Below are 72,089 nucleotides of genomic sequence, written 5' to 3'. Positions count from 1 at the left end.
AGTTTTCTTCTATGTTCTGTCGTGAGAGTGAGCATATATAACTTAACAGTTCTAAGTTCTTGTGATTCATACAATAGTCATACTTATTCATGCGTCATACATTTCAAGAAATTAACTTAATTAAAACTTGAAAGCACTTACCATAACCTCCGTTGAGCGTGACGAGATGTAGTGCCAAGCTTTTGTCAACTAGTTCAAAAGTGTATTAACTTACTTAATCTAGACTCAACTTAGAAGGAATGAGTAGTACTCAGAGCAAAAGAAATGCTCTGATACCATTCTGTCACGACCGCACTTGCTAAGGATAGCAATTTCGGAGAAACCGCGACTAAGGGAGGGGATTTAGGAGCGGAAGTTAGAAAGGGGCATATTCGGTTTCTTGATGACTCGACTTGTATAAGGAAAACAATTGAAATTAACTAGAATTTAACGAAGGTCAAAAGGAACCGTACATAATATTATCCAAAAGAGGTACTCAACGAGTTTGAGTACATTATTAAATAATACATATTGTTTTGACAAGATAACATAATGTCTTTAGTAAAATCAGTGTTCGCAGCGGAATAACAATAACTTGAGTATATGTATGAAGACATATACTCCACTCTGAGGTTCTCGTCCTAAATTGACAAAAGCTCCGCTTGCACACTACATCCTCGATCACAGCTCAACCTGCACATTTAAAAATACATGCAGGGCTAAGTACAAAAGTACTTAGTGGACACTTGCCGAAATTTACATATATGCATAATATTTTATTGTCAAGCCTTTCAACAGTAGTAATATACGAGGGTTTTCCTTTAAAGACTCGTATTTACCAAACATAATATCATTTCTTTCATCAATAACCCGCGCAGGTATTTTATATCATTAATCACCATATCAGTAACTCGTGCCGAGAGGGAGGCCTCCCTCTACAGACACTATGATCGGCCAACCCGCTAGATGACTCACGATCACAAGGGTGTACACTAATTCCGAAGGGATTTGCGGTCCCATCCAGAATCCGAATTCGATTAACATCAGATAGGCAATTAATAATAAAACATAAAGCATTTAGGCATTGACAATATCATTTAAATTCATAAGCATAAAGTCTTAGCAATTCTAATATATATGGTTTTAATTTATACGTAGAAAGCCCACCTGAATAGCAGACTCACGGTTTAGCTCTAACTCTGGTGCTTGACCTTTAATCCGAGAAAATAAAATAAGATTCTAATTCTCGAAAAATCTCAATAAATGAGGATGCGTGAAATGATTATGCATGACTCATATTCCTTTAATTAAATTATGAGATGCTAATCCTATTTAAGGAATTAAAGCTCGTCTTATGAGGTCGGATTATTAATCTTTAATAATCTACTCATCTTAAAATAATCTAATTCACTTACTAATTAATAATTAGTAAGTCTTAAAATCTTCTCTAATTAAACTTAATAGAATAATTATGAAGGCCCAATTAAAATAAAATAATCAAGGCCCAAAAGGAATTTAATTCGAGCCCAAATGAACAAATTCGAAGCCCAGTGCATTAATAATATTAGGCCCAACATCAATTAAATTCTAGAGCCCAACAAATGAGGCCCAAGATAATAAAATCATGAAGCCCAATAAGTGAGCCCATCATCACCCTTAAAATAATTAGTAAATTTTAATATTAATCACTAATTAAAATAATTAGGATTAATAAAGAAGCCTAAAATAATAATTCTTATTGGGTTAAATAAATAAATTTCATTGGACTTAATCAATTAAATCGTAGGAGCCCAAGTAATATAAATTCGAGACCCATTATTAATAAATAATAGGAGTCCAAATAATAATTAATGTGGACTGGAAAGAACTGTTGCAGAGCTCCGCCGACTGCTGCTGTTCGTGGAGCACCAAGGCGAGCTTCTCGCCTGAAACCGCCGTCGTCTGGAGTTGCCGCCACCGTCGCCAGCTGGAGCCTCGGCAGCCGCTGCCTCTCCTGGAATTGCTGCCGTTGCTGCTGCTCTGGAGTTGGCGAGAGACGGCAGAACAGCTGCTGCCGACAGAGGCCAGCTCGCCGGGGCTGCCTTCCTCCGAAGTTGGCGCCGCTGCTGTAGGGAGGCCGGCGAACACCTGCTGCTTCACCCGCGAGTCGCCGCCCACTCGTCGTTGCCACCGCTGTAGTAGGGAGGTCGACGAACAGCCGGGGTCTCGATCGCTTGTCGCCACGGCCTCTGCCTTCTCCTTCCTCAACTCGAGTCCGAGGCTTCCTTCGGCGGAGCCGAAGGTCGCCGCTGCTGTTTAATTCCGACGAGCAGCGGGCTCTGCTGCCTATGTATATCGTCGATTGATCTCGCTTGCTCGCCGCCGCTGACTCGAAGCCGAGTCTAGCAGAGCAGTCAGTTGTTTCCTTGGACTCGACTGAACAGGGCGGTCAGCCATTACTCTTCTAACAAGATAAGTTATCTACTTTCATTCTTCTTCTACTTCAGTTTCTAGTTGTTAAGCGTGGGGGTTCTCATGATTCGCTGTTCTAAGGTGTAGAGTATAACAATGTATGAGTCCTCGACTTGTTGAGAAAAGTTATCGATCAAGTATGCATATGTGGTTCGCTATATCTTTCTGTAATATTTCTCATCCTATGTTTCGAATTTCTTTTATATGAAGTGAGGGAAGTGAAATGCATATATGAAGATAATGAACTGAAAATACCTTGAATGGTTTTGTTGGTTGGTTATTGTTTGAATGAACTGATACTTGAAAATGCTTTGGCAGAAAATGATGAAGAGCAGTGCAGTCTTTCCTCTTTTTGCTAGGAACGTTTGTGGAATGGGAATGAGGAGATTATGCTTGGTGATTTCTCGATGGAAGGAGTAGATTTGTTGCTGTGATGAAGAAGGTGAATGAGGATGAATTTATACTGCACTTAAGGAGAGCTGATTAGTGTGAAAGGATGATGAATAGTACGGCTAAATTGTTGAGCGTGGTTGAAGAATTAATGAGATTAGATTTGCTGCTGACAATTTAGATTTGTCTGTTGAATATTTGAGATTTTGCTTGCTGCAATTTTTTGACTACGTAGGAGTGAAATAAAAACTAAGCACGGGTGAGAATAGAGTGGCTGAGGGAGCATGGCGTGCTAGATTTAATACACGGAATAATATCTAAATTAATATCGTAGATTTAATTCTTCACAAGCCGGAATAAATTCACGACTCAAGAAATAAAAAAAATAGAAAATTAATTCTATTGTGATTAATAATTAACATGACTTAACTAAGTCAGTTATGAATCTGAACTGAATAATTATTGGCTTACTCAATAATTCTCATCGTAGTTTTACTCCCGCGAAGCTAACTGGCTTAGAAATAAAATAATAACCATGCTTCAATTAGAAAATAATTCAGTGTCATAAGCTGAATTTAAATCATAAATAATTACTGAGCTTGATTTACTGAAAGATGAAATAATAATTATCGTATTACTGGATTTAAATATAATAAAAGAGCGGGTTGTTACAACTCCACTCCACTCCCACCGGTGAGTCACGACTCCGATTTCAATCCACTCCCATCGGCGAGTGATGGCTTTGATTTCACTCCACTTCCACCAGCGAGTGATGACCCTAATTTCACTTCACTCTCGCTCTGATTTTCAAGTCAGGGCTCTGATTTCACTCCACTCTAGCCGGTGACGGCAACAGCCCTGGCGTCCTTTGCTTGTTCTTCCTCCAAGTCGCATTCTTCCTCAACCCGACTTTTTTCTCTTGTCGACGGTGATCAACAATTGCTCAATATAGCTAACATGTAAGGATTCTTAATTGCTCGTCCATTGTTCACCCATTGCTGACGAAGAAGAAAAATGAAGAAGGAAAATGTTACAGAACGCGAGGAGGAAAGATGAAGAAGGAGAATAATAATTCTAGTAGCAGATGCAAATTCTAGACGACGAATGAGAAGTAGAAGGAAGAAGGATGAAATATTTAGGGTTTTGATTTTCTATTCTATAGATTTAATCACAAATTAGTACAAAACAACGTAGTTTTGTACAAGAATGATACGTTGCGTTTAAGTCACCGGACGACAACAAATATGGCATGTGCCGGCAATCCACATCAGCGCTACGTCGATTCCGATTTAGGGAAAAATGAAAACGGTGGAAAAATTGAACAAATGTCAAAGTTTGTTATAAAAAATGAAATTTTTAAAGATCGTGGACAAAGCGAATTTCGGACAAAGTTCGTGATGTTACATGCATTTAACTCAAAATAAAATAAACAATAGAAATCTCCCTTATCTAGTTCCCTCTTTGATCTCAGAGAGCGCTCTTGCTCTAGCCCTAGCAACATGTCAATCTGCAAGACAAATTGCTTCTTTCAAACTTGAAAAACATTATTTGATAAGAAATTATAATACTATATACTGCACTTCAATGACAAGAAGATTACAAATAAACTAAAAAGTAAAGACATAAAATAAATGAACTAAAAACATAAAATTATAATTATAACATAAACATAATTGTTGTCTTATTTCTTGAGTTGAATAGTGAACTAAAAGCATCAATATCATACATAAAAATTAAAGTAGGAACGACTGGCGTCAGCTATCGGTAGAGGTGGCGGTGGAGATGGTGGTGGCCGCATGAGGAAGCGGAGCGCGGGGAAAGTGGTGAAGGTTGAAGCGGTGACGCTAGCTATCTGTTCTTGAGGGCTGCTGATGCAGTGTCCCAAGGGCATCACAATTGTGGCACGAGTGTGTTAGCCAAATACACATGATTCGACAGTCTTTAACTTTCTCATTCTATAACATAGTAAATCTACAACAATTTTACAAGAATCTGCCTGCAAAAAAGTGTGTGTGTGTGTGTGTGTTGTTGTTGTGTTGAAAGAGAGTGAAGAAACAATGGTAGCTGTATTTGATTAAGATTTGAGATGAATTACAAAATGAGTTTATTCCCTATTGATAAGTGGAGCCCTTTTAGCTCGATTGCTAATTGCCTAATTAATCTAACCATTGTTGCCAACGTGGTTTGAAGTAACACACAATACGCTTTTACTAATAAATGACACTTTCACAACTATTCTCCTAACTCTTGTATTTTAATAATTACCATTTCCTTAACAAACGGTTTGATCTCAGGCCACCAGGTGTGGGAATCATGTTGTTATTTCTTGACAATCTTTCCATGTAGCCTCCTCAACCGGTAGGTGCGCCCATTGTATTAGTAATTGCGCTAGTGGATTGTTAAATGTTTTATAATTTGTTGATCTAGAATTACAATAGGTTGTAACATTGAGGTCCCTTTTCCATTAAATTCTTGAAGAGTAGGTATAACATGATCAGTAGATGAAGTACACTCTTCTTTAGCTAACTAACATGGATTGTTAGATGTTTCATAATGGATGCTGGTAAGTTCAAATGATAGGTCGTCGCTCCTACTCATGCAAGTATCTGGAAAAGCCCTGCATAATGTGAGTTGAGCTTTCAGTCTTTGTGAGCGTGTAATGACAACTATCAATATTGTTTCTACTTTAAATATACTCAATCATTGACTGCAAACTTCCGTGAACTTCTCTTCTTATCAGCAAAGTATTTCATGTTATCTTAAGCTTTTTGTAAAAGTTTCTTGAGCTGGACCTGTATCCTCCTTATTCTTCTAAATTGATGTTTCCAGTCCAATCACTTGTGGTTGAATGTATGCAGATAAAGATAATAGTGTTCGCGATTCGCCACCAGTGTTGGTTCCTAGCGAGCGCGTACTGATGTATACGTGTATGGAGGGATACACCAGTTACAAACTTTTCATTTGCTTGATAGAGTATTGTGTTCTGAACAGGTTCAACTGACAATAAGTCAGCTGATTTGATGTAGATTAGTTTAACCAATGTTAAATAGATTGATATCTAGATAAGTCTGTTCTAACTATGAGTACAGTTAGCAGTTAGCAATCATGCTAACTGCTCAAAAGCTGATTAGTTGGACAAGTAATTGACTTGTGCGGAATGCTGAGATATAAGTAAGCAATGCTAGTGGTTCTGACCTAACTTGTACATCTATTTTCTTTTGTGATAGGTGAATTTACTAACTTCTGAATTCATTGTTATGAAGCTTCAAGTTGACCTATCAGACGGGCTTCTCAAGTCAGTTGATACTTCACTTTGTATTATGGAAGTGACCTGTTGCAACCTACACGGATTGCAATCGTTGGACACCTATCATATTTCAGTCAGTTTTATGCATTGTTTACTCTCCGACTCATAAATTTCAGTCCGTCTTACAACCTACAGTTACTCTTCGAACGACATGCCTCTACTCTAACACCAGTCTCGAGCTGAAGGTGTGATTAAGTACAAGATGAGGGTTTTCCAACTAGCGAGCACACTGTTACAATATGAGCAGTGGGTATGAAGTGTGGTCGTTTCTAGGCTTAGGATATACAATTTGATGCCTATAACTAAGGGAAAATATGTACTCTTGATTCCAAAAAGACTGAGCTTGTAATTCCATATCAGAGTTTGTTTACACTGTAGACTCCCTTATTTGAAAATACGTTGTGAACTTGTGGATGAAAGCTTGAAGGCTTGATCACTTGTAGAATCAATTTGGTAGTGTTTGCAGTAGTCACTGAATTGAGTGCCTTGGGTTATTTATAGATGAGAGTTTAAATATTTTCGTTAGAGAAAACATCCTCAAATCCTTGGTCGTTTGCTTTAAAAAATCTTCCCATTTGAAACAACGGAAGACTGTGTCAGGACTCTGCGCATCTGTACGTTGACGATGTAGATGCTTAATGCACGCTTACATGAAGTGGTGTGGGCGTGCATGAATGTTGTAATTGTCTTAATACACGCTTACACGATGAAATACTTAGTGTGTAAGGCGTGCATGCCAACATTAACACCTAATGCACGCCCACACGAAAGCACGACCACGAGTTCAAACATGCAAGCGTGCATTGTGCGTTATTCGTGCAAAGATGACCACAAATTGAAACAATAAAATTTCATTGATTCAATACGCCACATATAGAACAAAAAAAATATATTGCAATAAATCGAGAACATAAATAGAGTATTTGAGGGTTTAATCTGACATCAAAATAAGGGATTGAACAAATGAAAACTACTCCCTCCGTCCCACTATAAGTGAGACCTTTTTTTTGGGCACGAGAATTAAGAAAGGTGTATTTTTTATAAGCTTAGAAAATTTGTTAGTTTGAATAAAAAAAATAATTATTATTTCAATAATTAAAAAGAAAAAACAAAAGAAGCAATAATAGAGGCAATTTTGTGTCTTCATAGTTAAAATATGTTATGATTTTGTAGGTATTATTTGTTTTTGATATCCCAAAATGGTATTTTTCATTTTGCCTCTACTCTACTAAAGTTGAGATTAAAAGTGCAGGACATTCCATTAATTAATCTGAGATGAAGAAAGGGAGAGACAGCAATGAAGTAAATGCTTATTTTCTTATCCGAGAACATGTACATGAAAGCTGAGAAGAGTCACATGAAGAAGATCTAGATGACGGTACCACTGGGAATCAAAGCATCTTTGATTACAGTCACGATACCGCTCTTGATAAAGTATCCGTCCGTCTCTCTTGCTGCTTCTTGAACATCATCACCATTAACAATCTGTCATTAATTATCAGAGTCAGTCAGCCAGCCTAAGTGAATGTTATGTAGGAGTATTTTAGTTGGCACCTTCACATTTTCTCCAATCCGGGCATTTTTGTCAATGATGGCTCTCTTGATGTGACTGTTTTTACCAATGCCCATAGCCACTGCACCCTTCGCTGCCAGAAACCTTCTGTCCGCGTCAGTCTAAAATGCACACACAAACTATAACGTCAGGATATTCATCTCTCTATAATATCCTAATTACAACACAAAAGTTAGTTTACAAAATCATAACCATTATTTGTTTATTTTTACTTCCATTTACTGCAATCCTAAACATAAAAAATAAATATTTAAAATTACGTATCTTTATTTTTATACTTATTATTACCCACATGTAAAATTCTTTAGAAAATCCTAACAATAACAATTCATTCAAAAATATTGTAAATAAGAAATAAATTAACTGAGTAGATTTGTTGTAAAATTCATCAGTTAATAACATTATGTTGTAAAGATTAAATAACAATTCATGTAAAATTCTTTAGAAAATCCTAACAATAACAATTCATTCAAAAATATTGTAAATAAGAAATAATTTTACTTAAAATATAATATATAATATACAGTGATCAAAACTTACTAATTAGAACCTTTCCTATACATGTGAGTGCATGTTCTCTTTGCTAGTAAATAACAAAAGAGTCAAGATAGCTAACCAAAGGTGTTAGGTTCGAGTTTACCGTGGAGCTATCTTTAAATTTCTGTGTTTAATTATTAATTTATCAAAAAAAAAGAAAAAAAAAGCCCAAAGACAATGCAACTGGTCATATACTATGCATTCAAGAATAGAAAGAGTTCAGAACTCTATATTTTAATTTCTGCTGGGAGAATTTACCTCATAATAATCTGCACCCATCAATAAGGAGTCCTCTATGATTGCACCCTCAGCTATGCACGATCTAAGTCCAACCACAGAATGATGAATTTTGCAGTTCTGCACGGAATGAATCATGATAAACTGAGATCATCTGGCACACTGATAAATGTTGTTCTCTATCCTTTTTCATATAGAAGGCTAGCATACTAGTATAAGCTTTACTTATTTTGGGAGTAATGCAAAGCAAGGTTAGAGGTAGGGATATATTATATAAACATTCTTTATTATAATAGTCATGATATTATAAAGTAGAGCTATGTCTTTTCGATAGCCCAAAGCAGCAATTGCATGCCAAATTCCACTTTATTGACTGTACATATATAGGCCTGTTTACAACTCTGATCACTCACCTTGATCACACAGCCTTCACCAATGACACTATCTGTGACATCAGCATCCAGCATCTTAGAAGGAGGTAGATATCGAGGTTGGGTATAGATTGGAGCAGATCGATCATAGAAGCTGCAAGAGATAATTGAAAAATATCACAGTATTGCAAAAATGCATCTTATTGGACTTCTGGTAGAACAACAATAAGGAGAAAGGGTTCGCAATAAGAACAAACACCTACCTAAAATCTGGCACTGGCTTTTTTGTGATCCCTAGATTGGCATTATAGAAAGCTTCAATGGTACCAATGTCCTCCCAGTAGCCATCAAACAAGTAAGCTTGCACCTTTATAGAAAATTTGACAGTTAGATCCTATGACACTAAATTGCTAACAGTCCAAACTGATAGTTTTATGTAAAGTTCACCAATAAATCCTCAATCACATTAAAGTAGAAGATGCTATACAAAATTTGACGGTTAGATCCTATGACACTAAATTGCTAACAGCCATAGTGATAGTGTTATGTAAAAGTTCATGAATAAATCCTAAATCACATTAAAGTAGAAGATACTGCCTGAAAACATCATAAACAGCTTTATATATATATATATATATATATATATATATATATATAGGGTGTGGTTCTAGAGAGAACTACATTATTTGTGAGAACGTGAGAACCATCAAATCTAATGCATTCACTGTTAAAATTAATGCACTCAAAAAAATAAAAAAAAATTGCTCCATTCAAGATTCGAACCCAGAATCTGCATTCATCCAACAAGATGATACATCCACCGTAGATCTTGATAATCGAATGGCTGAAAATGGTTCTCCGTTCTTTTTTTATTTATGGTTCTTTCTTGAACCTCTCCCTATATATATATATATATATATATATATTATCTTTAGTATGTACAACCACTGCACTAAGGTATAAAAGAACTAGAATTAAGTTCAGAATCGTACTCTTAATCCCATAGCAGTGGCTCCAGGAATAACCTCACTTCCAAAATCATTGGCTGCGGGGAACTCATCTCTGAGTAGATTTATCATCACATCTTTGCTAACAACATATATTCCCATGCTCGCAATGTAAGGCATCTCCTTTGCTCTCTTATCATCAAGACCCAATATGGTAGTATCAACCTTGAAAATGGAACCACAAGGAAAAGGAAACTTAAATATTGCTCTTATTAACTATACCTAATGCTTGAGCGTACTCGCCCGAAAATTCACCTTCATAGCTTTTAGCTGTTCTCCCTTTGGTTTCTCGGCAAATTCGATGATGCGCCCTTCTTCATCAATCTTCATCAATCCAAATGCTGTGGCACGCTTTTCATCCATAGGCAATGCAGCAACAGTAATGTCAGCATCTGTCTCTCTGTGAGCCTGAATAAACCTCTCATAATCCATTCTGTATAGATGATCTCCAGCAAGAATCAGGAACTCAAGAACATTGTGCTCTTCAAACAACCATAAATATTGCCTCACAGCATCTGCAGTACCCTAAAGAAGAACACCATTAAGGTAACACCAGTTGCAAGCAAAAAAGCAATTGGATCTAAAGGATATTTAGCATTGATTATAATCTGGCACATAATATACATCTGATTCAAACAAAAGCAGCTTATGAACTTTTACCCATTAGATGCAAAAAGTAAACATTTTTCCATGCTATAAGCTCATCTTAAGTGAACATTGAGAATACAGGTACCATAATATGTACCTGGAACCAATTGGGATTTTCTGGACTTTGCTGAGCTGCAAGAACCTCAACGAAACCTTCATTTTTGTAACCGCCCATGTTGCTTGCATATGCCCTCGAAAGATGACGATTGAGGGAAGCAGAATTGAATTGAGTGAGGACATAGATCTTGGATATATTACTGTTCAAGCAATTGCTAACAGGAATATCAATTAACCGATAATTTGCTCCAAGAGGAACAGCTGGCTTCGCCCTCTTCTTTGTCAAAGGATAAAGCCTAGTTCCAGCTCCACCTCCTAGGATGATTCCCAAGACACTCTGCAGATGGACCAGAATACTTCATAAATGACACCACTTAATTTACACTAGAACTACACATTCTAGTTTCTAAGCCACAAGATAAAACATTAATTGTCCATTCGAATCAATTGAATTGCATAGCACAGACATACTTAATCCATTTGCAATATTTTTAGCAGACAAAGAACTGTTGAACTCTGTGTTAACAAGAAAAAATGTATAGAAATAACAAGCAGACTATCGGTCTTCCCTGGAAGCTATTTCAATATTTACCAGTGAAGAAATTAGAGAACCTTATTAATCCAAGCCACAGAATTTCTGTTCAGTCTGTAGTCTAGTTGCAATCATAGAGATATGTCTGGATTCAAACCATTAGACAAAAATGAACCAGCAGTATAAGTAACATTAAAAATGCTTGATTCAATTATACATGAATAGTATCACAGGGAATCACATTATTACTTTTTGAGCCAAAACTTGTTTGCACGTGTGTAATGGTCCGACTAACTGTAACATTACCTCAAGTTTAAGAATAGCTTATCAGATTATTCTAAAAAAAAAAAGAATAGCTTATCAGATGGTAACAGATAATTTAAAAGAATAAGCAAGACTCGTTGCTTGCTCTAAGCAACTAAGCAGCGTAAGATAAAACACGTGGAAGAAATCTCCCTTTGTGCTTAAAAGATTATATACATTCTAAATGTTTGTTGTGTACCGAGAGAGCAAATCGCGGATCTGCACAAAGCACTAATATAACTTCGAATTAAAGCAAAGGTTTTATAGGTACATAAACCAATTTACTCAGATCTCAAAACAGGTACCTTCACTAACTTTTAGGAAGACATACAAACTTGCAAAACATGTAAGGATTTCTCAGAAAACCAAGCTATATGCGAATGAAAAAAAATAATCCTTTGAATTTATGCACGCGAAAGACGAGTTCACACTAAAAATGCAGATACGCACGAAATCAGCAATCAATAAGCCTTACGAATTCGTTTTCAAATTAACAGAATTAAGGAGAGCGTTAATGGAAAAAAAAATTACTCTGCTTGCGTCAGGATCAAGGCACGTCTGCGAATTCTGAGAGTCAGACACCGCCTTCGGGGAAACAATCACCGGACTTCGTCGCTCCATTTTGCCTCCGGTACGACTCCGCCGCAGACGGAGCTGCGGAGACGACGTGATTTTCTCCCCCGCCACGTTAGAGGCCGCAAACGACAGTCTCTTAAAATTGAGATTCTCCGAATTGCTGCAGTTAGCGATTTCAATTTTGCTTGGAGTCGACTGGTACACGCCGGCGGCTGCCATTGCCAAGCGAAGCTCCCACCAAACTGTGTGAGTGTTTGTGAGAGAAAGAGAGAGAGGATCGGAGTTTAATGAGCAGAGCCTGAAATGAGATGATCACAGTGGTTTTATAGTAACATCGCGAGATACTAAGATGAAAGGGAATGTTCACTGATCTAGACTAAGTGAGCTAAAAATTACTAATATGCCCTCAGATGTTGTCGTTATCAAGTCTTCAAGAATCATGTGAACTTCTTATTTAAATATTTTATATAATGAAAAAAACAAATCATCACATATACGTTCGAAAAGAATTAGGCTGCTGATAAGGAGGGCTCGAGTGTAGAGGGAACTTTGGAGTTGGATCCTGGAACGAATTGTGGAGCTGTGGTAGAGCAGCAATCGGTAGTTGGGGCAGAAGTTTCAGCGAGCCAGCGGGTTAATTCTCCAATTAAGGAAGTTGATTTTGATAAGCAATCCAATCCTACTCCGGATGACATGGCAAATCGTATAATTAGGTTAGAGGAACAGGTTAATCAGGGGATGCAGTTGCTCTCGGAGCAGAAGCGCGGACGTGGTCGTCCAAAGGGCTCGGTAAAGGGACGAGAGCCTGTACATGCAATTCCGGAAGGTTGTATTAAAAGTCGTCTCAGAAATGCGGAAGAAAGAGGTCACAAGCCGAGTGAGTTTGTAGTTGACGTCACCAATAGCCCTAGTATGATTGCAATGAATAATGTCGTCCATAGGCGTTGGTCGGATGATATGGATAACTATCCCGAGTTTCATTTTTGAGTTGTTCTCCTTCGCTTTCAAAGTTTTGTGCCCTTAGTCTGCGTCTTTGTGCTTTCAAGGGATCTTTTTTCTTTTTCACTTTTTTAATAAACCTAAATTTAAATTAATATACGTTCGAAAAGAAAATCTATAATTTTTTTAAAAAAAAATCTATAAATAATTTTAAGTGCTTCCGAGATTTTTAAATTACAACCCAAATTCACCAAAGAAAGAGGGATTTATTTTCAGGATGAAGAATTATTTAGTGGGAAACAAACGAGATAAGCTATTCCTTGTATTTTTATTTTTATTTTTTTAATTTTTAATTTTTGGCACATGTTTTTAAACAAGTTTATAATTAATTCAGTATAAAACTCGTTTACTACAACTTAATTGGTCTTAGGTTCATATAATCTTAAATTTAGATAAAACACTCTTCATCTCCTGTATAGACTTAGATAGACTTGTTTCACTTTTTCAAAAGTCCTAACTCCCAAATATATAAGTTTGGTTTTTATAAAAACATAATACGCAGGATACTAATAATACAAAATAGTGAAAATTACTAATTGTCCATAAACATAACATCAATAAATAATAGCTAAAATTAAGTGTTATAGATGGAACTACCACCCATCTTTTATATACAAAAAAACATTGCTCTCGCTATCTTCTTCACTTTCACACTCCCTCTTTCTCTAATACCCTAATTTGTCGTCACGCCTCAACCGCTCTAAAGCAGTGGCGGAGCCAGGAATTAATTTGGGAGGGGGCTGAGCTTACACGGGGGTTCGGGGGCGGTAGCCCACGAGAATTTTTTTTTGGATATTCAGTATATTTAAGGCATTATTTTATTAAAAGACGAGCATAATAGTAATAATAAAGAACAATATTTTCATAGATTATATAATTTAAATATATAACAAACTAGTTTCAATACATTACAAATTGTTTTGGGACATTTTGTATTTTTAAAGCATTTTTTATTAAAAGACGAGCATAATAGTAATTATAAAGAACACCATTTTCATATACTATATAGTTTCAATATATTACAAATTAATTTCAATACATTACAAACTTTTTTTTGCCATTTCGTACATTTTAGGCATTTTTTATTAATAGACAAGCATAATAGCAATAATAACGAACAATATTTTCATAAATTATATATTTTCAATAAATTACAAGCTAGAATCAATAATAATAAAAGACAAGCATAGTAATAATAGCAAACAATTTTTTTTTGGGCATTCCATCCATTTTAGGCATTTTCTATTAAAAGACAAGCATAATAGTGATAATAATGTATAATATTTTTATAGATTATATAGTTTTAAATAACACAATTATCCTTAAATTAATTATAAATGGAAGAATATAATAACAAGCTAATCAACTTTTGTAAAACAAATTTCTTTTATAATATAAACATATATCTATATATATTTAAAAAAAAAAAAACTCAAAATTTGGGAGGGGGCTTCAGCACCCCCTAGCCCCCCTGGCTACGCCCCTGCTCTAAAGTATCTCTCTGTAAATATCTTTATCTCTCAAGATGCTATTTTTCTGACAAATCCATTTATCTCTGATTTTCTTTGTCGTCGTCGTCGACCCCATCTCCGTCCAAAATCTGACGAAATATGAGCTCCAATAGTTCAAGGAAATTCCAGATTTACAAAAATCATGAGATGCAAATCAAGATCTAAGAAGATTTGGAACAAAATGGTATGGACTCGTATCATCTGTTTCAAGATCTTTCGTATCAAATGGAGTAATGGATATGGTCAACATATATGCATATTAGCCTCATCCATGCCGTCCATACCAAGATCTATTAGGACAAGACTGATACAAATGGTGTTAATGGTTTCATTCGTGTCAGTCGCCCTGGGATCTGCCTTGAATATATGCGAGAAACGAGTGGAATGAAAAACAATTTCGTTCCAACCGTGACGAGTGTCCAGTCGGGGACGAGATCGATTCTTCCGTGCTAAGTGCGCAGGATCAGGGTGAGAAAGAAATCAATCTTCAGTCTTCCCCAATTCATCACCACCACCCCTGCACGACGCCTTCCTCCAGTGCCAAATGCAAGAAATTGAAGGAAAATGAAGATTTAGTTTATGAATTTAGTTCGATTTTGTGTTAGTTGTAAGATTTCGTGTTGATTAGCTAATATGATTTGTAATTGCCTTGTTTGGAAAATGAAGAAAAATGAATAAAATATTGATTTGATTTTTGTTCATAAAGTATAATTGAATTTTTTAGAACAAACTGCTAGTATATTATTTTTTTATTGCACAATTTTTGTCGGGCAAATGGTATACGCAATGACATATTCAGACAATTCATCCCAAAATCTTTCGCGCCATCGAAAATGGGACGACTGGTTCGAATATGTTATTTCGAACCATTCATCCTAAGGTCTTTCGGGCTAGTGTTGGCATGAGTAGGCAGTTTTTCGCTTCGTACCATTTGTTCCAACACTTGGCGCGACGGATCGTGACAAGAATGTCACGAAATAGAATATTGGTACCATTCATATCAAACACTTAGTGAGAAAGATATTGGAATGAATGGTGCGAAATAGCGTATTCGTACCATTCGTCCCATTCTCGGTGGTGGCAAGTGTATGGCACGAATGATCCAAAATAACATATATGTACCATTTATCCTCGTCTCAAGTGATAGTTCTATTGTGACAAATATTGAGACGAATGATAGAAAGTGGGAAATGACATACTTGTAGAATGAATGGTGCGAATAAGTACTTCCGAACAATTCATCTCAATATTTTGCAAGACAACAATTGGGACAAATGGTTCGAATATGACATTCCGTACCATTCGCTTGCATCGTTTGTCTCATGTGCTTGCGACAAAAATGTTAGATAACATGCAATAACATTAATTTGAAAATAACATAAATTCGAAAACAACATTTTATTCGTCTTCTTCATTTCACAACAAATCCAAGTACAAATCTTACAAAATAATAACGACATAAAATCAAATATTGCGAATCTAACTTATATGCTAGCTAGAACAAATTCTACAATGATTTGATATGGATACCACTGGATCTTCACTAGTGAATCCTAACTATATGCTAGCACTCACGGGGTACCATTGGAGATCTCCCGCCAATGCAACAGGGGCTATCACGGATGGCAGGGACGGAGCCAGGGGGCTAGGGGGGGCTAGAGCCCCCTCCCATTTAAAAAAAAATATATATATAGATATATTTTTATACCTATTATAAAATAATTTTGTTTTATAAAAGAGAATTTGGTTATTATATTCTATAATATATATACTTAATTTAAGGATAATTCTGTTATTTAAAACTATATAATCTATGAAATATTGTTTGTTATTATTACTATTATACTTGTCTTTTAATAAAAAATGTCTAATATGTATTATAATTTGTAATATATAGAAAATATATAATCTATGAACATGTTTGTTATTATTATTATGCTTGCCTTTTAATAAAAAATGTCTTAAATATACGGAATATCCAAAAAACGTTTTGTGATATATTAAAACTATATAATCTATGAAAATATTATTCGTTATTATTAGTATTATGCTCGTATTTTAATAAAAAAATACATTAAATATACAGAATGCCCAAAAAAATTTTCTCGGGGGCGGTCCCGTACAATTTCAGCCCCCCAAACTTAATTCCTGGCTCCGTCCCTGACGGATGGTTCCTCTTCGTTTCAAATCTTCTTAGATCTGTATATGCAATCATAATTCTCGTAAATCTCGAACGGAAATATATTTGGAGAAGATGACGTCGATGGCAGTGTACTTGTGACATCAAAGATGGACATAAAAAAAGATAGCAGATCGACGACGCGGCTAAGAAAGTAGGGTTTCAGATAGAGAAGAATAGCAAAAGTGATGAAAAGAAAGGGTCATCGTGTTTTTTTGTATGATAACACGAGATATTCAGCTGTCCCAGTTAAAATTGACTATAATTTATTGAAACTATATTTATGAACCTCTATTGATTTTTACTATTTTAAATTAATATTTAGCAACATTACATTTTTTTTTATAAAAAGTAATGTAATTTTAATTCTTCTAGAAATATATCCTCTTTAATATTTTGATTGACTTTAACATTAAATGAATGTTAAAATATAAATATTGATATATCAAAAAATTATTTGTATAATTTTATTTTCTAATATTTTTTTTAATTCTTTTATAAAACTCAAATAGCTTAATATAAATATTGGTATATCAAAAAATTATTTGTATAATTTTATTTTCTAATAACATTTTTTTTAATTTCTGTATAAAACTCAAATAGCTTATATAATTAAAACGGAAGGAGTAAAATTTTCATCATCATTAAAGATGGAAAAGAAATGGAACGGGTATGAAAATTTGAGTGATTAAGAGGGTGTTTGGCTAAGTTAAAGAGCTTATAAGCTCTTGGAGCTTATAAGATGTTTCAAAAGCTTATAAGATGTAATTTTTAAGAGCTTATAAGTTGTCAAATTGTTTGGATAATTGAGCTTATAAGCTAGAGAGAGAATTTTTTGCTAAAGAGAGAAAATATTTTTTTAGAGAGAGAAAATCGAAGAAAAATGAATTTCAATGATATATGATGAAAATAATAAATTGTAGTTGAAAAATATTTGTAAAAGGATTGTTGCATATGAGATTATAAAAAAATAAGTTGTGGCAGAGAAATTTATTTTTTTGGGAGCTTATAAGCTCTTAGAGCTTATTTTTGGAGCTTATAAGCTGTTTAGGAGCTTATTTTGCCAAACACTTTGAAACAACTTATAAGCTCCTAAACCGTTTATAAGCTGTTTTGAGGAGCTTATAAGCTCAGCCAAACATCCTCTAAAACCCGAGCTTAAAAAAAAAAAGAAAAAAAAAACAACCGAGCTTTAGTACTCCATATAGTATTAGGGGACACCACATGTGAGTTGAAGGGCAAATTGGGAAAGTGAACGTGAGTTTGTATTCCATATTTGGCTGAAAAGGATGTGATGGGGTTTTATTGGCGTTTGTGAGTGCGTGTCAATTAACCAATTTCCCATATAAATAAATCAAAGAAAATTACGTTCTCACACTCACAGGTAACACGTGAAAATATTTGTGACGAGCGTGATTTTGCACCGTTGGTTATATCTTCTGTTTCTTATTTAATTTTTTCTTTGTATATTTTTTTGTTGATAAATTTATTATAAAAAAAATAGATAACAAAAAAATTGAGATAAATATTAAAATAATTATTTTACTTAAGCAAAGGTTAATTATAACCATATAAATAATAATGTATTTATTATAAATACCATTACCACAATATCCTTTTACTATTATTTTATCGTAAAATTTATCAATATTTAAAAATCTTAACAATTGTATTTTAAATTAAAAAAAAAACCCCACCCAACCTTGATTTCCCGTCGTCTCCCCCACCCAATCCTTGGCGTCCCTTTGCAATCCAGCAAGGCCGCCATCGTTGTGTTACCGCGTGCATCGCCACCTCTAACCCCACATGCACCTTTGCCGTCATCGTCGACACCAACCTCCAAAGACCTCCGCAAAGTCGAACTTAGCAAACTCAAAGCGGCAGAATATGAGTAATTTACCTATACTTTGCAGAGAAGAAGGCAATTGGTGGAGATGGGGTGGGAAATTTGGGGAGGAAAGAAGAAGGAAGTTGGTGGAGGTGGAATGCGGAAATGGCCGACGATTCAGGATGGGTATAGACACGAAGGAAAATTTAGGGGGGTTGGAGGTGGTTTTTGGGACTTTGGAGGATGGGAAGATATTTTTCTTTTTTTGGTAAATGTCACTTTCTTTTTTTTTTTTTTTTTTTTTTTTTGATCGGGCAAAGTCATGTTAGATGTTAGTAGTTAGTTCCCCATCCACTCCAAGAACCACCTTATCTCTCCCATTCACCAAATCCACCTTATATCTCCAATCTCCAATTCGCTCCCAAGAGGGATCGAACCCGGGTCACTTCACTTAAGTGAGGACCTGGTGGCCAGTGGGCTAAGCCCCCTGGTTGTAAATGTCACTTTCTGTTTCATCGTTTTATTGAATTTTAAAACATGTTCCAATCTAATAGTAATATCGGGATATTTTTTAGAATTCGCTAAAACGATGAGACACTTTTACCATTTTTTTTCTTCTAATTTCAGTAATATTTTATTTGATTCTATTTTTATTATAATATCATTAAGGATAAAATAGTATATTTACTCAAAATTTGATTATAATTAATATATTTTTATTTTCATGGTTAATATTAATTTTTTGTTATCTAAAATTTTTATTTTGAGGTATTAACATGAAAAAATTCTCTCTTTATTGTGCCAAAAAAAATCACCTATATATTGTACATCGTTGGATCGGTTTCGGTTCCTTGAATATATGCCTCTATTTATTGGCAAAATACTAAGAATTCCAGTAAAGATAAGACTCTATTTAGAGTTAGAAATAAGACTATGATGGTTCATATTTATCCTCGTGTCTTCATGTTGATCTTCTTCTTTATTGGATATATTTGATAGAGTCTTCAAGATAGCTCCAAACTCGGAAAATCAAGACTGCATATTTTTGTCCTCATCACTCTTTAAATTCACTCTCTTTTGTCCTCCATATTAACTTTAAATATCTTTTTATTATTTTTTCGAAGTTAAGCATATTTTTTATTTAGATTTTTAAATGGTGAAGTTTAATAATTATTTTATTTAAATTTTGAATTGTGAGATTTAATATAGATTCAATTCAATATGAGAATATATTAGATCAATTTGGAAATTATAATTTATTGGAAATTATTTTTGATGATTAAATTAAATTGAAGAATCTATTTATTTTAGATGCATCAAAGTATCATTTTATCTACGTTTATATAGAAAATAAGGGAAAGAAATAAAAAATTTACAAGAAGAATTTTTGTTATCCTTTATTTTTCTTTCTTTAAAAAAAAATAAAAAATTATCCCTTATTTTTCATGATAAATTTATCCAAAAAAAAAAACACGTCTTAACATTAATTATTGCCGAGAAATATGGCTAGCCGGTTTTCTTTGATGGGCTTGGTGTGCTACATGTGTGGGATCTCTTAGTTACACTCTGATGGCGTGACTTGGCATCTTCAGCTTTGTTGGGTTGTTTGGTTTAATTGTGCAAGGACAATTTGGATTACTTTGAGGCGATGGTTCGGTCGGAACTCCGTTAGTATTTCAGTCGTCCTTGTATCGATTATGGGCGACACGGTTTGGACAATGATTAGTTCGAAGTTCATGCTTGTGTCTTCTTGATTTAGTTGTTTGCGTTTTGTCGTTTCGGACTTCTCTTTAGACGAGCAGTCTTTTTATTTTTTAAGGATTTTTTCATTAGGTTTTCCTTTAAAATGTTTTAATGCGTATTCTGCTTCTCTGTGCTTTTAAGAATTCTCTCGACGTCCTCTTTTTTCTTTTTCTTAATAAAGCCGCTATTTAATGAAAACATATTGCCGAGAAATATTGAGCTCCACTGTGATGATCTACTTGTATATGTTGATAGTGATTGTGGGTTGCACGCATTGCATGTTGATGTTGCCATTTTAACTTTCTAATTTCGAATATTTCACCACTATTATAAATTGGTTTATTACATATTACTTATTATTCTAATATGGTTTATTTTGTTTGTGGTTTTTTACAATGCTGTTCACGTTTTTCAAAAACTGTTATTTGTCATATAAATTTTTGAAACAATAGGGCCAAATGGCCTATTCAACATACAACATCAAATTTTGTCCACCATTTGAAAAAACATAAATTTTGGCCATTTTTTGTATGTCATGACTATTCTACCCTTCTCTCTCTCTCATCTCTCTTTCTCATCTCCCCCCCTCTCTCTCCAGCGACGCCGAGCTTGGAGAATTCGTCGGAGCTCTCGCGGCTTGGGCAGACTTCGTCGGAGTAGAGGATGAGGCGGCGGCGGTGGAGGAGATCCGGTCCTCTGAAATCGGCGGCGTGGAGGAGGTCGGTCAGGTGGCGGAGGATGAGGCGGCGGCGGCGGCAAATCTGATCTGATGAGGCGGCGGCGGTGGATCTGATCTAATCGTTGTGTCGCCTCCTCCATCGGCAGATCTGATCTTCGCCTCCTTCGATTTCACCCATCGACAGATCTGATCTGATCTGATCTGTGTTGCACGTATGACACTTATGGCACTAATAGTGCCATAAGTGCACAATTTCCCCTAGGGTTTAGATATTCCATTTAGGGTTTAGATTATTCATTTGTGGTTTAGATGTTCCATTTAGGGTTTAGATGTTCCATTTAGGGTTTAAATGATGTTGTTGTTTCTGTATTTGTGCTGCACGTGTGGCACTTATGGCACTATTAGTGCCATAAGTGCCCAAATGACCATTTTACTTAGTTTTATTTTGAATTTCCGTTAGCACTTATGGCACTAATAGTGCCATAAGTGCCAAAATGACTATTTTACTTGATTTTATTTTGGATTTCCAATGGCACTTATGGCACTAATAGTGCCATAAGTGCCATCGGAAATCCAAAATAAAACCAAAGTAAACTCTTGGCACTTATGACACTAATAGTGCCATAAGTGCCTAACCCGACCCGGCACGCGACCCGCATGCCTGATCCTACCCGGTCCGGCTCATTAAGGGCAAAAACGTCCAAATCAATAAAAATGGCCAAAAATTGTGTTTTTCAATGTGTGGCCATAAATTGTGTTTTATGTTTCATTTTGACTACTTCAAAATTTTACTCTAAATTTTTTGGCATGTGTTAGCATTCGACCACCAATAATCTTCAAATTTTGATCAAGGAACATAAAACACTCAAGAAAATAGAAAATGATACACATTGATTTACATGATTTGATTATAAAATTTACGTATATTTATCGAAAATTACAATAGTATAGTTTTTTTTTCTAAAGGATTATTACTGTTTAAATACACCAACTTTACTTTTATTTTGAATTTTAACATGAACTTTCATATTTTTCGATTTTTAACACCAATGACTATTTCAGTGAAATTAATCTGACGTAGCATATGTGGTGTTATTTAGTCTTTTTTTTGTGAGACGCTAACACTTTCACAATTAGATAGAGAGGAGCCATATGGCGGAGGTATCATCGGAGATGTTGTTGTGGGAGAGATCGAGGGTTTTCAGGGAGGGGATTGCGGCGGCGGGTGGTGGGGAGTGGGGGAGTAGGTCGATGGAGTTTGCGGCGAGGGCGGGGAGGTCGGAGATTGGGCCGGAGAGGGAGTTTTGGGACAAATCTAGTGAGGTGAGAGCGGCAGGGAAGTCTAGCGGCGGTGGAGATTGAGCTGGAGATGTTGGAGTTTTGAGGGTTTGGAGGGAGAGGAGGAAGGTGGCGACGGTGGAGAAGTCGGTGTCGAGGTGGAAGTTGGAGAGCTCAATGGAGGAGACGCGGGAGGAGTTGCAGGAGACATCATGGAAGTTGCAGGGGTATATGGTGGGTTGCCATGATGGGAGCTGGTAGGGGTCGGAGAGGGAGTTTTTGAAGGAGATGAGATGCTGGGAGTCGCGCACGAGGTTGTTTTTCTCTGCGGTTGAGGATAGGAAGGCTAGGAGAGAGGAGGAGGAGGAGAGCTTGTCGTCGGCTGCGGTGGTGGAAGAGATTGTTGTCAGCTTTAACCTTCAATGAGAGAAATTTTTAATTATGGTGGATTTTGGGTTTAGCAGTTGAGCTGTACTTTTGCTTCTCCCATTTCTTGAAGAGGGAGATAACTGAAAGTGGATTGGTAAATTTTGAGAGAGAGAAAAAAAAGAAGAGAGGTGAAACTGAAAATCGTCTCACAAAAAAAAAAAGATTAAATAACATCACATATCCACGTCAGTTAATTTATGCTACGTCAGATTCAATTTCACTGAAATAGTCATCAGTGTTAAAAATCGAATAGTTAAAATTCAAAATGGAAGCAAAGTTGGTGTATTTAAACAATAATAACCATTTTCTAAATAGTAAAAAACTCACAGCTCACAAGCTGAGAACACTGACGATAATATTTTTTCTTTCTCTATTCTAATTGTAAACTTTTTCTCGCTTACATAATTTAAAAATTAGCGTCTCACACGCGCGCGCACACACACACACACAGATATATATATATATATATATATATATATATATATATATATATATATATTTATTAGATTATCACTGTAATGATTTTGTCACAAGACAAAATCTAACAATGAATTTTATAAGGAATTGTTTCTCGTGTAAGAGTATAATTCTCTTATTGAGAAACATGATTTTCTAGTTTAGTTCTTTTTTTTTTGTTCTTGATTAGAACTTGAAGTTAGAACAAGATAATGTTCTATTGCTTTTCTCTTTTCTATAGGATCCTTTATTTGATCTATTAGATCTAGAATGAAATTTTCTTCATTAAAATAATATTGATTTCTAATCCCATAAATTTAATAATACATACACCACAATCGCAATCTTCATTGCAATTTTGAGATGTTAGCTCATCTTCTTCAGAATCATTATATGAAGATTCAGAAGAATTTTCTCTAATAAAATTAACAAAAATGTCTTCTTCATATATATATATAAATATAGGGGTGCGCTATCATGAAAATACTTTTAAGTGTATAAAATAGAAACAAATCTTGTCCATTAGATCATAGTGAATTAGTGGCCCAGATCAAATTATACGGAGATCCGAAATTCGTAACTATTTCCCTTGCAATTCATATGTTTTTCTTATTACGAATTGAAAGTGCCTTTGTTACGAACATAGCTGTTCTATAAATAAAACTACACACTCACAATAACTAAACACACTTTCTAAAAACAAAAGCTGCACAAAATGGTGCACTTGAAGGATGTTGAAGATGATAAAAGGATGATGGTAGTCCAATTCCTTCTTCAAAACTCTAAGGATGGCAAACCCAAGTATGGAAAAATGAAGGAGGCCGGCATCAAATTCAACTTGGGGAGGCGCACTGTCACTCGTTTCTGGGCTGAAGCAAAGAAACAAAATAACAGAGGTCAGCTCATCAATTTAACAACCAAAGCAAGGTATACACCATGTTTCACAAAGCGTATTCAGATCGACAAAGAGCAAATTCAGTCATTGGAGTTGTGTAGAAGAGGTACAATTAGGAAGCTAGCATTTGGCATCAAGTGTAGCAAGAGCACAGTGGGAAGGTGGGTGAATCTAGGGCTAATCAGAGCACATACTAGTGCCATTAAGCCTGATCTAACTGTCTCTAACAAACTTCTCAGGTTAAGGTTTTCATTGGAAGCCTTAGAATATGATAGAATTGCTAATATTCTGCGATTTAAGACAATGCACAACACAGTACACATAGATGGGAAATGGTTCTACATGACAAAAGCTTCTCATCGATTTTATCTCACACAAGACGAGCCCGAACCGCACAGGAGCTGTAAAAGCAAGACACACATTAAAAAGGTGATGTTTATGTCAGCGGTTTGCAGGCCCATCATCGATGAAAATGGTGTTGTGATCTTTGATGGGAAAATAGGCATTTTCCCATTCATAGAAGAAGTACCAGCCAAAAGAAACAGCAAGAACAGAAGTGCAGGGACTCTAGAGACAAAACCATTGCAGTCCATAACTAGAGTCGTGACAAAAGAATGCTTCATCAACCAGGTATGGAAATGTAAAGAGATATGCACAAAGAATGCTTCATTGAGTTAGTATGGTTCTAAATTTCATGTTTTCCAGATTGTATCAGCTATTATGGTTAAATGGCCAGAGGGTGCATCAAAGTTGATTTTCATACAACAAGATAACGCCAAGCCACACATTAGTGACTCTGATCCAGAGTTCAGGCATGCTGCCTCTCAAAACGGCTTTGATATAAGAATTGTTCACCAACCTCCCAACTCACCGGACACGAATGTCAATGACTTGGGGTGGTTTAGAGCAATTCAAAGCATTCAAGAGGAGAATGTCTGCACAACTGTTGATCAATTAGTGAATGCAGTATGCAATAGCTTCATAGAACTCAGTCCAGTTGCATTGAATAAGGTTTTTCTATCCCTACAGGGGTGCATGATAGAAACTATGCGAATGAATGGACATAATGCCTACAAAGTGCCACATATGAGCAAAGATGCTCTAATTAGGCAAAATGTTTTGCCAATCACATTGGAAGTTGACAAAGAACTTGTCAATGAGTGTATCAGCCACATGATAGAGGCAGGGGAAGAAGAAAGAATGCAACATCTCATTCAAGAGTTGGGATATGGATATGAGGCTGACACTTAAAGCCTAGATGAAGCAAGAAGACTTTTTTTTGTACAGGATATGATGCTGACAATTGAAGCCTAGATGAAGCAAGAAGACTTTTTTTTGTGAAGGATATGAGGCTGACACTTGAAGCCTAGATGAAACAAGAAGACCTTTTTTTTGTAAAGGTTAGACTTTGTAAAAAATCAAAGGCCTCAAAGCCTCCTTTTTGTAAAGGCTAAAGCCTCTTTGATGTGGTTGATTTAATATGAATATGATGCACAGAGAGTAGCAAGTATCCACCATCACACAAGGCACACACAAAAACACATAACACAGGAAGACTAAAAGGCTATTAGATCGGCGGCCTCTAACCCATTTCTTCAAAAATGAATCACTAATGAGTTTTAATGGCCAAAATGGCAAAAACATCACAGATGCAAGAACCCTAACAAAAAACTCATCATCTTAGCCAAATTAACCACAAATCCACATATGCTCTTGCCAATTAAACAATCTCCAACACCAAAGCATCACAGATGCAACTAAACAATTATAAATCGCATATACGGCATCACAGATGCAATGAAACACAAATTAGGGCATCACAGATGCGAGGCACAATTAGAAAGTCCTCACCCGTTTCATGGACGGAAAATATATATCCATGAACATGTCAACGATGTGCTGGAATCGGTAGGGTGGAGACTCTGCCTCATCCTCCGCAACAAGCACCGCCTCTTCCTCTTCTTCAGCCACCACCACCTCCGGTGGTTCGGTCTCTGGGACAAAAGTTTCAGACAGATCGGTGAAAGGAACCCTAGCGCCCTTTCGAACCACCTTCATTCGAGCCTCTTAACCGCCTTCCTTCGACTCTCCCGAGGTAGACATGGAACGTAGTCACTGAGATCTAGAGTAGAGCAAGCCCCATCAGAAAATTGGGATTCGGAGGCGTATCCGCCGCTCAGAGACTCTTGGTCGACGAAATCGACCAATGATCGGTCGGACTCCATGAGAATCGACGTGGGTTTATGAGTATTCATCACGGTGGGGAAACACGGGTGTGGGTTGCGGTTGGTCGGCGAAGGTAAGCAGCGGAGGTTGAAGAATCGGCAGGGTTGCGCCGTTAGAGAGAGAAGAGAGGAATTAGGGTTGCGCCGCTTGAGAGAGAGACGGAAAAATTGGGAATGAAAAGAGGCGAAGGCCTTAGGATTAATTACGAGTCCAATTAGGAGCCCAATTTAATTAGCTCTAAATAGCTCCCTTATTATAATACTAAATGACCCCTAATTATTTCTATTTTAAGACTGAGCCTATTGGGCTGGGACGTCCCGAAAAGGAAAACGAGCCTATTGGGCTGGGACGGAGGGAGTACCACTTAACCTTATTATTGCAACTGAACTTAATCAACTTGCAGGATTTAGTGCAATAAACCTTTTGAGCTCCTTAAGGGGATGTTATCATCCTATACCGGATACGATCACCTAACACAGATTACCAAATGTCATATATAAATTGCTATCACCCAAGATACAGAGTACTCAAGTTAATATGTAACTCCCACCCATAGTAAGTCAAAGTGATACACAAATTCATATATACACCTGAAATCTTATTAGGATTTAGGTCTCATTAAGTCACCGAGATCTTGATTCTTCACTTAGGTCAGACAAAAGAATACATCTCCCTGTGATCCCTATCAATATGTTTACACGCATTAGTATAGACAAGTAGCCAAGATAAACTACTTCCATCTATACTGCAGCCTAAACCAACAACTCGTCCTAGAGTCGTCTCGGCTGCGATCAATTTTATATCTCATAAAGTTATTTCAATTATATGGTCTTCTGTGATCTACAATACACCATATAATCTACTTATATAGAGATAATTGGACATACATATGCAATTATGAACAATTCAGATAGGAGATTAGATAGTGAACTCATGAATCATTGTATACAAGCATAAAAGTTCTTACTCTCAGTATACAAATCCAACAAGAGGGAGGTGGCGGTGCTGCCGCCGGCGAGGAAGAAAACGTCATCGCGTGAGGCGGCGGCTGGCTGGGCAGACAAAGTGGGTAGAAATTGACAAAATAGGGCAGAAGAGGGAAGAGCGGCGATGCTTCGCCGAAAGTGGAGCCGCCGCAGTGGTCGCGCCGTCTCACTCCTTCAGTCGAAAATTAAAGCAGCCACTGCAGTCCGCCGGTGCCGTTCTAGCTTCGCTGAAAAATGGAAGCTTCTGCTTTGAAGAAGGAAGGTCAGCGTTGATTTGGACGGCTCAATTCATGCTTTCAGCCAAGAGAGAGAGAGTTGGATTGAGGGAGAGGTGACTGGCGGCGACGGCCTCGTCGCTGCCGGAACAGAAGAGAGGTCGAGGGAGATGTCGGCGATGACTGAATTGGAATTGGGGGTAGAAATTGGAAGAAGAAAGAAATTAAGGGTAAAAAAAATTGACTAACATTTGACTAACAACGATTAGTCAAACAGGCTTAATTGATCGATTTTTCGGATTTCGGGGGCCTATTTGATCTAATGTCATGGGGAGTAATATGCTATAGGGGCCTCTACTATAGGGGTGGATCTGCACTTTTTCCCTTTAATATATCATGTGGCTGATAGTTATTTGGAGAGGGAAATTTTTTACCTGAGTTTGAATTCTGGAGGAAGCTAAAACTTTACAAAGTTTTTTGAATATCGTTATTCAACACTATATACTGGCTTATTCATTAGTCTCACATCTCACGAAAAATTACAATCTCACTAGAACCTAATCGTGTATATATAGTTGATCATGTAGATCCATTCCTTATCATAGTTATATAGATTCAAAATATGGAACACACAATGTGTGTATGTGGCGCATTAGGAGCGTGACACGTGACAGAAGCCATAGTCATGCATGTAGTTGAACACAAACATGCATAATGTTATATAGAAATATACATGAGAATATATGACTCGTCGTTGGTCATCTGATGGGTCACATAGTGAATGCTATGTATATTTGTGTGTATCGTTGTGCATAGATATGTTTATGTATATGCGTATTTGTTTTCAATTATATGCATCATACTATGCGACACCGTCAAGTGGCTCTCACCGTTGGTCACCTGACGAGTCATATATTCTCATCCATATTTTATCTAACGTTATGCATATTTGTTTTTAAATATATGCATAATTTTGATGACGGCCGTGCAAAAAAGATGAATTTTTTACCCAAAAAAAAATTTGTATATAATTTTTTTTTTCAAAAATTTTGTTCTCATTTTACCCTTGCGTGTATTTTGACTTGAAAGGCCTTGAAAGACATCTTCCACGTGTCACGCTCCAAATGACTCACATAGTCAAATTAATTGTTACAACTATTACTTGTTACAACAACACATCCAAGCACTCAAATTAGTGAAAGAAATATATATATATATATATATATATATATATATATATATATATATATATCTATATATATATATATATAGGGGAGAGTTCAATGGAGACCACTCCCCTATATAGAGAATGAAGACCAAATCTGGTTCCTTGATCTAACTTAATCTAATGGTGGTAATTTAATTGATTAATTTTATTAATTTTCATTTATTTTATAATCAAAAGGTTAAGCATGTCATTTTCTATTTAACCCTAATCTCACTCACTCTCTCTCATTCACGCTCTCTCTCTATCTCTCTCTCTCAATCACTCTCCCCCCTCCCCCGCCGCCTCCATCTCTGCTGCTCCGCCGCCTTCCCATCTCTGCTGCTCCGCCGCCTCCCCATCTCTCCTACTGCTCCGCCGCCTCCCTCCCCGCCACCTTCCCAATCGCCTCCATCTCTCCTGCTGCTGCTCCGCCGCCTTCCTCCCCGCCGTCGCCGCTTCTGCTCCGCCGCCATCCCCTCCATTCTCCCTTCCACCGCCTCCCTCCCCTATCGCCTCCATCTCTTCTTCCTCCTCCTGCTGCTCCGCCGGCGTCGCAGGCAGAGGGATTCTCGAGGCTGTGCTGCCCCGGCGTCGTCAGGGTGAAGCCGATGAAGACGACGATGGTAGAACGCTTGTGGTGGCGACCGTCGCGCCGCGCCATCGCCGAATTTGCAGATCTGCATATCGTCAATGAAGTGTTCGCAGAAAATATCAATGAACATACTGATGTTCGTTAATATGTTCGTAGAAAAGCAATGAACATACTGATGTTCGTTGATATGTTCGTAGAAAAACCAATGAACATACTGATATTCGTCGATATGTTCGTAGAAAAACCAATGAACATACTAATGTTCATCGAAATGTTCGTAGGAAAACAATGAACATACTAATGTTCATCTATTATGTTCATTGACGGATTAGGTCCCAGAATTGGAAGAGAGTAATTTTCGGGATTTGTTCAACCAGATGCCATAATTCGTGGATTTGAGTGGACGTTTTTGCCCTTTTTGGATTAAATAAATGTAATTAACCATTATTTAATTACATGAAAAATCAAATCAGGAAATAATCTGGATCATTGATTGGATTGAGATGAATGGCCTTGATTTGGTCTTCATTCTCTATATAAGAAATGGTCTCCATTGAATGCGACCATATATATATATATAGGGAGAGGTTCAAATAAGAACCACTAAATAAAATTAGAACAGAGAACCATTTTAAACCATTCGATCATCAAGATCTACGGTGGATGCATCATCTTGGTGGATGAATGCAGATCCTGGGTTCGAATCCTGAAGGGAGCAAAAAATTTATTATTTTCGGATGCATTAAATTTAATAGCGAATGCATTAATTTATATAGTAGATGCATTGATTTTAATGGTTCTTATGTTCTCACGATAAGTGTGAATCTCACTATAACCGCACCCTATATATATATATATATATATATATATATATATATAGGGTTGAGTTTAACAGAGAATTATCTTTTTATTCATCATGAACAAATCTATATATTTTACGAACAGATCAACATAACTAATGAACAGATGTATTTAGTAAAAATATAGAAAAACTCGCCACCAGCAGGATTCGAACCCGGGGCAAATTTCTGTTCATGCGGTACATTGATCTGTTCATTAAAATTATAGATCTGTTCGTTTTTATTTTACGAATTCACTATTCTCCACAATATTTAGCTTCTCTGTTGAACCCTTCTCTCTCTCTCTCTCTATATATATATATCTGTTTCTTTCTTCTGAAGCGATCAACCATGGTTTGCACACGATCGAAATTGTTCTTGAAGTACTTCATGCCTCAAATGCTAGCTTGTGCATAACTCGTCTTTCCCTAGATTTTATTGACTCCAATATCCAGATCCCTGCCATTAACATATGCTACTCTAGGCTGTTTTAATGAGCCATGTAGCTGTAAAGCCTTTTTAATTTGCTCAAACTTATTACGTGCCATCACAAGGATAAATGGGATTGCAGAATAATAAATCTTTATGGTAGTAATTATGTTATATAGATTACTACTGTAAACACAAATTTTATTGTATTCAATTTAATGAAATACAAAAATGTGTACAAATTTAAAATATATGGATTGAGATGAATTTGTATGTGGGTTGCGAATCTCTACTTGATCATCTGATTATCCTCTTCAAATGTTACTTGAAACCGTTGGAGGGAAGTTCGCCTTCTTGATCTCTTTGGATTTGTATTTGATTTGATGACTTGAATTTGGCTTTGATTGTTGAAGATGACTTAGTTGTAGTGAATTACTCCTTCAATGCTTGGGCTCTCAAATGAATTGTGTGTGTTCTTATGAGCTTCCTACATCTCATATTTATAGTTGTAGGAAAAGCTAATTAAGGAAGCTTAGGGTTGAGCTTCAAAGCCTGAGCCCGTAAATCTTGGGCCTAGGGCTGAGGTGGCACAATATGATTGGATCTTCTTGATTTATTTCCTTTTATGCAGAATTTGACATATGGAAACTTTTGATTGACCAATAAATCCACATAATTAAATATCAATTTTATATTTATTTAATTTTAGAATTATATTTAATTTAATTCCAAAATATAAAATAAAATATTTAATTTAATATTTAATTTATAATTTTCACATGGCACAATTTAATTGGCCATAAATTTTAATTGCCTACAAGTATATTAGGATTTTGCAGAAGCATTTAGTAGCATAACCACGTTTTTATTAGCAACTACAACAATGGACAACTGTTAGCTTCTAGATCTTTAAGCAGCCACCAGCTCCTTCACTATGCAGACCTTGAGCGCAGTGGCGGAATGCTCTGTTCGTTCTTGAAGAAATTTTCGGGATCAACCTCAGTCTTAACTCGAACAAGACGATCGAAATTGTTCTTGAAATATCTGTTGCCCCAAATGCTGGCTTGTGCGTAACTCGTTTCTCCATGGACGTTGTTGACTCCGAGGTCGAGATCTCTGTAGTTAACATATGCTGCCCTCGGACACCTCGAAACATAGGGAGTCAGGTAAGCGTCGAGCCTCCTAGCCCAATTTATAAACTTGTATGAATCTTGATTCTCGTCTTCTTCCCAGAACACCACCTGCAACATTTTGTAGAGGTTACCAGCTCTGTGAGGAAACGGAATGGCGGACTCAGAGATTTCAGCCATTCTTCCACCGAGTGGAGACATCAGTATCATAGTCGCCCCAGCTTCCTCTTCATAGAACAGTCTCCATAGGCCTTCAAGCCCATATTCGGGGATGGGTTCTTGCACATAATTCGATTTTCCTTTGAAGGGTTTTCTTGTGTTGGGCACAACTCTGTTCAGTAAAACTTGTGGCGGAGTTTCAATGGGGAAACTAGCTATAAACACCATTGCTTGTATCCAGCTCACTTCCGCGCAGTCTTCTCTCACTAACCCTAACTCAGGGAAACTTTCTTGCATCATCGTGAGCAATCTGTCGATCCCACCAAGGAACAACGAGTAAAAAGAAGCATTGATCGTGATGCTGCTTCTCTGCGTGGAATTTGTCACTGATAACATGATTCCGAGGAACAAATCTTTGTCCAAGTTTGGAGCTATGTGTTGCCATCGGTGAATGAGTTGTGTTGCATTCTGTTCCAACGTCCTGCTCACTCTGAAAACAGTGACCCTTTTTGGAACATCCACCAGTTGTACCTTCCATGCAAGAATTACACAGAAGCTGGCGCCACCGCCGCCTCTGATGGCCCAAAACAGATCTTCGCCCATTGATTTTCTGTCGAGAATTCTGCCTTTAGCGTCGACTATTTTGGCATCGATAACATTATCTGCAGCCAGACCATATTTTCTCATCATTGTGCCATAGCCTCCTCCACTTATGTACCCACCGAGGCCAACGGTTGGGCAAAGGCCGGCAGGAAACCCAAGAATCGGACTTCTCTCCGCGATCGTGTAATATAACGAACCGATGGTTGCGCCAACTCCGACCCAAGCCGTTTTTCTGTCAACATCAACTGTTATGTCACTAAGATTGATCAAATCAATGATCACGAACGGGAGTTGTGCTCTATAAGAGAGTCCCTCAAAGTCATGTCCACCACTTCGAGTTCTAATTTGCAGCTTAGTCTCTTGGGCGCAGTGGATTAAAGGTGGGATTTGTGATTCGTGTTGTGGGGTGATGATGATAAGCGGTGATGAAGTAGGATCTGAGGCGAATCTCGGATTCTGGATGGTTAATTGCAAGATAGATGAATAAGAAGAGTTGATTGGGGTGTAGATGTTGTTGGAAATGGAAGAGTAGTTGTTGAATTGTTTGCGCAAACATTGAAGGAAATCATCAGCACAAGATGATGCTCGAGAGCACGAAATGATGGCAAGAAGTATGAAAGTGAGAGATAAAATGCTTGGAGTCTTCATAGTTGAGAGATGATTTCTTTGTGGAATGAAGCTAGCTAGACTCATTCACGTTCTGTTTAACAGGTGAAAATTCAAATGGTAAAATAGTTGGTCTGCCCAGGTTTGAATGAAATCAACACGTTTGAAATATTGTTAATTTCTGGAAATTTTTCGTTTTCTTACTTATTTTATATTCACGCAATTACTAATTTAGCTCTGCATTAATCTAGATGAATTCGTCCAATATCTATTACTTATACACCCTGTTAATTTTTTTGACTTGGGGAGTTGGGGAGGGGGAAGAGTGGGGTTTGAACCCGGGATCTCACTGTTTACACACAGGAGATCGCAACGTTTGGTGTCCTCTTGGGAACATACACCCTGTTAATTAAGGTATGATAAAATAAACATACAAATAATCTCTATAGTATATATATCCATAAGGTTATTGGGAGAATCTAACCGATGAGCTTTGAATAGCTCGACATAAATGACTTATATATAGTTCAAAGGTGCGTTATCTTTGATTGTAAATTTATCATGGAAAAATAAGGGATGAACAAAATTTCACCTATTAAATCATTCATTTATTTTCCCCCATTTCCTACAAAATAGAATTTGACCATTATTCATTTATCATTTTCACTATAAAGGAGGGATAATATTATCCCTTCATTTTTGTGTGATAATATTATTCCTTCTTTGTAGTAAAAAAGACAAATAAGTAAGAGTCAATTTTTATTTTGTAGAAAATGAAAGAAAAAAAGTAAGAATTTAAAAATTGAAATTTTATTTATTCATCATTTTTTTCATAATAAATTTACCAAAGAGAACGCACCCCTAGCCTATAAGAGCTCTTCTCACCAATTTAGTATCCGTGGGGAAGCGGAGATAATATTGTCGGAAAACCAATATAATATACAAGTTTAAATCAAGATTATGCCTAATTTAAGACGTATGTGATTCATGTGTTTAGAAAAAAGACGTATGTGATTCGGATAATTTAGTCAATGGTGTAAAATATGTGATTCGGGGTATAAGATTAGAAATAGAACAAATTAAATAGAGGACGATGAAATAAAATGGGAAAGAAATTACTTAATGTAGCATGGCGTGTACGCGGCCATATTTGCTAATGCATGCATTTGTCTGTGTCCCCTCAATCTGTATAGAGTGAAAATTTAAAATGCTCTATTTTTTAACTTATATGTGAAAAATATCATTTTGTATAAATATAAATATTTTATGTTCTATTCTTTAAATACTCTTTGATTTAATAAGTTTATTTGTTTTTTGTGAAAGTCTTACACATTTGACCGATTTGACAACTATCAGTCATAAAAGTCAACAATTTGACAGCTATCAATTAAGAGTACATATGATCTGTGGGTGATTAGATCACGTGGTCGGCCGGCCGGATACATGATTTCACCGGACGGACACATGATTTTACCGGCTGAAAACATGATCTGAGTGACTATATTATCTACATATTTGTCTGATGGTTGCATTTATTGTATGAGCAATTTGAATTGTAAAGAAAAATAGTTTGCAGTAGTTGCATAGGAAAATTGAAAAAATAGGTTAAATTATTTTCGAATAATTCTAGTAAATAAGTAATGGTTGCTGAATTGCAAGTTATTCGTAGTTGCACAAAGAAAAATGGTGAAATATTTCAAATTGTGATTGCACAGCATATGCTATGTAGTTGCACGAAATAATTTGTGTTTGCTAAAGGGGGCTTTGCTTATATTGTTATAACATAAATAGTTTGCATTAGTTGCATAGAAAAATTGAAAAAGTATTTTAATGGGGTAATTGCCCCTAATTACATTAAGTTTGACAATTTTTTGGAATTGTACATCATCTTTAAAATCCGTCTCAGAATATATAACCTTTGTCTTTTTTCTAGAATTTCCCACGGGCACCCAATCACCCAAACGTGAAAATGAACGTCACATATACACGCCGAAAAATTTAATTAATTGTCTTGGCAGCCATGTAGGCAAAACGACATAGTTTTGAATTCTGGAATTGCACATTATTTTTTTTTTTAATCTTTTTTCTATTTTCCCCTTAATTTGAATTTCTCAAGATTTCCCTAATTTGACTAAGCCCTAATTTGACATTCTACTTTCCCCCTCATTTTAGAACTGAAGCCCTAGTTTCTCACACCAAATCGTGCAGCTACTTCACGATGGCCAGGGAATTGGATGGTGCTGGCTCTGGGTTCGACGGAGCTGAGACTCGCGAAGGCTCTCTGAATTGGATTCGACGGTGAAACAGGCTCTTGAGCAGCGGCACGCGACGAACCAGGGAAGCAGGGCACACGACAGCAGTCAGGCTTGCGACGGCGCCGACTCTGGGTTCGATGGGGCTGAGGCTCGCAAAGGCGCAGGCTCTACGGTTCGCGATGAAGCAGGCTCTTTAGCTCGCGAGGAAGCAGTAGAGCGGCGGCGCAGTGAATTGGAATCGACGGCGGTCAGGCTCGCGAAGACGCCGGCTCTGGGTTCATTTTCAGTTATGGAGTTCATTGAGTCGACGATGGAGGACAGGTGTGTACGTTTTCAGTTAGGGTTTCGTTCATTTGGCAGAAGCACTTATGCTTGTAGATGATGATTGAGTCTATTTTCTCTATTTGCAGTGGTTGTTTTGCTCTGTTTATTCATCACAGTGGGTATTTTGCTGAGGTTGAAGATGAAACATGTTACATGAATGGGTGTTATGTGGGTAGGTTTGACTGTCAAGAACATGATTTCAATTTATTGAAATAGCACGAAGCAATTAAATCAGTAGGGTATGCATCATAGAGTAAATTATGGTATAGATTACCTAGGAGCAACTCGTTTATCTGGATTGAACCTAAAAAACAGTTAAAGGACTTATTAAAGCTTCTAAGTAAAAAGAACTTGTAAAATTATAAGTGTATATATTGAGGGAGGGGTTGATGGTATGACTGGAGTGCTTCAAAGTAACCTAACTAGAACCAAGAGGGGTACTCCGGATGGGTAAAGCAAAGAGGAGGGTAATCCAGATGGGGGAATTGAAGTTGAGGGTGATAACAACTTAGGAGAAATCCCAAAGAGGGCAGATAACGGTTTAGAAGACGATGAACTAGCTGAGGGAGATGATGAGTATATACAAGTTAGGCAGAGAGTTAGAGAGACTGAATTGGAGGAATTAGAATAATTTTAGGGTTGAGCATATCTGCTTCTTTCTTCTGAAGCGATCAACCATGGTTTGCACACGATCGAAATTGTTCTTGAAGTACTTCATGCCTCAAGTGCTAGCATGTGCATAACTCGTCTTTCCCTGGATTTTATTGACTCCAATATCCAGATCCCTGCCATTAACATATGCTACTCTAGGCTGTTAAGGAGCCATGTAGCTGTAAAGCCTTTTTAATTTGCTCAAACTTATTACGTACCATCACAAGGATAAATGGAATTGCAGAATAATAATCTTTATGATAGTAATTATGTTATATAGATTACTATATTAGGATTTTGCAGAAGCATTTAGTAGCATAACCACGTTTTTATTAGCAACTACAACAATGGACAACTGTTAGCTTCTAGATCTTTAAGCAGCCACCAGCTCCTTCACTATGCAGACCTTGAGCGCAGTGGCGGAATGCTCTGTTCGTTCTTGAAGAAATTTTCGGGATCAACCTCAGTCTTAACTCGAACAAGACGATCGAAATTGTTCTTGAAATATCTGTTGCCCCAAATGCTGGCTTGTGCGTAACTCGTTTCTCCATGGGCGTTGTTGACTCCGAGGTCGAGATCTCTGTAGTTAACATATGCTGCCCTCGGACACCTCGAAACATAGGGAGTCAGGTAAGCGTCGAGCCTCCTAGCCCAATTTATAAACTTGTATGAATCTTGATTCTCGTCTTCTTCCCAGAACACCACCTGCAACATTTTGTAGAGGTTACCAGCTCTGTGAGGAAACGGAATGGCGGACTCAGAGATTTCAGCCATTCTTCCACCGAGTGGAGACATCAGTATCATAGTCGCCCCAGCTTCCTCTTCATAGAACAGTCTCCATAGGCCTTCAAGCCCATATTCGGGGATGGGTTCTTGCACATAATTCGATTTTCCTTTGAAGGGTTTTCTTGTGTTGGGCACAACTCTGTTCAGTAAAACTTGTGGCGGAGTTTCAATGGGGAAACTAGCTATAAACACCATTGCTTGTATCCAGCTCACTTCCGCGCAGTCTTCTCTCACTAACCCTAACTCAGGGAAACTTTCTTGCATCATCGTGAGCAATCTGTCGATCCCACCAAGGAACAACGAGTAAAAAGAAGCATTGATCGTGATGCTGCTTCTCTGCGTGGAATTTGTCACTGATAACATGATTCCGAGGAACAAATCTTTGTCCAAGTTTGGAGCTATGTGTTGCCATCGGTGAATGAGTTGTGTTGCATTCTGTTCCAACGTCCTGCTCACTCTGAAAACAGTGACCCTTTTTGGAACATCCACCAGTTGTACCTTCCATGCGACAATCACACCAAAGGTGGCGCCGCCGCCGCCTCTGATGGCCCAAAACAGATCTTCGCCCATTGATTTTCTGTCGAGAATTCTGCCTTTAGCGTCGACTATTTTGGCATCGATAACATTATCTGCAGCCAGACCATATTTTCTCATCATTGTGCCATAGCCTCCTCCACTTATGTACCCACCGAGGCCAACGGTTGGGCAAAGGCCGGCAGGAAACCCAAGAATCGGACTTCCTTCCGCGATCTTGTAATATAACGAACCGATGGTTGCGCCAATTCCAACCCAAGCCGTTTTTCTGTCAACATCAACTGTTATGTCACTGAGATTGATCAAATCAATGATGATGAACGGGAGTTGTGCTCTATAAGAGAGTCCCTCAAAATCATGTCCACCACTTCGAGTTCTAATTTGCAGTCCTCTCTCTTGGGCGCAGTGGATTAAAGGTGGGATTTGTGATTCGTGTCGTGGAGTGATGATGATAAGCGGTGATGAAGTAGGATCTGAGGCGAATCTCAGATTCCGGATGGTTAGTGGCAAAATAGATGAATAAGAAGAGTTGATTGGGGTGTAGATGTTGTTGGAAATGGAAGAGTAGTTGTTGAATTCTTTGGATAGACATTCAAGAAAGTTATCTGCACAAGATGATGCTCGTGAACACGAAATGATGGCAAGAAGAATCAAAGTGAAAGTGAAAGTGAAAATGCTTGGAGTCTTCATAGTTGAGAGATGATTTCTTTGTGGAATGAAGCTAGCTAGACTCATTCACGTTCTATTTGACAGGGAAAATTCAAACGGTAAAATAATTGGTCTGCCCAGGTTTGAATGAAATCAACACGTTTGAAATATTGTTAATTTCTGGAAATTTTTCGTTTTCTTACGTATTTTGTATTCACGCAATTAATTTAGCTAGCTTTGCATTAATCTGGATGAATTCGTCCAATATCTATTACTTATACACCCTGCTAATTAAGGTATATGATGATAAAATAAACATTTATATATATTTAGGGGTGTAATCGAACTGAGCCGAACCGAATAGTGGTGTGCTCAAGTTTGGTTTGTTTAGTATCAAATCGAATCCCGAACTTTACTTACCGAATACTTTGAGGCTCACGAGCAGTTCACGACCCCAATTGAGCCTTACAAACTTTCTAAATTTATATTTATATTCAAAATATTGATTATTTTATTTTAAAAAATAAATTATTTTATTCAAAATAATAAATATAATAATTATTTTCTTATAACTAACAAAATTAATTAATTAGAGATTTAAATACAATTATTATTAATTTTAATGGATAAATATAAGTTGTATCTACTAATAATTTATATTTTTTAAGCTGAATCACTTGACAAACATGTTCACGAGCTAACGAGCCGAATACTAAGCTCAAGTTTGGTTTGTTTATTTATCGAGCTTCTCTAAACGAACTTGAACGAGCTTTTTTCGAGCCGAGCTCCGAATAGTTTGTGAGCGGCTTGGTTTGTTTACAATCCTAATATATCCATAACCTTATTGGGAAAATCTAACCGACGAGCTTTGAATTAATAGCTCGACATAAATGACTTATAGTTCAAAGGTTCATTTTTTCTGATTGTAAATTTATCATGAAAAAATGAGGGAGGAACACAATTTTATCTTTAAATCCTTCATATATTTCTTTTCTCCCATTTCCTACAAAATATAATTTGACCCTTATTCATTCGTCATTTTCACTATAAAGAAGGGATAATATTATTCTCAATTTTTTGTGTGATAATATTATCCATCTTTTGTAGTGAAAATGAGAAATATGAGTAAGGGTCAAATTTTATTTTATAAAAAACAAGGGAAAAAAATAAAAACTTAAAGGATGAAATTTTATTTATCTATCATTTTTCCATAATAAATTTCCTAGTCTATAAGAGCTCTTCTGACCAATTTAGTGATCCGTGGGGAAGTGGAGATACTATTGTTGGAAAACCAATATAATACTACAAGTCGTGGAGATACTATTGTCGAATACTACAAGTTTTAATCAAGATTATGCCTAATTTAAGACGTATGTGATTCATGTGTTCAGAAAAAAGACGCATGTGATTCAATGGTGTAAAATATATTATAAGATTAGAAATAGAACAAATTAAATAGAGGACGATGAATAAAATGCGAAAGAAATTACTTGAGGGTGTTTGGCTGAGCTTATAAGCTCCTCAAAACAGCTTATAAGCTGTTTAGGAGCTTATAAGCTCCTCAAAACAGCTTATAAGCTGTTTAGGAGCTTATAAGCTCTTTCAAAGTGTTTGGCAAAATAAGTTCCTAAACAGCTTATAAGCTCCAAGAGCTTATAAGCTCCCCAAAAAATAAGTTCCTCTACCCCAACTTATTTTTTTATTATCTCATATGTAACAATTATTTTTACAAATATTTTTCAACTATAATTTATTATTTTCATCATATATCATTAAAGTTCATTTCTCTAAAAAAATATTCTCCCTCTCTAGCAAAAAAATTCTCTCTCTAGCTTAAGTTTAATTATCCAAACACTTTGACAACTTATAAGTTCTTAAAAATTACATCTTATAAGTTTTTGAAACATTTTATAAGCTCCAAGAGCTTATAAGTTCTTTAAAATAAGCTTAGCCAAACACCCATGGCGTGCACGCGGCCATATTTGCTAATGCATGCATTTGTCTGTGTCCCGTCAATTTGTAGTCCGCCTGAATTTCCACAAGTTCTAGTTGAAGGTTATTTTAGGATAAAATTGAAAAAATAACTAGTAAATAGTTTGGAATATATTTCATTGTTTAACCTATATTTAATAGATGCGTATTTTTGGATCCTTTTTGTAACATAGCAACCAATATGCATGAACGTGTAAGCACATGCATGAGAAATCTGAATACGTATTTGTTTATCCGTTTAATAGTTCGATTTGATCTTAGCAATGAACTCTTACACTTTTGTTGAGAATTTATTTGAATTTGGCAGTTGTATGTAGAATCATGAGTTTATAGTTGGGTGGGCTACGGTATAAACACTTCTTAACATATGAAATATGACTACCTAAAATATATAAATTATGTGTAGAACACGTATGAATTCGCCGTGTAAATGTATGAATTGCGAAAAATAATTTTTTTGCTACCTATGGGATTTGAACTCGGGACCATAAATTCATCAAACAAAGTGATGAATCAACCGTAGATTTTGATGATCTAAGAGCTGAAAATAATTCCTATTTTATATTCTAAAAAGTACTTTTATTTTAGTCCACCCCCCCCACACACACACACAATAGGGCGGGGTTAACATAAAACCCCTTATTAGAGTGAAAACTAAGAACCTATCGGTACCATAGTTGAAGATGGATGGTTTAGATTCATTTAAAATACTCCACGCGGATCTTAATTTCTAATTAACACGCATTCATTTTTAACTTGAAAGGGTAAAAAGATAAACATTTTTTCACTTTCAAATATTGCCATCCAGATTTTTCACTCTCCAATTCAACCGACGTAAACAATTTATGTCCATCTACACTATAAAAATCAGCCGATTAGCAACGGAATTTTCCATCGCTAAAAATGAAAATTCTGTCGCTAATCGCGGCTAACGACAGATTTTTTCCGAATCTAGAATCATGGTCGCTAGCAAAAATAGCGGCGGAAATGCATTCTGTCGCAAAACTAGCGACGAAAAGTTTCGTCGCTAAAACAGTTGTTGCTATTTGGTTGTTTATTTATAACTACGGATTAGTGACGGAAAATTTCGTCGCTAGTAGCGACAGAATAGATTATGTTGCTAATTTTGTTTGAGCATTTCTATTACTATTCCGTCGCTGAAGACAACAAATTTTGTAGAATATTTTTTGTATTATTTATATAAAAGTATTTAACCTATTAACACATTATTAATGCAACTTATTCATCAAAATATAAACAACAAAAAGTCTTATATCACATTAATTCATAGAAATCCAACATAACAAGTTCAATCTCCAACATTACTAAAAGTTAAAATCAAATTGTTCAATATAGTTCCAAACCAACATATAAAGATAAAAGGATCAAGAGGAAAATGATGGACGTCCTCTACCACTATCTAGCTTCGATAGAGCTTGCTCAAACGCCTCATGCTGAGCTCGTAGCTGAGCCTGAATCTGTGCCTAAACCTGTGCTTGTGCCTCGTCTCATGCCCTCAGCTCTGCTCGCATCTTTTCCTCGCTTTGATGGCGCTCCTGTCTCTCTAACTCTAACAGTTCTTGCACCTCCACCAATTTCTGCTGAGCAGTGGAATCGAGCTGGGAGGTCGCTGCAGAATCAACACTCAATGAACCACTTATATAGCAATGCGTAAGAGAACCAACACCAAATTAACAATCTCTTCTTCTTCGAGGGCTGAATAAGACTTTTGAAGATCTCATTCCTATCCACCTCTGGCACCTCATCTGTGCTGGGAACAGACTGGCTCAATGTCTCAATACGTTCATTCACCTTCGTCTACAATATAATTCAATATTAAACACTCTATTAAACAAGTTAATTAAAACTAGTTATGATTAACAACACAAAACTATTGATGAGGACTGTAATTCCCATCAGCGCTGTGCTTAGCAATCTAAGCCTATTTTACCTTATTATTATTATTATTATTATTATTATTATTATTATTATTATTATTATTATTATTATTATTATTATTATTATTATTATTATTATTATTATTATTATTATTATTATTATTATTATTATTATTATTATTACAGAAACTAACAGCGCAGGTACGATCGGATATCTTGGATAAAAGAGTAAGAAATCCACCTAAGTAGATGGAGTGAAGAATGATTGCACACAGAAACCTTCCCACGCAGCCAAGGTGCCTTCCTGCGCAGCCAAGTAGCTTTCCCGTGCAGCCGCGCAGCCAAACCAGAGCAGCGCAGCCAGAGCAGAGCAGAGCAGCCAGAGCAGAGCAGAGCAGCCAGACCAGAGCAGCGCAGACCAGAGCAGCGCAGACCAGAGCAGAGCAGCCAGACCAGAGCAGCGCTGCGCAGTCAGAGCAGCGCCACCAAAGTGCCGCCCTTCTTGCGCAGCTACGTATGATAGTTCAACTTCGGGAATAAGACCATTGTACTGAGTTTTGGGCCCAATTGACTAGATGAGTGGGCTTTTAGAATTAGGGTTTGCTCACAAACTATAAATAGCACATCTATTGGAAAACTAGAGGAGGATCTCATTCAAACAACACTTGTAATATGTAACTCTCTCTCAAAGGATAGTAAAACCAACGAAGAACCTCTCGTGGACGTAGGTCTTGATGGCCGAACCACGTAAATCCGTGTGTCATTTATCGCTTTTTAGTTTCTAGTTTAGGTGTTGGTGATTCAGTGCTTCACCAACTGGCGCCGTCTGTGAGAAATCGAGCTAAGGCGTGAGATTCATGGTTTCCGATTACTGTTCATCGAGTAAAGGGGAGAAGTACTGTTCATAAAAATTGGGGAAATTGGGGATCTGGGGTTACTGTTCATCGAAAAAAGAAAGTAAAAAAAAAGAAGGGGGAAAAGGGAGGATCGAAGGGGGTTCGACGAGGGAGCTTCCAGATTCCGACTCCAGTCCGAAGACAGTTGCTGCCGTCCCTAGATTCTGGATTCATCACCGCCGGTTAAAATCGGCCGTCTCACCGGCCACCAAAACGGCCGCCGTGCCCTGCCCTGTCTCCGATCGAAGACCCCAAATCGCGATGCTCTTCTTGTCTCTTCACCATAGCCGAGCCGTCCGCCGACGTGAGCCCTAGGAGCCGCGCCGCAGCACCGCTCTCGGAGCGCGATGCTGAGCGGACATTAGCGAAGAAAATCCGACAGCTACCGCCGCCAACTCAGAAATCCGACTAAGCCACAATTGTCATCTCAGTGCCTACATAGGAAGGTTTCTCTCGCCGACATTCAGTCCGCTCCATCTCCTTATCGGAACTCCGGTGAGGCCGATGTCGCGCCAATCGACGACGCCTTGGGTCTTAGCAGCGATTTGGGGACCACCTCCAACAATCGCTGCCCCAACAACAATCGAAGCTCGCCGTTTTCCATCACCATCTCCAATTCAGATCCAATCGAAGCTAAGTTATCCCCGCCTTTCTCTAAATTCGATCTGATGCCTGATCATGGTGTGGTTCTTAATCAACATTTACTGGAAAGCAGTTCTGGTGGATTGATGCTTGGTTATCTTTGCTTTCTATTATCAGTTTTTTATCTATTACATAGACGTGAATTTCGGTTTTGGCTTCACACTGTGACAGGAGATACAGAATATGTTTTGATTCTGTCAAATTAGAGGCTTAAGATGTTTAATCTCTTTGGGTGGTTCTTGATCAGTTTTCAAGGGAAGGCGGTTCTGATGATGATCGAGAAATTAGGGGAAATCCATGGACTTCACACCTCCTTTGAAGAATACGACGAAGCCCTCTCGTTAGGCAGCGGAAAAGGAAGAGCAGCGGAAAATCTTTGACGAATTCGGGGCGGCGTAACTCGTTTGTTTCACCGGAAAAATGATGTTCCATCGTCGCAGCTCACTGTCAGCGACTGGGCAGTCCAAGTAGTTGCCGCTGAACCACAATCATTTGTGGTGCCCGAATTTGGGTCGAATTACAGAAGTCAAGGGGAACTCAGGGAATTGCCCAGATTTGGAGAAATTCTCGAAAGGAACAGGGACAGGAACGCCTAATTCAGAAAGCTAAGTCATCTCTCTCGTTAAAATTAATCCTTTATTGTCGATTGGTGGTGTTTGTTGCTATCTTGTTGTGTTTTCAACTATAGCATCAGGGTCTAGAGGTGGAAGATCTACAGGGGTGTTAATTCAGCGAATCACCGGTGGCTTTGGGCAACCTAGTTCTGGCATCCTCCGCCGCGTTGATGGAGGAGAAGCTCTGACTTCCGACGCAGCGCCGCCTCTCTGCTTGGCAGCGCAGTCAGCGCCACCTCTCCGCTCGGCAGCGCAGCTAACGCCGCCTCGCTCCCTTGTGGCTATCTCAGTGCAGCCATGTGCCTCGACGCAGCGCCGCCTCTCTGCTTGGCAGCGCAGTCATCACCACCTCTCTGCTCGGCTGCGCAGCCAGCGCCGCCATTCAGGCCTTCGTGAAAGCACAGTATCGCGCGTTGCCGCAGCGCAAAGGCCGTGCCCTATCGTCGATTCATGCCGTGCGCCGCTGCCGCGACCAGAGCTACGCCTACAGACACCTCGTCTTCTTCGGTTCGATTTCTTCGATTCAGGGCAAAGCTCGATCCTAAACCGCAACGCCAGAGAGCCCTAACTATGCCCAATATTGCAAAGCTAAGTGTATTCTTACGATTTTCTCTATCAGATTGGGATTCTAATTTTTGTTTTCGAAACATATGAGCATGATTACAATAAGATTAACACTCACCTTTGAACCTTGTTCTAGCCACTAAACTTGTTCAAATTGGTTTTCTGCTGGTTACTGAATATAGTTTGGGCTCATTTCTGACAGTGAAAATTGAGGTGTAACTCAGGCTCACCCTCATTGTACAGTCCAGTTTTTCATCTGAAGAGTGATTTAATGGATCAAGGAATCAGCACGCAATGCCAAACAACTCTTCCTTGTCATCGTCCTACGATGCTATTCCAATGACAGTCGAATTAAAGCCGAGGCCTTGATCATATTTGGTATTCTAAAATGTGGCTATGTATCCCAATTTTCTCTCAGCTGCAGAGCAGCGCCTCGGCGGTGGCGGAGGCCATCCGTCGCTGGTGAAGTTTTTTACGTGAGCTGCATCGCCGACAGCCGCACCAACTGGCGAAGTTTTCTCTCATCTCTCCCGTCAGAGTCAAATCTGCTGCTTCTCTGGTTTGATGGAGCAGGGCACGCACCCTTCTAAACTCGAAGGAATGGATACACAACCTGCTCGCTCCAGATTCTATTGTCCAAGCCCACAAAGCTAAGCCTGATAGTCCTTCAAAACAGATGCTAAGTTCTTCATTTAGTTGACTATAAATTGAAAAATGACCGCTGTTTTATGTCTCGTACGCAACCTTGTTAGTACACTCACTCTGACCCTGCTGTTGTTGTTAATACACTTACTTTGAATTATTGAATGGAAGAGAGGGATTTTATGTGTTGATGAACTGTTCAAACTCAAGGGATTTGATGTTCCTTATTACAGGATGTATTTTTGGGGCATGTTGTTTGAGTATCTATGCTTATGTTCATGCTTGCTAATGATGCTTACCTGGATATTTTATTATCTTGAGGGGATACTTGTCACGGTTATATAAATGATTGGTGGGAGTCCTTATGGCCTTTGGTTCTAAAACCAATAAGATACATGGAATATGAATCATGTTTAAACACTTGAATATTGATTTAATTGGTCGGGGTAGGGACATAACATGGTGTCAGATGGGATTTCGCTTATATTGCAGTGCTAATTCTGCTCTAAAATGATGAAGCAATGTTGCATGGATGGTGAATTGTTTATCGTGACTTGCATTATTTTGGAAATACTTTGTGGATTTCTTGGAATTAAATTGAACTACCTTGACCTCACTAATTCACTTACTGACATCGATTTATTCAGGAACACATTACCTAAATTTTTGAACTGAAATTTACACTCAAGTTATCTAAATTATGGGAAATTGATGTGGCAGCGTTGTTTTGTGTTTTTTCTATAATCTCAGAGCAGAGCTGGTGTTGGAGCTAGGAGCTTGTTGAACTTCCAAGTGTTATATTGGACAAGTCTTCAATTTGGCTGTTACGGCACTCCAGCCTGCGGGCTTGATTAAAGTCTTGATACGAAGAGGTTTTCCAGTATCACAAGAAGCACAGGAATAGGCTGTCAGTTTCCAACCCTGACCCAGCACCGTTATTCAGCGCAGGAAGAGGCTGTCAGTTTCCCACGCTGACTCAGCATCATTATTCAGCGCAGTAAAAGGTCGCCGGGTTGCAGCGTTGCTTGGGAATTCTCAGCGAAACGAAGGAATATGCTGCGCAGCGCAGGGAGAAGGGAGAAGGGTAGTTCATCGGCTCGCCGAAGCAACGCAGGGCAGGAGAGGGCAGCTCATCGACTGCGCTGATGCAGTGCGCTGACGCAACGCAGAGAGGGAGAAGGATCATGCGAAGAAAGATACAACAGCAAAGGAAAAGGAGGAATTAGTGGAATAACAGGATGAAGTAAAATTATTAAGCTGCGCAGGAATGAAAGCAAGAAGAGTTACTAAAGCTGCGCTGCATAATTTTCTAAGCGGTGCTGCGGGATATCTAAGCTGGTCACCAACACAGGAACTCTACATCCCAGCACAAAATGTCTAAGCCGTAATGTAACAAAGGTAACCCACTAACTAGTGGTGATCCAGGTACTTCGCAGAACTATAATTTCTTACTACATGATCTTAAGGTGTCTCATCAAAACATGTAAGCATGATTGGGATTTGGAAAATGTTATACTTTACCACTTGAGAAAAATCATGATTTATATTATCTCGTGAAGGGATTTGGGAATTTGATATTATGTCTTGGAAGCTGCACACCTTCTGCATATGTGCCTAGGTCTGAAATATGAATTGACTAAGTATACGAAGCTGCACACCTTCTGCATACGTGCTAGGGCTTGGAACATAATTTGGATAACATACTTTGGGACCATAGAGTCATACTAGCCCTGTCACTAGCATCACAAGTAGGAACACCAATCACAAGCATACACATAACATGTTTATTCTAATCATGCACATGTTACTAAGAGGGAGGGAGTAGGGTATATGTTGCCATCTGTATTTTTCTTGAAAATTTACAGCACATCAGTAATGGTTAACAATGCTGGAAAACCTGCTTCGGCAGAAAATGAGCTTTAGTGGCAATTCAGCCACATTTCGGAGGGGAAAGCCTTAAGTAGAATTTGGGTCTTCTCAGCGCAGTTAGGATATTTATCTCAGCTACCTCTGCGCAGTTATCTCAGCGCAGCTATCTCAGTTATCTTAGCTACCTCAGGGCAGCTACCTCAGCGCAGCTATCTCAGCTATCTCAGCGCAGCTATCTAGTTATCTCAGCTACCTCAGCGCAGCTATCTCAGCACAGTCAGGGCAGCTATCTCAGCTATCTCAGCGCAGCTATCTAGTTATCTCAGCTACCTCAGCGCAGCTATCTCAGCACAGTCAGGGCAGCTATCTCAGCTATCTCAGAGCAGCTATCTCAGTTATCTTAGCTACCTCAGGGCAGCTACCTCAGCGCAGCTACCTCAGCGCAGCTATCTCAGCACAGTCAGGGCAGCTATCTCAGCTATCTCAGCGCAGCTATCTAGTTATCTCAGCTACCTCAGCGCAGCTATCTCAGCACAGTCAGGGCAGCTATCTCAGCTATCTCAGAGCAGCTATCTAGCTATCTCAGCTACCTCAGGGCAGTTATCTCAGCTACCTCAGCATAGCTACCTCAGCGCAGCTATCTCAGCACAGTCAGGGCAGTTATCTCAGCTACCTCAGCGCAGCTATCTCAGCGCAGATATCTCAGAGCAGCTATCTCAGCTATCTCAGTAGTTTTCAGCGCAGAATGTCCGAGCCGTTGTCAGTTTAGATTGTCTATGCTCCACGCAGGATTATCGTAAGCCGCGAAAGTTAGACAGGGGTGTACCATCTTGATTGTCTATGCTCCGCGCAGGATTATCGTAAGCCGCGAAAGTTAGACAGGGGTGTACCATCTTGATTGTCTATGCTCCGCGCAGGATTATCGTAAGCCGCGAAAGTTAGACAGGGGTGTACCATCTTGATTGTCTATGCTCCGCGCAGGATTATCGTAAGCCGCGAAAGTTAGACAGGGGTGTACCATCTTGATTGTCTATGCTCCGTGCAGGAATATCGTAAGCCGCGAAAGTTAGACAGGGGTGTACCATCTTAAGGGTCGCGCTGCGGAAATGTACCATCTTGAGGGCCGCGTTGCGGGGGTGTACCATCTTAAGGGCCGCGCTGCGGAAATGTACCATCTTGAGGGCCGCGTTGCGGGGGTGTACCATCTTAAGGGCCGCGCTGCGGAAATGTACCATCTTGAGGGCCGCGCTGCGGAAATGTACCATCTTGAGGGCCGCTATGCGGGAGTGTATCATCTTTGTCAGTGCAGGTAGTGCAGCGCAGTCAGCGCGGAGTTGTCAGCGCAGATCACTTGAGTCTTCCCAGCACAGGTTATCTAAGCCCTTATTATCTTTAATGATGTTCGACGAATCAAAAGGAATAATTGCTATCTCTTTTATCTCAGCTTATTTCCAGCATTAAAATACTTTGTCTTTATCATTTTTGCAAAGATTGACAGTTCTTGTCTAATAAGTCGCAGGGAATCGTGTATGCTTAATTGACACGGGAGAGCAGCACAGCGCTGATTTCACACCACACACCCCTAGTTGAACAAAGAGAACGCTGTTCAACTAGACTAGGGGGGGAGTAGCTGATGAGGACTGTAATTCCCATCAGCGCTGTGCTTAGCAATCTAAGCCTATTTTACCTTATTATTATTATTATTATTATTATTACAGAAACTAACAGCGCAGGTACGATCGGATATCTTGGATAAAAGAGTAAGAAATCCACCTAAGTAGATGGAGTGAAGAATGATTGCACACAGAAACCTTCCCACGCAGCCAAGGTGCCTTCCTGCGCAGCCAAGTAGCTTTCCCGTGCAGCCGCGCAGCCAAACCAGAGCAGCGCAGCAGAGCTGCGCAGCCAGAGCAGAGCAGAGCAGCCAGAGCAGAGCAGAGCAGCCAGAGCAGAGCAGCGCAGACCAGAGCAGCGCAGACCAGAGCAGAGCAGCCAGACCAGAGCAGCGCTGCGCAGTCAGAGCAGCGCCACCAAAGTGCCGCCCTTCTTGCACAGCTACGTATGATAGTTCAACTTCGGGAATAAGACCATTGTACTGAGTTTTGGGCCCAATTGACTAGATGAGTGGGCTTTTAGAATTAGGGTTTGCTCACAAACTATAAATAGCACATCTATTGGAAAACTAGAGGAGGATCTCATTCAAACAACACTTGTAATATGTAACTCTCTCTCAAAGGATAGTAAAACCAACGAAGAACCTCTCGTGGACGTAGGTCTTGATGGCCGAACCACGTAAATCCGTGTGTCATTAAACGCTTTTTAGTTTCTAGTTTAGGTGTTGGTGATTCAGTGCTTCACCAACTATTTATAAGACATGAGAAATAAAATGAAATTATCAAATTCAAACTGTCAAATTAGCCCATCAATCTCTACATTTGTTCATAACCATTTGGCAATGCTTTTCTTACCATTTAAGATAAACATCTGCACTAATCTTAAAGATCAATAACAAAAACTATCGACTTTATATCATGAAGCTCATTCCCATCATCAAGTAAAGATATGTTTCCATTATTCCATATGCTATATTAGCATTTCATTTAAGAAATTTACTGCCTACATGCATTTTGAGTAGTTAAAAGTAGTTATAAAAATACTTACTGCAATAGCACGAGACTTTCCATCCGTGTAATCACCAGATTTTGTGACGTGAAACCTTTCGAACACATCGAGCTGGACCTCTTCTACGGTGACTCCTTTCTCTTTTGCCTATGCATTTAGACACATAAAGTTAAAAATTTAATTAAGTGAAGTTTATTAAACTAGAAAGTAATTACCATTTTCATGGCGTAATCCAAAGCACATCTTGAGCCACCTCTATGCTTTATGATCCCTGTTCCAACTCCATCTGGTTCAGATATCCTATTCCTTCGCGCCTTTTTTGCTTTTGCTTTTGCTTTTGCTTTTGCTTTCACATCATCCCGACCCCAATACTCTTTCCAACTTGGCCAATCTCTTCCAGGAATGAATGGAGGTGGTTGCTCGTCTTGATCTTATGAATAAGATCTTTATATCTATCTCTTGCCCTCGTGTACCAATGTTTGTACACAACATCTTCACTCAATCCTGTCCAGTAGAAGAATTTCTACAAAAAAATTCATCATTTAAACATCATTAGTTTCCAAACATCATTAGTTTCATATTCATTTTTTACCTTAAAGTCTTTGAAATACTCCTTCTTCTGTTCATCCGACACTAATTTCCAACAGAAGCCATGATGATTCATTACTCGCTGGAATGACTCAGTAATCACATGAGAGACATCATGTGAGGGACATAATATCCTACCATTGACATTATGATGGTTAATACGCTGAAATACAAGTAAAAATTTAAATACAATAGATAACATACCCCCTGACGATCATCAGCTCCTTCATCCCAGCCCTAGATAGTGATGTCTCGCTACTTGAGCCAGCCTCTCTTCCACCTAATGATAAATCTCCCACCGACGCGCTAATGCCACCACCCTCTGATGATGATGAATGTGGAGGCTCAGTCCTCCGACTAACTGCAGCTCCATTTCGTCCTCTATTAGCCATCTGAAAGTAAATATAGAAATGCATAAGTAAATACATTGTATAAAAAATTTAAATTGATAAAATTAAACTTATAAAACAAAATTTAAATTGCCACATTCTAATTTAAATGTAAATACCCTAATCAACATCGTCCTAATCAGAATCACTCGAATTATCATTATCTTCTTGCTCGGACAACTCATCATCATCATTATCATCTTCTTCATCTTCTATGTCAATCAAAGTACCATCAGGATGGACTAATGTTGTGTCATCATCCATAATTGGATTTGTAATTGAAGGCAACTCATCCTCTTGAAATGATGGAGGTACTATTAAGCTAGATGATTGATCTGAGACTTCCACATTAAATCTAGCTTTAATTTTGCAAACTTCCCACCAGTCATTAGTAGACTACTTTAAACTCGGATATGGACAATAATACACTTGGATAGCTTGGTGGGCTAAGACAAACGGTTCATACTTGTTGTACCTTCGCGTATGGTTTACAGAAACTGACTTATAGTCAGGATGCACTGATGTCTCCGACCGTAATGGATCAAACCACTCACATTTAAACATTGTTATGGTCTTTATTGGTAGCCCAGGATATTCTAACTTACAAACATTCAACAATCGACCATAAAAATCGAGTTCATCCTTGTTGTCTGTACCATAAGTCTCACCCTTAATGCATACTCCACTATTCATTGTTGCTCTCAGTGTCCCACATTCCAAAGTGTGAAATTTATATCCATTCACATAATATCCTGGATACGTCTTAATTAGTGGTGAAGACCCTTTTGCAATATCCAATATAAATGGATTCACGACGTTGCTAGTAGGATTTTTGACCTATATCATAATTATCAAATCATCATCAATAATATAAAATATATTAAATATTAAATGTTGCGTATAATTCATGAGATAAACACTCACATATGCACCAAACCAACGCGCAAAGTCTCTTTCGATCTTCTTTTGAATATCAGTGCTTGAGATCAGCGGATTTGATCTTTGCAAATCATCGATAAACAAACTTCAAATGACACAAGTTATCATATTAATATTTTAACTACTAAATATTTTTTTTTTCAACAAGTAGCGATATACATACTCCAAATACGTGTCTGCAACTTCAATACAATTGAGCAACACATATAAATGAGCAGCATCATACTCCTTGCTGTCGAGATATCTCTTTGACATCTTTCCAAAAGGTCGTCCAGCTTGCTTGAAGATTGAAAGCATATCTGGATAGTCATCATACTTACTCTCTCCTCGACCATCATAATTGCGAGGCACACTTCTAAACTTTGTTCTTACATGATCTTCAAGGCGGCAGCGCAGAGATCGGCGGCAAGGCCTAGCCCCTTCTTTCTGGGCGGCACATACGTATGAGTTATGTCGATTACTTTACTGCCTCTTTCTGTGGCCACAATCACTGGACAAAAGGATCTGAGGGAAAGAGGAGCCCGGGCCTCAGGCGGATGGGTAGGGATTCAGGCGCCGGATGGGTAGGGATTCAAGCGGATGCATCGGAGAAATGAAAATAGACGTTGAATTTTGATCAGGGTTGCAGCGAAATGAAAAAGAAAACAGAATTTAAATTTGTAAAGTTTTAACGCCAGAATCAATTCCGTAGTTAAAATTAGATTATATAAATAATCAATATTCTTCATTTTTAACGACAGAATATTTCCGTAGTTAAATTTAATTTATACAAATAATTAATAATATTTATTTTTAACGACAGAAATAATATGTCATTAAAATTAAATTATTTAAATAATTAAATTTTTTTAGTTTTAACTACGGAATAATTCCGTAGTAAAATCTTAAAGACGGAACTTCCGTAGCTAATTCCGTCGTTAAAATATTTCTGTAGCAAATCCGTTGTAAATTCTGTCGTTAATTGTTGAAATTGTATGCCGTCGTTGGTTTGTTGTTATTCTGTCATAATTTTATAATGGAATCTTGTTCCGTCGCAGTTCGACTGTTTTTTGTAGTGCTATACTCATTATCTACACTGATTCATATGTACTCATCCATAATTTTGTAAAACATTGTATTGAAAGAATGAAATTGGAAGCAATTTTTTGTGTGTTTAAACTGCAGTTCATGTTTCATACCTACCAGCATAGTTAAGTGCTTTCACAGTCCTGATCATATATACAACAGTGAGGTATTTTTATTTTTTTGTGCAATCCCATTCTTCAATAAGGTGTAGTTATTTTGGATGTTTTTGATTTATTGTATATTTTTCTTTTGTAATAATGTTGTCAATTTAAAATTTGAATTCATTGTTATTCGTAGTTGGTGTAATTCAATAACACAAATACTCCTGTGCAACTGGTTTTCAGAATGACACTACTTCATTAGAGAAATGACACTTGAACATTTCCGAATAACACTACTTCAACATACAAATGACACTTGAAGTCAAGTGTCATTTGTATGTTGAAGTAGTGTCATTCAGAAACTAGATGCACGGTGCAACCGTTTGCACGGGAGACGGGAGAGTGCCTCATTCAATAATCATAGTGCATGGATTCTTTAGGTTGCACCCGACAAATATTGGGATTCCACATGATGTACGTTGGGATTGCACACAATATTTTTAATCACTAAGTACTTATATAGTGATTTAAATGCTATTAATGTTTTAGTTTCACACGATGACGATATTATCTACATATTTGTCTGATGGTTGCATTTACTGAATGAGCAATTTGAATTGTAGAGAAAAATAGTTTGTAGTAGTTGCACAAGAAAATTTAAAAAATGGGTTAAATTATTTTTGAATAATTCTAGTAATGGCTGCTGCATTGCAAGGTATTCGTAGTTGCACAAAGAAAAATGGTGAAATCTTTCAAATTGTGATTGCACAGAATATGCTATGTAGTTGCACGAAATAATTTGTACGAGTAATAAATTGTGTTTGCTAAAGGGGGCTTGCTTATATTGTTATAACATAAATAGTTTGTAGTAGTTGCATAGAAAAATTGAAAAAGTATTATAATGGGGTAATTGTCCCTAAATACATTAAGTTTCACTATATTCTGAAATTGCACATCATCTTAAAAATCCACCTCATAATACATAACCTTTGTCTTTTTCTGGAATTTCCCACGGTTACCCAACCACCCAAACGTGAAAATGATGTGGACACCGGAAACACCACATATACACGCTGAAAATTTTAAGTTCTGGAATTGCACTTTATTTTAATTTTTTTTTCTATTTTTCTCTTAATTCGAATTTCTCAAGATTTCCCTAATTTTACTAAGCCCTAATTCGAAATTCTACTTTTCCCCACGTTTTAGAACTGAAGCACTAATTTCTCACACCAAATCGTGCAGCTACTCCACGGCGATCAGGGAATTGGACGGTGCCGGCTCTGGGTTCGACGGAGCTAGGACTCGCGAAGGCTCTCTGAATCGATTCGATGACGAAGCAGGCTCTTGAGCTTGCCACGAAGCAGGGGAACAGGGCACACGATGACAGACAGGCTCGCGTCGGCGCCGGCTCTGGGTTCGACAGGGCTGAAGCTCACGAAGGCGCAGGCTCTACGGTTCATGACGAAAGCAGGCTCTTTAACTCGCGACGAAGCAGGGGAGCAACGACGTAGTGAATTGGAATCGACGACAATCAGGTTCGCAACAATGTCGGCTCTGGGTTTATTTTTAGTTATGGAGTTCATTGAGTCGACGATGGAGGACAGGTATGTATGTTTTCCATTAGGGTTTCGTTCCTTTGGCATATGCAGTTATGCTTGTAGATGACGATTGAGTCTATTTTCTCTATTTGCAGTGGTTGTTTTGCTATGTTTATTCATCATGGAGGGTATTTTGTTGAGGTTGTGTCACATGAATGGGTGTTATGTGGGTAGGTTTGACTGACAAGAACATGATTTCAATTTATTGAAATTGAACGAAGCTGTTAAATCAGTAGGGTATGCATCCTGGAGTAAATTATGGTATAGATTACCTAGGAACAACTCATTTATCTGGATTGAATCTGAAAAACAGTTAAAGGACTTGTTAAAGCTTATAAGTAAAGAGTGTAGAATTATAAGTGTATACGTACTTGAGGGAGGGATTGATGATATAATGGAGTGCTTCAAAGTAACCTACCTAGAACCGAGAGGGGTACTCCAGATGGGGAAAGCGAAGACGAGGGTGATCCAGATGGGAGAATTGAAGTTGAGGGTGATAACCACTTAGGATAAATCCTAAAAGAAGCAGATGACAGTTTAGAAGACGATGAACTAGCTGAGGGAGATGATGAGTATATACAAGCTAGGCAGATGGTTAGAGAGACTAAATTGGAGGAATTGGAATAATTTTAGGTTTGACTGCTACATTGTATGCCACTCATAGTTGTACACAACAAAAACTATTATGCATAGTTCTGACATCTATAGTATGTGATTATTCACGCATTAAAATTATTAGCATAAATAAATTATGTTATGAGAAAAATAATATTTGTAATAAATGTGATGATTGTTTATGTAAAATTTTGAAGTTGCACAATGAGCTCCTTCTTATTGAAAATTTGTTTGTTGCATTATTATGCAATACGAGTTGCACTCAAATTATCCACTTCCACAACAATAACATTCATGATGCATCACATATAAATACATAATATTCTAGAAGTTCATGCATTTAGTTTCCAACCAAATAGGTGATGCAAATCATGATTGGTGTAGGGTATTGTTCGCTATTTATTTTCACTAAGCCGCAAGTGTATGGGTAATTGCAATATAAGGAAGCAATGTCGTATCTCACGAGGATTAGTGGTTAAACTCTAGTGATTACCTAATTCATTGAGCTAGGGATATTTAGACTAAGTGGTAAAGTGAGTGGTTTGGTTATCTAAGTGATTACTTAACAAATTTAAAGATAATTAAAAATCAAACAAGCAAAGTGGATTAATTAAGAGATAAAGGAATTTAGGGACTAGACATCAATAGATTAGCAATGGACTTCAAACTAAATCAATATTAATCTTGATATGACCAAATATCTAGGGCGATCTCCCCACTAGTTTTAGCCCCCTCCCAGACGACTAAAACGGTAGATTACGGGTCATAATTGTCATCTCCGATTAATTTCTAACCTATAACTCCCAAGACCACAAAAGACTGACAAACTCCCACCCAACTCTCAACCTTCTGGTTTATTGAGTTGATATGTTTCAAACTCCTAATCTATTGTAATTATCCTGTACCGATTCAAATTACAAATGAGAAATGCATAAAAAGTGGCCAACCATTCATACAAGAGGTAAGTAAAGCTAGGGATTGAAAATATAGTAAAGCATAATCAAGATGCATATATCAAATGAAGAATTCAATCTATTACAGTATCCATCTAATCTAATCCCCAAATCAAAATGGGGGTTTAGCCTAACATGCTTACATATAAATTATCTAAGTAAAAATGGAACATAATCAAAAGAGAGAGATGGGTAGAAATGACAAATCCTATTCAATGATTCTTTCTCCATCTTCTTCATTCTCTCATCTTCAATGCATTGATCTTGGGTAGTTGAGTGTAGTAATGGAGGAAGGGTTTGGTTTCGAGGATTTGGGGTGAATTAATTGAGTGTGTGTGATGAATGATGAGGAGAAATGAAGGTCAAAGGGGTTTTTGGACTGAAATTCGCGTCTGGGGCCCATAATTGGAGGTTTTCCATCTTTTCCCTGCGGTCACAGTAGTGACCACAACTTCAAATATGGTGGAGAATGGCAGGGACCTGTGGTTGATAAACACTCATTTTGCATAGTTTTTATGGTTTATATCTTGTGATTTATGTCAAACTTGTGCCCATTGTGTGATTGTTTAGAGTTAGTTTCATGTTATTTTGTGATTTCACGTTTGGGTATAGTTTTGGCTGTTAGATGCAGGAATGGGTGTTCTTGGAGCATGTTGAATGAGGAAAGTTTCAAAGAAAGGATGTGAGAGAGAATCGAGCCCAAAAATCGAGAAAAGACGAAGAATTTGAGCTGAAATCGAGAAGGAGCAAAATCAGCGGTCAAAGGAGTTGACCGCCGAATTTCGGCCGTTTGAAGAACAAAAATGGCGACCAACTCGGCGGCCGCCGAGATCCCTGGATGAATTTTGTGCTTATGGAGAAAATTCGGCGACCGCTGAATTTATGATGTTTCAAGGGCAAATTCGGCGACCTGATCGGCGACCGCCGAACAGGCCGTCGTTTTGTCCGCGTTTTTCCGCTTTTCAATGTTAGTTTCGAATTAAAACTCAGTGTTTTACTCTAAGACTATAAACAGGTCTTCTTTTGACCTATCTAGGGTTCCCAGTTTTTGTTTTTCAATTTCATAGCTTTAGAATTCATTATTTTTACAGTTTTCAAGGCTTGGATCAAGATTGAAGATTCAAACTGCTACAATCGTTCTACTTTCGGTTTTTATACAATTCAGTTTTTATAATTGTGTTCTTTATAATTATGTTTGACGACCGACCATTTAATCTGCTCCAAGGATCCGCCGCTGCGGTCCCTTCCGGCGAAGCCGCGCCAGACCAGCAGCGAGTGAGGAGCGGAGTCGAGACCATCATCTAGATTCAGCTGTTGTCGCGGGTTCGAGCGGCGACTTCTAAATCTTCTCTTCTTCTCAAGGATCCGCCGCTGCGGTCCCTTTCCGGCGAGACCGCGACAGACCAGCAGCGATTGGGGAGCGGAGTCGCGGTGCGGCGGCACTCAGCTCTCGATCGGAATAGTTGGCGCAAGTCAACGGCGGCGGTAGCTTCTTATTCCAGATCTGGGCGGTTTCTCTTCATGAAAACAGAGCCCTAGGATGCGCGCCTTTCTTCTCCGGGCGGTCCACGCGGCGGCGCGCGCTGCCGTCTAGCCTCCGGCTATCTCCTATCTGCGTCCTTTCTTGGGGACGGTGCTATTATGGCTTCCCTCACCGTTCCCGCAGGTCTCAAATAACTATGTCTCTTGTCACGTTTTGCCTGGTTCTCGGCCTTCTCCTATGGCCAGCGTCGTCTCTCCGGTGGACGCCTCCACACCTTCTGATCAGAAGGCGACGGATTATGATTCTCCGCAGTTGGCGGCACAGAAAAATCAACCGCCTTCTCAGGCGGAGACGACGTCTGTCGCGAATCCTCTTCGGCTTGGGGGGCCGACCTCGGCTATGCCGCCACTGGAACAGTTCGTCGGGAAGGGTCAATCTAAAGCTCAGCAATCCAGTCGATCTTTTGCGGATACTCTCAAACAGACGAAGGGAAGTCGGCAAGCTGATGTTCCTGCCTATGACTACACGGTTCTACAACCTTCTTTGGTCAATGATAAACCCTGTCTTATCATTTCGGAAGGGTTCCATCAACGACAAGTGCGATCATTCTCTCATGCCCTGCATGGCCGGATTATCCTTCGCAAGGGGGATCGTCCTCGTTTTGCTACTGATTTGCATGTCGAGTTACAGCAGTTATGGAAGCCGGATTTATCTTGGGAAATTATTCCTCTGGGTAAAGGTTGCTTCACCCTGAAATTCTCCTCTGCGCAAGATATGGCGCTGGCTTTCGCTAAAAATACATGGAAATTACGTCCGGGCATCTTGCATTTGCAGACTTGGGTCCCAAATTTTGATCCATACAAGGATTCATCCACTAAAGCACAAGTTTGGATTCGTGTTTTTAATTTACCTCACGAGTATTGGCATCCGGAGGTGCTTTCTGGTATTGCTAGACACGTAGGGGCACCAATTGTTATTGATGGTTTATCTGCTCATGCTTCTGTGGGTCATTTTGCGCGTATTTTGGTTGAGATGGATGTCTCCAAGGCTGTGCCTGATTTTTTTGATGTCAAATGTGGGGATCGGGTTTTTGTTCTCGAATTTGGATATGAAGACCTCCCATATTATTGTCACTCTTGTTGTGTTGTTGGCCATGCTACTACCTCTTGCAGGAGATCTAAAGAGGGGATGAATGATACTGAGGGTCAGCCCGCTGGCAAAGGTACTGACCCAGCCCCTGTTCAGCAACATCGCTCCAAATGGAAACAAGTGGATCGTAAACAGGCCTGCTCTGAGGCTTCTCTTCAGATGGTTGTTTATGAGAAGGGTGGAATACTGACCCCCTCAAATCATGACTCTGCTCTTGGGGATGACGAGATGGACACCTTCCCGGATTCAACAAGGGAGGATGTCGTTGGTTCCCTAAATCTTGGATCTGATGCTGCGCAGGTGGACCTTCACAACCCCTTTGCTGCTCTGGAGTCGTTGGATGCTGAGGTTCAGTTGGATAATGAGGTTGTCTCTGAACACTCGGTTGGTGATAACAGGGCGGACAAGTCTGTTTGTATGGAGATTGTTCCGGTGATGAATGACACTACCCGACATCCGGTGGAAACTACTATAGTGTCAGATACACAGGTTGATATTGTCACTCTGCATTGTAGCGATACAGACATGGCTTTGACTGTGACGCCAGGAAAGGCGACAATGGAGGATCCTCCCATAATTCGCGGTCGTGGGCGTCCGAAAGGGCCTTCCAAGAAGGGGAAGGTCTCTGATTCATCTATCAAGAACCGGCTCCGGCGTATAATCAAGAATGGTATGTCCTCGGACAAACAAGGAACTGGTCGTGTCGCTGGTGCTGTTTTGCAGGGAGCCGTTCTTGACTCTTCGTCGCCAATGGAGTTCTTGCAAAAAGTGCAACAGGCTCATTCTGAAGGCGTGCATATGCAAAATTTTGTGATACACTCTTCTTCTTCTGACGCTGCTCGTGCTATGTCGACCGTGGTTTCTAAAAGATGGGGAGATATGCTTGACGACGACCATTCTTTTGATGAGGATGATCCTCTTAAAATGTTCTCTTAGTCTTGTTTGTTTTTCGGTTTCTCGTGGCTTCTCGCGGGTGCTTTCACTTGTTTTTGTTCTTTCTATTTTCCTTTTAATCAAATTTCTATTTCAGCAGCAGTTCTTTATAATTATGTTTATGTTTATGTTCATGTTTAATATGTCTGCCTAAGTTCTTTTATCTGAACCTAGAGTTTGTACAAAGTTGATTTAATATGTGTGTTTGATTTGTTGATATCAATTTGCCCTCCAACTTGTGATTCATGATTCCTGGTGCCTGTTTTCTTGTGAATTACCTGATCAATAATTTACATGTCTAGCTGTTCAGTTTGAGTCTTGAATGCGATAATTGTTCAGCCGATTCAGGAATGCATGATATAGTGTTAGCCTTGAGTCTTGAATGAGACAGGTAAAGCTATAGGAAGCTATTCTTTGTGTGCTATTTGGAGTTAATTTATTTATTGGAGTCTTGAATGTGAAAAAGGATAAATTAATCTACGTTCATAGGTGTTCGTTAGAGAAGCTTGTGAATAATATAGTGATCTTTCATCAAGGTTGGATTAAATTGGTAATTGAATTAATAGATTGAATGCATGTGTTTGAGTAACGATAGTACATCCCTAGGGTCAGAGTTTTTTTATTATTTGAGTTTTTATCTTGTTTTATTTTATTTTGTTTGGATTTTAGTTTTATTCTTAGTTGTTATGGGAGTTTGCCTGAATACTACTTGAGTTTACTCGGGATTACTTAGAGTGATTCGTTATAATAGTCCCTGTGGATACGATACTCGACTTGCTGTTTCTGTGCTACGATTACACTGTTTAGTTGCAGTTTTTGTTTCTATAAAAATAGTGATCAACTTTTTGGCGCCGTTGCCGGGGACTATTTAGAATTTACTTTAATATTTCTGACTAGACTTAAGCATTATTTCAGGCGTTATAAGTTTTTATTTTATTTTTAGTTTTTAATTTCTGTTTTTGATTTTTGTTTGTTGTCTCAGGAGTGTATGATCACGAGATCCAAAGGAAAAGAACAAGTTGTACCTTTGAATTTGGAGATTGAAAAGCATAATAAAAAAGACAACCGCAAAAATAAGAAGCAAGCAATGACAGAGCAACGTATTAACTTGGATCTTGAAGCTCTTATGCAAGCAGTGACAGACCTTCAGAGGCAGCTGAATGAAGAGAGAGAGAGGAGAGCAGGTGCAACTGGGCTCATCCATCGGAGCCACCACTGAATCACATTTATCAGCCTCGGGTTGATCAATTTCAAGGAGGCAGATGGGGACCGACTGTGCAGGCTACGACGTTCGAGTTGAAACCGGGATTGATAAACATGGTGCAAGTTGAACTGCTTCTGAAAAACCCGCATGCTCACATCACTCAGTTTCTAGATATCTGCTGACTCAACTAGAAACACCTCTAAGTTGACTTGCAATAGAACAAGGACATCCTAGTGATGGTAAGTTGACCTAGTGTCATCTCTCAAGGAAAGTGTTTAAGGGTTTCTAATTGTATCGCAGGAAAAACAGTAAAGAAAGCAGTAAAGAGTTTGATTATTAAAAACTGAAACTTAAACTTAAACTTAAACTAAACTTGACTTGAATTTAAACTTAACCTAGGCAAGAATTTAAACAACTCAAATTAAACCTAACTTAAGAAATTAAATACTTGTAAATTAAAAACCAACTAATCTAGGCGTGAAACTAAAGTGCATAATTTAAATTGCATAATTAAAAAGAAAGCATAAACATGAACGAAAAGCATAAACATGATTAAACAAAATTAATTGAATTGAAATACGAAATACCGTAAACGTCTTGAACGTGTAATTGTGTCACTCAATCACAATCCAAGAATAAAAACTAAACAAGACTGAATTGATACTAACTAAGAAAAACAATAAAATTCGAAACTATGAAAGCACTAAGAAAGCAAGTAAATCCTAAGCTTCGGATGCCAACAGATCTCCAAGATGGCGTCTAAAACTAGGGCAAGGAATGATTTTTACAATGAAAAGTATGGCCCTATTTATAGACGTCGAGTCCTTATGGATCACCATGGAAGTTGCCATGCAAAGTAGAATTCTAAAGGCAATAGAATCGTGCAAGATAAGGCAACTTCCAGCTGGCGTCGCGCTCTGGAAATAATCTCCACTCTGGCGGAAATCGCAGCTCTCGCCAGAGAAACGGCTTCCGCTCTGGCTTCGATTTCTCTGGCTTTTCGATTCCTCTGGCACTTTCGATTCCTCTGGCACTTCATTCCTCAGCGCTGACTATTGATTCCTCTGGCGATTGGATTTCTCTGGCTATTGCATTTCTCTGGCGATTGGATTTCTCTGCAGCGCGGGGCTTCGCTTCTCTGACGCTTCAGAGTATGCACAAAAACGTAATTCTTAGCCCAAACTTCTCCAACATTTGCACTCTTTATCTCGAAATCCTAAATCTCCTGCAAAGCATAAAATACACCATAAAACGCACCAATTTCCAGAAGATTATCTTAAAATAAAGCTCATGAAAGCCCCTAAAATTAGAACAATTAGGCATAAATCAACCCCCCCACACTTAGCCTTTTGCTTGTCCTCAAGCAAAATCCATATGAATCCTAGGAAGAGATTGATTTCAACAATGCTAATTTCCATCCAAACATTCACAAAGTCAATTCAAAATTTTACAATCAACACACATCTCTCGATCATGCAAGTAACTCAAAGTTTAAGAAGCAACAAAACAGTAATGTAAGTAATTCGATCAGACCCAATTCTCCGCTAGAAGTGAATTCCCTAATGTGATGACCTTTATAATCAATATCACCATTTTTCAATCTTTGTGTACTTAAGATTTCCGACAGTTGAGCCATAATTCATGAAATAAAAACCATTTGGATGTACTCCAAAGTCTTTTCACGTGATTTCCCATGCTCATAGTTAGACTAGAGGAGCAGAGACTCAGAGCTGTCACATTTCAGAACAGGCCAGATGTTTCAGAGCTGGCAATTTTAAAGTTGGCAATTCGTCCAACATTTTCACAGATAAGATACGATCGTAGGCAATCACAATGACAACACTCCTTCTAGCATCTACCGGATAAATCACGTTTCACTTTCTTACAATCGTGTTGCAACAAAACTCAAATTCTTTGCACAATCAAGAAACATATATCAAGAGTAAAACAAGAATAACCACCATTCATTCACAAACCCGAAACGCGCATCGAAAACCATCTACTCTTCCACAAATTCATAAAAATTAGCAAGATTCGAGACCAAAAGCTAAGCATAGAAAGACTAATCTTGCCCAATTGAAAGCATAAACACAATAAAACACCCCCCCCCACACACTTAAAGCATGCCATGTCCTCAGGGCACAAAAGAAATAAGAAGAGTTAAGAAAACGTCCCTGATCATCGGCATTGAGACACTGAAGCATAGTGCGAGGTGGTGAAGAGGGGAATTTGCGGTCTGTGGCAGAGTTAGAACTGCAGCGCTGAAGTCAAAACATGAACACCACATCAAAGTATCCGCGCAAGCAACCAAAACTTAGGAAAGACAAAACAAAATGGAAAACAAAGAAAAACAAAAACTAAAAACAAACCAACGGTGGGTTGCCTCCCACCAAGCGCTAGAGTTAAAGTCTCCAGCCCGACTTTAGAGGATCCCTTAACCAAAATCGCTATGAAATGTCAGCTGAATTAGTCCTCGTGAAAGCACATCATCCTCCAGTTCAGCTGCGGGTCCTCTTAATGAGCAAGCAGAGCTCATCGCATTCATCATTCTCTCGAACCAAGAGCTATGTCGAGATCTCTCCTCTTTCTTCTCTTCCAAAGGTGGTGCACTCTGCACTCTTAGCACGGTATCATCCTTGTAGGGCAGCACCTCAGCTCGTTCTTCCTCAACGGTTGCATCCTCTTTTACGGTAGTTAGCACCTCATGAACGGCATTAACGTCGAGTGGAAGCTTAGTCAAAAACTGATCTTCAATGGCCTCCTCATCCTGCAAATTGTGAAGAAAATCCTGTATAATTATGTCCTCTTCCGAGCTGGTGCACGATCAGTTTCTCCTTCGCAAACTTTTGGCGCGTGCTGTTCATAGTTGGCGTACTGCTCAGAGCTGAGCTCGTCAGAGCATACGGGAGAATGTCTACTCTGTCATCCAGCGTCAGAGCTGGATTAGGCAGAGCTGGCGGAGGAATTTCTGCTCTGTCATTCAGCGGCAGAGCTGGAGTAGTCAGAGCTGGTTGAACGGGCAGAGCTGGCGGAAGAGTCATGGCTGGAGCACTTGGCAGAGCTGGCGAAAGACAGTTAGCTCTGAAAATTTCTACTTCTTCCTCATGGTCAGCAATCTCAACAAGAGAACAGATATGCATTGAGAAGTTAGAAATAGTAGGCTTTTTATTAAAAACGGAGAATGTTACCGATCTACCAAACCCGGCCATGCTCAAAGTTCCAGAACCCACATCAATGCACGTCTGGGTAGTAGCCATAAAAGGCCGACCAAGTAGAACAAGTTGCCCATTCTCTCCGGTAATACCTTGCCCTGCCTCGAGCACCACAAAATCGGCTAGCACCGTGATGCCTCTCACCATGACTTCGACATCCTCTAAAAGTCCATACGTTCTACTAATTGCTCCATCAGCTAGCTGAAGTCTCGTGTTTGTGCATTTAAGCTCCTCTTTCTTCCTGCCCAATTTTTGAAATATAGCCTACGGCATCAAGTTGACTGCCGCACCCAAGTCTAACATGCCCGTGAACTCTCCAGCTCGACCCAAACCAATACCAATAATGAAACTCCCTGGATCTTCTTGCTTCGGTAAAGGTTGGGTTGGATCAAAACTTGATGGTGGCAGAGGTGGGCTGGGCTTCGGTGGTTGATATGGCGTACTTGACTTGTGAAGCCTCTGCTCTGGCTGTCGAGTCAAAGCTGACTCTCTCCTCTGCTCTGGCTGTCGATTCAGAGCTGACTCTCTCCTCTGCTCTGGCCTTATCAACTCTGGTATTCTTCTCTGCTCTGGCGGCCTTCTCTGCTCTGGCTGATTCTCTTATCTGCTCTGGCCATCGTGTCAGAGCTGTCATCCTCGTCTGCTCTGGCATCCTCGCCAGAGCTGGCCTCCTAGTCTGCTCTGGCATCCTCGCCAGAGCTAGCGCCTGATTTATTTTACCGATCTGCTGCTGCTGTAGCTGGTCCAGCGCGCCCGACAGTTGCCCTACGGTGGTCTCAAGGCATTTAATAGTGGCAGCCTGAGACTCCATGCTCTGCTTGCTAACCTCCATAAACGCTTGCAACGTATTCTCCAGGGATTATTTTTGCGTTGGAATTTGCTGTGCACTCTGGAATTGATTGCGCTGAAAATTCCCTTAGTGCTGACCTCTCCATCCACCATTGCTTTGATTATAATTTATGCTTTGCGCAGGGACAGGTGCCGCTTCCGTATGACACATCTTGAGCTGTTGTACTTCGTGCATGATTAAGGCCAATTGTTTCTGCATCTCAAACTGGTTCGTCACAGCGCTGGCCTCAACTCTCTTTCCACAGACTGATTTCTGCTGGGAGCTCTCAGCTAAGGTTTTGAATATCTCCTTTAGCTCTGCAGCAGTCTTCCGAGCTATGTTCCCTCCTGCGGTGCTGTCTACCATAAATTGGGCAGTTTGCACTAACCCATCGTAGAAAACTTGCATCAACATCACGTTGGGGAGTTGATGTTGCGGGCACTGGCGGAGGAGTTCTTGGAATCTTTCCCAAGCTTCATGAAAGGGCTCGTCCACTCCTTGGGTGAATTCCATGATTTGCGTTCTGAGCTCCTGTGTCTTGTGGCTCGGATAGTACTTTAGCATGAACTTCTCACAAGCTTCTCCCCAAGTGGTGATAGAGTTGAGCGGCAGAGTTAGCATCCATGTTCTCGCCCGATCTTTAAGTGCATAGGGGAAGCACTTGAGCTTAAGTTGGTCCTCCGTGAGCTTCAGGAATGGAATGGTTTGAACTTCTGTGCAAAAATCACGGATGAATTGTAGGGCATCTTCACTCGGCATCCCATGGAACAGAGGTAGAAGACTTGAATCATTCGGCTTTAGATTGTAATCTCTGACGGCGGGTGGAAGCACAATAGCCGATGTGTTGGTGTCTCCGATGACGGGCCGGGTGAAATCTCCCATGTACTCCATGTTCTGAGCCATCTCTTCTTTGTTTATGTCCTGCTCTACTCGGTCAGAGGCAGAGCCGGCTTCAGAGTGCGCCTCAGAATCAGAGTCAGTGTATAACACGTCTGCTCTGGTATGTGTGCGAGTGTTATCCAGCGGGGAAGTCAGTTTTCTTTTCAGACTACGGCGACCCTGCATACACAACACTTAACACACGGATTAAACGCACCGGGTGGGAGGAAAAGAAAAGTAAAAATAAAAACGTAAAGTAAAGGAAACAAGAAAAACAGAAAGAAAAGTGACACAACTAAAACGCCTAAAACCTTCCCCGGCAACGGCGCCAAAATTTGACTCAACTAGAAACACCTCTAAGTTGACTTGCAATAGAACAAGAACATCCTAGTGATGGTAAGTTGACCAGTGTCATCTCTCAAGGAAAGTCTTTAAGGGCTTCTAATTGTATCGCAGGAAAAACAGTAAAGAAAGCAGTAAAGAGTTTGATTATTAAAAACTGAAACTTAAACTAAACTTGACTTGAATTTAAACTTAACCTAGGCAAGAATTTAAACAACTCAAATTAAACCTAACTTAAGAAATTAAATACTTGTAAATTAAAAACCAACTAATCTAGGCGTGAAACTAAAGTGCATAATTTAAATTGCATAATTAAAAAGAAAGCATAAACATGAACGAAAAGCATAAACATGATTAAACAAAATTAATTGAATTGAAATACGAAATACCGTAAACGTCTTGAACGTGTAATTGTGTCACTCAATCACAATCCAAGAATAAAAACTAAACAAGACTGAATTGAAACTAACTAAGAAAAACAATAAAATTCGAAACTATGAAAGCACTAAGAAAGCAAGTAAATCCTAAGCTTCGGATGCCAACAGATCTCCAAGATAGCGTCTAAAACTAGGGCAAGGGATGATTTTTACAATGAAAAGTATGGCCCTATTTATAGAATTCTAAAGGCAATAGAATCGTGCAAGATAAGGCAACTTCCAACTGGCGTCGCGCTCTGGAAATAATCTCCACTCTGGCGGAAATCGCAGCTCTCGCCAGAGAAATGGCTTCCGCTCTGGCTTCAATTTCTCTGGCTTTTCGATTCCTCTGGCACTTTCGATTCCTCTGGCACTTGATTCCTCTGCGCTGACTATTGATTCCTCTGGCGATTGGATTTCTCTGGCTATTGCATTTCTCTGGCGATTGGATTTCTCTGCAGCGCGGGGCTTCGCTTCTCTGACGCTTCAGAGTATGCACAAAAACGTAATTCTTAGCCCAAACTTCTCCAACATTTGCACTCTTTATCTCGAAATCCTAAATCTCCTGCAAAGCATAAAATACACCATAAAACGCACCAATTTCCAGAAGATTATCTTAAAATAAAGCTCATGAAAGCCCCTAAAATTAGAACAATTAGGCATAAATCATCTGCGACACTATTAAACAGAATGGAGTGCCATCAGAATGAAAATGATTGGATTCTCTCTCAGGGACAGAGCGAAGGAGTGGTTCAAGAGTTTGGACAGAGGTGTTATTACTGGATGGGAGGATTTGTGTAGAGCTTTCCTGGCAAAATACTTTCCTGCTTCTAAAGCTCAGAAAATCATTGCACAGATTTCTCACCTTTCCCAGCTTGGAGATGAGACCATTCATGATGCCTGGAAAAGATTTCGTAGGCTGCTCAGGAACTGTCCACAACACGGTTTCACGGAGGATCAACAGATCATTCACTTTTATAATAGTTTGACTGGTCTAACAAAAAGTATGGTGGATGCTACTGCAGGGGCTGTCTTCTCCATAGAACTACAAAGAAGGCTTATCGTGTGATAGAAGAGATGGCCTCTAATAGTTATCAATGGCCGAATGACAGGAATTCTACGAGAAGAATTGCGGTTGTGCATGAGGAGAGAGATAATTTTAAGGAGAAATATGAAGCTCTTCTAAAGCAGTATGAGTTGGAGAGAAAATCACTACTTGCTAAAATTCCTCAACAGCCGAGTTTATCTGATGTACCACAGTTTGAGGATGCTAATTACGTCCAACGGCAGTACCAATTCAATAGACCAAGCTATCAGGGGCATCAAGGCAGAAATCCGCCGTATCATCCCAATAATAGGAATCATCCAAATTTTTCCTATTCAAATCCCAACAATGCTTTGCAGCCTCCACCTGGATTTTCTGTGTTTAGTGGAGGAGTTATCAATGAGCCGAAGAAGGAATCGCTTGAGGATATGATGCATCAGGTTTTAACAGAGGTGTCTGGTATGAAGACAACTGTTAATACAAGGATGACCAATCTGGAGTCTCAAGTGGGTCATATTGGAAATAATTTTTCAGCACTTTCCAAGCAAGTGCAGATGTTGGAGAATCAAGTTGGTCATATGGCCAACCAAGCAGCTGCGCAGCACAAGCCGGGCCAATTCCCGAGCAACACTACTGTCAATCCTAGGGGCCAGTGCAATGCTATTTTCGATGGCACTCTGTCTCCAAAAGATAGGAGGATGAGCAAGGAGAACGAACAACCAAGTGAGGAACCATACAAGGCTCCTGTTCCACTTAGGGAATACATCCCAAAGGTTTCATTCCCCCGTAGGCTGATGAAGAGGGAGGTGCTTGAAGAGCAATGTGCTGTGAAGCCGAGCAAAAAGGTGGATGCCAAGGAAATCAAGCAGGAGATCTCCCATTGCAAGAATGAGAAAAAAGTTGCCAATCCCAAGAAGACAGAGCATAGACGTATAGTGGATGAGCTAGAGAGACTACTTGAAGAATCAGACCGGCGTGCACAGCCTCAAACTCTCTCAAATTTGCAGGATCCCAAGGAGACAGATGAGAAAGAAGTTGTCCACCCCGAGAAGACGGGTGATGAGGAGGAGAAAATCCTGCCGGCAAAAGATAGTTGTACTGAGCTGCCAATGAAGCTACTTTCGAAGAAGAAAGATCCGGGTAGCTTCACCATTGAGTGCGAGATGGGAGGAGAGCTCTTTCCCGAGGCTCTTTGTGATTTAGGGGCTAGTGTCAATGTGATGCCCATCTCTGTTTTCAAGTGGTTGGGAATTGGAGATCTCAAGCCGACCTCGATGGAGATTCAGATGGCGGATAGATCAAGAGTGAAGCTGAGAGGAAAGCTTGAAGACATCTTTGTGAAGGTTGACAAGCTCGTCTTCCCTACGGATTTCTTGGTCCTTGATATTCCTGATGATGCAAATCCGCCGTTGATTCTTGGTATATAATTCTTAGCTACGGGGCGAGCTATGATAGATGTGCCTAATGGAAGTGTTATCTTTCACGCAGCTGATGCGCATGAGTCCTCTGTCTCTGTTCGTGTTAGGCGGTCTGTCATGCCCACTGCGTTTGATGTTCATTGAGGCAATGAAGTATCATCGAGCTCTAGACGTTAAATTAAGCACTTATTGGGAGGTAACCCAACCGTTTTCTTTGTTTTGTTTTATTTCTTTTAGTTTCTTTTTGTTTATTTATTTTCTTTGTTTTGGTGTTTTAGTGCAGTGTTGAGCTTGGAAGATGCGGGAACTCACGCCTTGTTCATACCACCACCATGGAGCATGTGTTATTGTGAGTAGTGACACACATATCATCATCCCTCCAAACTTATTTTCAAACTTATGTTCTGTAATAAGTTTGGGGGAGGGGGATGAGAGTAGATATGTGTATCACTTTTATTATTTTTGTTGGCTTTATTGCTTTATCCTGCTTAGTTGGTGATGTGTGTTTGTTTTGGTTTTGAGTTGATTAATGCTCCATTAGATTTCTGGTAAGATGCCAATGATGATTATGTGAAAAAATTGGAGTTTGATTTTCTTTGATGATTTGAGCATAATTGGAACTAATTTGCATAATTATAGAGTGATTTTAACCTTGACTTTTGGACGTTGAATAAACCTGTGAGATTTTGAGCCATAATTGTTTATCATACACAGTTTATTCTTTGTTGTGAGTTTTGTCATGCATGTGGTGATCTTCTAGAACTTGTCATGGTTTCTGTGTCGAGGTTGCTGTTGTGCCCAGGATTAGGAGATGATTTTAGGCCATTTTGTTTGCCACATTTTTTTCCCAAACACTATCCTTAACGAAAAAAATTATCCTTTGTTATCTACTTTGAGCCTATTTAGCTTTTATTCTTTAGCCGGATGATATGGGATGATGTAGTATATGGGATCTCTGTGTGGTGAATATCATAGTGGGTCATGAAAAAAGAAGGGATGACATTGTGCTACTATTTACTCTTATAAGCTGTAGGAAGTTGTGAAAAGAAAAAAAAAATTGTTGAAAAAAAGAAAAAAAAAGAAAAGAAAAAAAAAGAGAAGAGAAAAAGTGTGAAGTCGAGTGTACATTGATAAATTTGTTAGAAAATTGACTTTGTGTGTTGGAAATAAATGGAGAGCATAAAAGAGTGTTTAATTCTGTTTTGTGATGATTAAATTTAAATCCCTTGAGTTGTGTTAATTATGGTGGCATAGTTGGGAGGAAGATGAAATTTATTCCATACTTGATTTGTGAAGTTATAAGGTGTTGGTGTTCTTAATTATTTTGAGTCACTTAGCCTATATTTCCCTACCTTAACCAATGTTCCTACATTATAACCCAAAGAAAAAGACCTTTTTGATCTTAGTCCTGGCACACTATTAGCGATGGAGATTGTAGACGATTGGCAAGCTTATGGTAAGTGATCTATATTGCATTGAATTTGATGAGAGCTAGCATACACGTCCTATATATTCTATCAAATTGAGAGTTGAGTGATACACATACCTTGTGAGATTCAATTGTTTGGAATGTCAAGGTTGATTTTGCTATAGGTTGTGTTTATTGGTGATTTTTGTGCTTAATTATTGAGGATTTGAAAATTCTATCATTCTTTATTATTTGGAGGCATTGATGAACTAGATTTCTTACCCATTCGTGTTTATTGATTTTATTATTCCCATCATTCGAGGACGAACGGTGAGTTAAGTTTGGGGGAGTTGATAAACACTCATTTTGCATAGTTTTTATTGTCTATATCTTGTGATTTATGCCAAACTTGTGCCCATTGTGTGATTGTTCAGAGTTAGTTTCATGTTTGTCACACCCCAATTCTTGAAGGAATAAATATAATCGAGGTGTGAATAATTCATAGAAATAAACAAGGGAAATACCTTGTTAAAACCCGAAATAGGATAGAAAGTCAGGCTAGGCCCCTTTGGATCACAAGTTTTGTTTCATGCTTCTGACAACCGACGTTCATTAACATAAAACTATAAATTTTAAATTGAAGCTCAAATGAAGTCATCTTAAGTTGAGAAAACAAAAGATGTATAAGAGTAATTGCTACAGCGGAAGTCTAACATAGGAATTTATCGCTAGCCTCAGCTCCGTCCCGTCAGCACCGGCCAGCCAACCTGAAAACATTTGAAAGTATTTTTGGGCTAAGTACTAATGTACTTAGTGGGCATGCATTTTCTGAAACATCTCATATTTTAATAAAGACAGTTTATCCAATCATACTTGACATGACTTAGAAGGTTTTAAATTGAAAGAACTTCTAAGCATGTTAAAATAATTTCTTTCATTTGTGCGCACATGTCACACTCCCTTTCCGTTACTCGCTGTGATCCCGGACCTTTTAGCCACCGACGGATCCATTTCTCCTTCTTACTTGAACTGAGGGCGTAACCCAGTCAAGTTCCCATTTGGGACCCAATGCTCCGGAACACATCCCGTCGAGCACCCTTATAACGCCTCATACATACATGATTAGTGCCCGAATGGAGATCAACCCACCGAGTCAGCTAATAGGTGCACACAATTCTCAAATAACGTGTTAGGTCAAGAGAGAACCTCGATCGATTCATTATTGCGAGCCTTAAACGGAGCAGAGTGCACAAAATATTTTATTGGATAAATAGTTTTCATTTAATAGAATAAACAATTTGCATTTCATTGAAACATTTAGAGCTTAATAACTCAATCATACTTTATACATTTGGAAAGTAAGCCCACCTGGTTAGGCAAAGCCTGAAGATCATAATCACATATAAACCTGTCTTGGGAAAGCAGCGCTAATCCCCCTGGTCACAAAGCCTACAAGAAATTCTATTCTTAATAGGTCTCGTGAAGCTAACTTAAAGTCTTAGTGGATGTACTAAACATACTTGATTCATCACGCCGGGTTTCCAAAATTTAGTAAATAAATAATTGAAAACTAAATTCTTGAGTTAAGGACACCAACAATATCCTTACTCGATTTTCTTAAATAATTGG

At 38.7% G+C, this 72,089-nt stretch overlaps 5 protein-coding genes and 2 long non-coding RNA genes across 7 annotated transcripts; 2 read left to right on the top strand and 5 right to left on the bottom strand.

Annotated features, from left to right (window-relative positions):
- Nucleotides 1-7,417: 7,417 nt before the first annotated feature.
- Nucleotides 7,418-12,331, bottom strand: LOC131026387 (glucose-1-phosphate adenylyltransferase small subunit, chloroplastic/amyloplastic). The gene is made up of 9 exons (XM_057956255.1): nt 11,924-12,331; nt 10,598-10,894; nt 10,108-10,377; nt 9,838-10,017; nt 9,109-9,212; nt 8,888-8,999; nt 8,496-8,594; nt 7,682-7,801; nt 7,418-7,612 (listed from the first exon to the last, which is right to left on the bottom strand). The coding sequence occupies exons 1-9, from the start codon at nt 12,185-12,187 to the stop codon at nt 7,496-7,498; spliced, it is 1,563 nt and encodes a 520-aa protein (XP_057812238.1). The 5' UTR covers nt 12,188-12,331; the 3' UTR covers nt 7,418-7,495.
- Nucleotides 12,332-22,040: 9,709 nt separating this feature from the next.
- On the bottom strand, nt 22,041-23,421 carry LOC131025783 (brassinosteroid LRR receptor kinase-like). Its single transcript, XM_057955569.1, has 2 exons — nt 23,402-23,421; nt 22,041-22,602 (listed from the first exon to the last, which is right to left on the bottom strand). Exons 1-2 carry the CDS (start codon nt 23,419-23,421, stop codon nt 22,041-22,043), a joined length of 582 nt encoding a protein of 193 aa, XP_057811552.1.
- Nucleotides 23,422-23,785: 364 nt separating this feature from the next.
- Nucleotides 23,786-25,216, top strand: LOC131025782 (uncharacterized). The gene is made up of 2 exons (XM_057955568.1): nt 23,786-24,595; nt 24,671-25,216. The coding sequence occupies exons 1-2, from the start codon at nt 23,786-23,788 to the stop codon at nt 25,214-25,216; spliced, it is 1,356 nt and encodes a 451-aa protein (XP_057811551.1).
- A 5,979-nt stretch (nt 25,217-31,195) lies between these two features.
- LOC131026384 (tetrahydroberberine oxidase-like) lies at nt 31,196-33,034 on the bottom strand. Its single transcript, XM_057956251.1, has one exon. The coding sequence runs from the start codon at nt 32,997-32,999 to the stop codon at nt 31,392-31,394; it is 1,608 nt and encodes a 535-aa protein (XP_057812234.1). The 5' UTR covers nt 33,000-33,034; the 3' UTR covers nt 31,196-31,391.
- Nucleotides 33,035-35,097: 2,063 nt separating this feature from the next.
- Nucleotides 35,098-38,447, bottom strand: LOC131026376 (tetrahydroberberine oxidase-like). The gene has a single exon (XM_057956244.1). The coding sequence runs from the start codon at nt 38,240-38,242 to the stop codon at nt 36,584-36,586; it is 1,659 nt and encodes a 552-aa protein (XP_057812227.1). The 5' UTR covers nt 38,243-38,447; the 3' UTR covers nt 35,098-36,583.
- Nucleotides 38,448-54,034: 15,587 nt separating this feature from the next.
- On the top strand, nt 54,035-57,316 carry LOC131026416 (uncharacterized). Its single transcript, XR_009102294.1, has 2 exons — nt 54,035-54,580; nt 56,768-57,316. It is a non-coding gene; the product is annotated as an uncharacterized LOC131026416 (long non-coding RNA).
- Nucleotides 57,317-70,925: 13,609 nt separating this feature from the next.
- On the bottom strand, nt 70,926-72,078 carry LOC131026412 (uncharacterized). Its single transcript, XR_009102290.1, has 2 exons — nt 71,829-72,078; nt 70,926-71,227 (listed from the first exon to the last, which is right to left on the bottom strand). It is a non-coding gene; the product is annotated as an uncharacterized LOC131026412 (long non-coding RNA).
- Nucleotides 72,079-72,089: the final 11 nt, after the last annotated feature.

Source organism: Salvia miltiorrhiza, chromosome 5, assembly GCF_028751815.1.
Source record: "Salvia miltiorrhiza cultivar Shanhuang (shh) chromosome 5, IMPLAD_Smil_shh, whole genome shotgun sequence".
NCBI lineage: Eukaryota > Viridiplantae > Streptophyta > Magnoliopsida > Lamiales > Lamiaceae > Salvia > Salvia miltiorrhiza.
This window is presented reverse-complemented; position numbering and strand designations above follow the sequence as displayed.

Excerpts from the sequence above, each read along its gene's own strand:
- LOC131026387 (XM_057956255.1), bottom strand. The coding sequence starts at position 12,187 with ATGGCAGCCGCCGGCGTGTACCAGTCGACTCCAAGCAAAATTGAAATC. Across the intron at positions 10,018-10,107 it reads AACAGCTAAAAGCTATGAAG|GTTGATACTACCATATTGGG; the intron begins GTGAATTTTCGG and ends TCCATTTTCAAG. Across the intron at positions 7,613-7,681 it reads GGATTGGAGAAAATGTGAAG|ATTGTTAATGGTGATGATGT; the intron begins GTGCCAACTAAA and ends AATTAATGACAG.
- LOC131025783 (XM_057955569.1), bottom strand. The coding sequence starts at position 23,421 with ATGAAGATTGCGATTGTGGT. Across the intron at positions 22,603-23,401 it reads ATGAAGATTGCGATTGTGGT|GTTAAAGCTGACAACAATCT; the intron begins GTATGTATTATT and ends CTCTCATTGAAG.
- LOC131025782 (XM_057955568.1), top strand. The coding sequence starts at position 23,786 with ATGGTGCACTTGAAGGATGTTGAAGATGATAAAAGGATGATGGTAGTC. Across the intron at positions 24,596-24,670 it reads AAGAATGCTTCATCAACCAG|ATTGTATCAGCTATTATGGT; the intron begins GTATGGAAATGT and ends CATGTTTTCCAG.
- LOC131026384 (XM_057956251.1), bottom strand. The coding sequence starts at position 32,999 with ATGAAGACTCCAAGCATTTTATCTCTCACTTTCATACTTCTTGCCATC.
- LOC131026376 (XM_057956244.1), bottom strand. The coding sequence starts at position 38,242 with ATGAGTCTAGCTAGCTTCATTCCACAAAGAAATCATCTCTCAACTATG.